The sequence below is a fragment of the Vicia villosa genome, linkage group LG3, assembly GCF_029867415.1.
Source record: "Vicia villosa cultivar HV-30 ecotype Madison, WI linkage group LG3, Vvil1.0, whole genome shotgun sequence".
Taxonomy (NCBI): domain Eukaryota; kingdom Viridiplantae; phylum Streptophyta; class Magnoliopsida; order Fabales; family Fabaceae; genus Vicia; species Vicia villosa.
The window spans coordinates 111,701,891-111,762,838 of NC_081182.1; the positions used below are offsets into that span (position 1 = coordinate 111,701,891).

The following is a 60,948-nucleotide window of genomic DNA, read 5'->3' on the forward strand; positions in this document are numbered from 1 at the left end:
GAATCTACCAAAACACTAAACCCTAGGTCTTTAAATATTAATGATCATAGTCATGTCTCCGAGCTCGATTCAAAATTCTACTCTACGCCATGGCATCGAGAAGCAAGCGATAAGGGATGAAGAATGGATGGAGAATGAAACTTACCTGAAGCGCGAAATGGCGAAGACGTTGAAGAAAACCAGAGGGGAGACAAGAAGGTACGATTCCGATCTTGCTCATAAAATTTTCTTTCTTCTTCTTCTTTTTTGATTTCTGAATATTTGCGCGTTGCTGAATAGGCTTGGTTCTTTGTTGCTGCGCTGAGATCGAGATGATGTTGTTGTTTGTTGATAGCGTTACCGACTAGAAGAGAAGTAGAACAATAGAAGAGTGATGCTGAGAGATTGAGTGATTGCAGAGGCTAAGCTCTACCTCTGTGAGATATTGTATTGAACTCTAGTATGGCCGAAGGGTAGCTTCTTGGTTCGACAGGGTTAAGCATGAAGTCGAAGGTTGTTCACATGCTTGTGTCGAAGATGCTAGGGTTGTTAGCATGTTAAATTAGGTTTTAGTGTTAAAACCCTAATTTGTTAAGTTAGCTTGTTTATTAAGTTGGCTTGTGTAATGGGCCTTGTGGAAAAAGCCCAATAGTTAGTATGTTAGGTTTTATTATAAATAGCATACTAGTCTCTCATCATTAAAAAGCTGCAAATCCTGATTTAGGGTGAGAGAGGTTATTTGTTATTCTTGTAAACTTGTAATCTTGTTTTAAGAGAAAGTGAAAGAATAGCAGTTATAACCAATTCTTGTGTTCCTCTTCTTTCTTGTCCTTTATTCATCCCTTATTTTATACTTTGTTCTTGGCATTGAATTCACAACAAATTGGTGCGGTGAGCGTGGAGAAGATGCCTTCAACAAAGTATGAGATTGAAAAGTTCACCGGAGTGAATGATTTCGGTCTGTGGCGCTTGAAGATGAAAGCCCTACTGGTTCAGCAGGGTTGTTTGGAAGTGTTGAAGGGAGAGGCAGCCATGAATGCAGAATTGATGGCGGCGGAGAAGACGAACATGATCGAGAAAGCACACAGCGCAATTTTGTTAAGCCTTGGTGATAAGGTTCTCCGGCAGGTATCAAAGGAGACGACAGCATCAGGGTTATGGGTGAAACTTGAAAGTTTGTATATGACCAAATCACTGGTAAATCGACTCTACCTGAAGCAAGCTTTGTACTCATTCAAGATGATTGAAGACAAAGTGTTGGCTGAGCAGTTGGATATGTTCAACAAGCTGATTCTTGATCTTGAAAATATCGATGTAAAGATTGATGATGAAGATCAAGCGTTGTTACTATTGTGCGCTTTGCCTCGATCACATGCTCACTTCAAAGAAACTCTCTTGTATGGAAGGGAGTCCCTGACGTTTGAAGAAGTTCAATCAGCCTTGTATTCTAAGGACTTGAATGAACGAAAGGAGCATAAACCTTCGACTGTTGGTGAAGGTTTGGCCGTTAAAGGAAAATTCTTGCGAAAGAATGGTAAGTTCGACAAGAAGGGCAAAAGCCAGTCGAAGTCTTACAGTGGCGAAGCATCTGGCATTCGATGCTATCATTGTAAGAAGGAGGTTCACACAAGAAAGGTGTGCCCTGAACGCCTGAAAGATCATGGAGGTAAGGATAATGGCAATGCAGCCATTGTTCAAGATGCTTTTGAATCATCTGATGTTCTGGTGGTTTCAAGCAGTGACTCAAGAAGAGAGTGGATTATGGATTCAGGTTGCACTTGGCACATGACTCCAAACAAAGACTTGTTCGAGGAATTATGTCATCAAGATGGTGGATCAGTATTGCTGGGAAACAACAAGGCTTGAAAAATTGCAGGTATTGGATCTGTTAGATTCAAGCTCCATGATGAGTCAATAAGGTTGTTGACTGAAGTCAGGTATGTTCCTGATTTGAAGAGAAATCTGTTTTCTCTTGGTGAATTTGACAAGAAAGGATATGTTTTCCAAGGAGAGAAAAGTATCCTAAGAGTCATGAAGGGTTCGAAGGAAGTCTTGAGAGGCGTGAAGAAACAAGGCTTGTATACCCTTGAGGCTGAAGTTGTAAGTGGTTCGACAAATGTTGCATCCACGAAACCTTTGTCGAAGACAGAAATCTGGCACATGAGATTGGGCCATGTCAGTTGTCGTCCTCGGTTTTTTCTCGTGAGATACGAACTGACTCTTCTTTTATTTTTTGAGTTGTGAAAATCAGAGAGTCGCCACCGACTTTTATTTTATCTAATTAAGGAAAGGTTTATAAAAGAAACAGAAAAAGACCTTTAAGAGATTTTGGGTTCGGGGGTAGGTTATACAAAGGGAAGGTATTAGCACCCCTTTGTATCCATGGTTATCCATGGGCTCTTAATTGCTTAGCTCACTTGTTTGAATCATTTGTCTTGCTTTGAAATGCTTGTATGTGGTTTTAAAATACCTTTGTAAATTAACTTTGTAATGATCCTTGTGCGGATGTATACAAAGTGTTTTATCTTTCGAAAGATGTTTTGAAAAAAGATCTTTAACTTCGTAATGATCCTTGTTTGGATATATACAAAATGTTGTCTTTTTTGAAAGTTTTGTTTGAAAAATAGTGATATGTGAAACATTTGTTGTTTTGTTTGATTTGAGCAAGCAATTTGGAGATCTACCCTAAGTTCATAAGGTCCTTTCCTATTTTCTTTTAGAAAATTTTCTTTGACTGGATACTGAAAGAAATTATTTGAATTGCATTTGAAACAATAGAATTGATTTTGGAAAGAGTAACGGAGGGATTACCCTAAGAGGTGCAAGTGTGATTGTGTTTTGTTTCAGATATATTTGTCTTTGAGATTAGTGATCTAGCGCTTCAGTTTTTGTTCTTGACATACACGCAGTTTTATATGTACAGAAATTAAAGTGTGGGAATGTAAAATGCGGAAAGTAAATCTACGCTATTACATCGATTGTGCGGGAAATGTAAACTACGCTATTTACATGAATTTGACAACCTATACACTTATCTATGAATTTAAATTGCAATAAGATAAAGGGAAAATGTTTTTGGATTTTTGATGATTGATTTTAATTATAATTAATGCATGATTAATTTAATTAAATGAGAAAAAGGTAGAAATAAAATTTAAACCTAAAAATTAAGTCTAAAATATGTTCATATTGCTTGTTAATTAATTTTAAAATAAAATTAATTTTTTTGGGATTTTTGAAATTGTTTTTTGAAATTATTAAGTTAATTAACATATAATTATACAAATAATTATACACATAAATTAAACTTAAAGAGAAAAATATTCTAAATATGTACAAAATTAGTTTATAATATATAAACTCAATTTAATAAAATAAAATATTTTTTTTCTGATTTTTTGATAGGTTAGAAATAATTTAAATGAAATATATGAATATATATTGATTAATTAAACAAAATATATTAATTATTAAGAAAAATAAAATATTTTTGTGTCAAAAATTAATACAATATTTTATTAACCTAAAAATATTTTTTGTGTATTTTTCTGATTTTTAAAAATATTTTTTAAATAATTTCACAAAGAGAATTAAATAAAATGGAAAATATATTAAATTATGATTCTGTGTGGCAAAGCTTTGAGAATCCATGGTGCGCTGTAGCTTCTGGCACGTTGGATGAAACTTTAATGAGATCTGAGGACTGATGGTGCGAGGGTACATGCTAACGCGTGTTTCATGTCACACGTGATCCATCTGCAAACGAAAATCAAAACGCGCGCGAACCAATTTGAATCAGCCAATCAGGAGATGACACCTCGTCGTCTTCTTCCTCTCGCCTCTACTTTTAACAGCGTTTTTTACCAAAAGCGCTGTAATACACCTCCTTCATCCCTGCAAAATAACGAATAGGGGCAAACCTATACAAAAATATTTCGCGACATGTCCATTTGACTCGTCCAGATCCACTGAACTTGAATATGCCTCTGGTTTATTCTAATTTTGCCTAAATCGAAGGATCCCATTTTGAGCTCCAAGAACCCCAAAATGGTATATGCTTCAAACCTTCATAAAAATTAAATTAAAGCTCCAGAAACGATCAGGGCACAAAACTAAACACAAATATGGGATTACATCTTATTAAATATGCATGAATAATAGTATTTTTGTAAATTTCAGTTTGGACAAACCGTGAGCTTTTGAGCTCGATTCAGTGAGCTTCAAGGCTTGAAATTGATTTGGAAAGGTTCAATGATGTTCAGGGATCGTGTTTAAGTATTTAATTTGGATTGAATTGAGCTGAAACTTAAAATTCGAATTTCAAATTTCTTGCAAAATTTCAAGTATGATACAAGTGTGTTACAAGCATGGATTTGATTCTGAATTCGTGTGTCCCTCTTACTGAAGTGTTCTACTTCATTTATAAGCAATGAATATGCTGCAAAGCTAAGCTATCTTGCATTGATGATCTTTGAACCTTTGAATTTTTTAATATAAAAATCTTTGAATTCTTTGGCCATGGCTTTGAATTTTCTTCACCCTCTTGCTCTAGGCCTGCTGTACCATCTCTATGTTGCAGAAGTTAAGCTACCTTGGTGACTCAAGCAAGAGACAAAAGCTTTGGATAATGATCTTGCACCATTTCTTTTTAATTTAATTTTAAAGGTAATAAAATTAAATTAAAAAAGAAATAAAAATGTTATGGGCCCAATGTTGGTCGTGGAAGCCCTTTAACATTATTGGGAACATGTTTGGATCATGAAAACTTGGCCTCTTTTGGAAAAAAAATCATTTTGATCAATGCTAGTTTCATGCATTTTCCCGAAAAATAGCTAACTTCAACAAGGCATATCTCCCTCAATTTTGATCATATGAAGGAGTTCTTGTACTTTTTAGAAACCTCAAGATGTCCTCTACAAGATACTTTGGAAACTTTTTTGCATTTGGAGAAGTTATCTTGATGTTATGGCCTTTGACAAAAAACCACTTTTTGTTGACTTTGAAAATGACCTGTAATGTCCTGGCTCATATTTTCCCAATGGTAAATCCAATGACCATGGGATCAATTTCATTTGAAAGATAATTGAATTTCCTTCAAAACAAGCTTTGGTTGGAATTTTTTGGATGAACAAGGAGAGAGTTATGGCCAGTCAAAGTTCAGTTGACTTTTTAGGAGAAAACCCTAATTTTGAAACTTAGGGTTTTGTTGATTTCTGATCTTTTCTTGATAAATTATGATCAACCATTGATCAAATGATGAATCTTTTGACAAAATATGGATGTTGACAAAAAATTTCATTTTTGAATGTCTATTGACTTTTTGGTCAAATTGGTCGTTTGTTGACTGTTTGAGCTGCTGACTGGGCGTCTGAGCGAATTGAAGTTTGAAAATTTGTCTGGTGGTACTTTGAGACATATCGAGGTCCATGAAATCCATTTTGAGGTCTCAAAAAACTTGTTCTCCTGAAAAAACGAAAACCCTAGTTAGGGACTGTTTGTGTAGGAGACAGTTAAGCGTACCTGATTTTTGTGCAGTGTTGAGTCTCTGCTGATCATGTGATTATCAGAAGACTTCTAGAACAAAAATCTTGGAATTTTTGAAATGCAAAAGATTGACTTGATTAATGGTACAAAACACGGAGAATCGTGCTGTCAGTGGGTTTGACTGTCAACTGGCTGTCCGGGCATTAACGTAACAGTTAAAGTGAAAACTCAACAATTAAAGTTAATTTTTCTTTTTGTTTTTGTTGTGTTAATGGTGAAAATTTATTTACCTGAGTTGTTAGAAAAACACAAAACATAATAAATAAATAAAATATACCGTACACGAACGAAATTACCGATAATAATCTTAAAAAATATTTAATGCACAGAAAAATAAATATTTAACTAGCAATAAACACACATAATATTATCTTGATAATTAAACGGCAGTACGATAGATAGTACAACATTTAATACTGACAGTACAAATATTACATAATATAATGAACGGTACGACAAATAAAATAAACGGTACATTATTTGAAAGCGAAAAATACGACAAACTTTAAAAATGACGATTAAAAACCCATGCTATAAATAACAACATATGGATGAACGGTAGTGTAAGCAACCCAGGTCCGCATTTTTTAGGACTATGCAGACAGAAAAAGGACATGATCACCACCAAAACAGTGATGACCATAAGAAAAAATGTATCCATCCACTTTGCCATTTTTGCCGGGGAAGAAGAGAAAATAATTATGAGGTAGAAATTTGAGAAATGAGTGAAATTTGATGTGATAATTTATGAAAAAAAAAATGAGGGGTATTTATAGAGTGAAAAGAAGGATAGAGACGTTGGGGAATGAAGTGATACTGTACAAAAAAGGAAAATTTGAGTGGTAGTAGGATTTGAAAGAAAGTGTATGGTAGGGTTAGGATTTGATTTGAAAGAAAGAGATTTGAAAAGAAAGGAAGAGATTTTGAAAATAATAATATAGTACAAAAATTAGTGGGAAACAAAAACTAATAATAATTTACTTGTTACCAGTACAGTCTGAATCCCCGGACTCTGCGCCTGCAAAATTTAATTCTGTACCAATTGAGTCAGTACTATTTATCTGCAAATAAATCTCAAATAAATAGCGTGTGTGAAGTGATAAACAATACTTGGCGTTTGTGTAAGAATAAATTCAACAGCGAACCAAAATACCGTATAAGAAATATTCTAAAAACCGAGTATTCATAAAATCGGGATATTTATGAAATAAAATCCAAGATTATATGAAACTCCCAATTTTTAGACAGAAGTCTGTTGCCTTCTTTTTTGAAAAAGATGCGGGCAAATTTTGGGGTATAACAGTTGCCCCTATTCAATCTTCTTAAACCTGAAGAGACCGATTGGAATCTGAAGGTAGAAGATGATTGAACATTTAGATGCCCTGAAAATTTGCACTTACCTCCACCGGAAGTGATGTTGGAAATTGCTTTGAATGCTGTCTGAGAAATGTTGTTGGCAGATCAAAACATTACCTGAGAGGGGCTTTCAGATGCCATCTGGCGAATGTATTGATGGTTTGTTCATCAGAATGAATCCTTTGATTATATCTTGATGAAGGATTTGGAAACCTCTGCGTTGACCGTCACGGAACCGTCCGAGGTTACCGCTTTAAATCTTGGAGGCTGATCGTTACGGAACTGTCCAAAGTTTTTCTGCTTTAGATTTTGAATGTTTGATCGTTGTGGAACCGTCTGAGGTATCCGCTTTAGATCTTTGAAGGTTGATCATTGTGGAACCGTCCGAGGTATCGACTTAGATCTTGAAGATTGACTGCTTTAAGGAACCGTCTGAGGTATCGACTTAGATCTTGAAGATTGACTGCTTTAAGGAACCGTCTGAGGTATCGACTTAGATCTGAAGGTAGATCATTAAGGAACCGTCCAAGGTATCGAATTAGGTCTGCGTTGCTTGTTTTGAGTTGATAGGTGGTTCGGAAAGAGAGATTTCTTCAGAATGAATCTTTGGTTTGATTATATCTGAGAGGAATGTTTGTCTGAATAGAATCCAGGAGAGTACTGCATGTGATTGAGAATAGCTTGCTGAGTATGTTCGTCTACCTGAAAAACCAAGTTAGTGGCATGTAATGTCATGATGCATGTAATGTATATGTTGAGATTCTTAATCTAAATGAGAACCGTGCATGTTATGTATGCGTTTGTCATGAAACATTATATGCTATGTATGAATATGTGTATGATGTATGATGTATGGACACGACTTATGCAGTTTAGAGCGTATCAAACTTCTGGTTGGGAAAATAAATCCCTGCTTGCTATTTTGGAAACGAAGGCACTGTGATTGTTGATGATCTTTGCTATCTTGTTCGAGTTCACTCAGCTAGGGAACTTCCTTACGGACCAGGGTGTTCTGTTGAGGGATATTTGACTACCGCTCGAGGATGAAGGTAATTTGAAAGTTCTGATTTTGATGTACCCTGAATGGGAATAAGAAAGATGTGTAATCCTCCGATGCACTATTTGATCAAACCGTGGTGTGGAGGATCACACCTTCTGGGGATAGTGATCTTGAACAGCCCTGCTGGGGAATAAGGTTTCTCGAATCACTTTGTTGGAGAGAAAAATCTCATTGATGATTCTGCTGAGAAACGTATCTCTGTTGGGGAACTTTTCTTCTGATGCTGGTTTCGGGATGATGTCCAGATAATTGGGACATTATCTGAATGCTATTCCTGTTTTTCTTATAAACATCAGTCATATTCAAATGCATATGTTCATTCAAAATTATCATTGGGACGTTTACGTATTCAAAACAGAAAAAGTGGAAACATTGATTTTGAGCATGGACTGTATTGATTTTGAAAGAGAGCCATAATAGGCGGATTAGTACAAGGAGACAAAAATCCTAGTAGTAGGAAGTTGTCATAAAACTGTGAAAAGTACTTATAAAGGGAAATAGCTATGTGAAAACAATCCAGTCAAGTTTCAACTCTGCTATTGCCAATCTGTCTTCGAGTATCTCATCCCTCACTTGTTGGAAGAAAATGATTGGACTGATTGGTGCCTTTGATGTGTTGAACCTTGAAGGTGAGTGGGTAGCCAAACGGGACATAGTCGTACGCTTTATTCCCTAACTTTTGCCTAGGCTGCCTTTTCAGGTTTTCAGCCTACCAGGATAATTATTTATTTAGTCTCTAATTTTTGCCTGGATCGCCCTTTCAGGTTTTCAATCCACCGAGACGCTCATTTTTGCCTAAGTCGCCCTTTCAGGTTTTCAACTTAGCGAGCTTTTCTTTAAGCGAAGTACTTTTTGACTATGTCCGCATTTACAGGGTGTGGGAAATCCTCGCCATCCATAGTGGTAAGCAACATGGCTCCACCGGAGAATAATTTCTTGATTACAAATGGTCCCTCATAAGTGGGAGTCCACTTGCCCCTGGGGTCGCCCTGTGGTAAGATGATACGCTTGACAACCAAATCATCGGTTTGATATGCCTGACTTTTGACTTTCTTGTTGAAGGCTTTGATCATACGTTTCTGGTACAACTGACCATGACAAATAGCCGCAAGCCTCTTCTCATCAATCAAGTTTATCTGGTCCAACCGAGTCTGAATCCAATCGTCTTCATCTAGATCGGCTTCTTTCATAATCCTTAGGGAAGGAATCTGAATTTCAATTGGAAGAACTGCCTCCATACCATAGACTAAGGAGAACGGAGTTGCCCCTGTTGAAGTACACGCTGATGTGCGATAACCATGAAGAGCAAAAGGTAACATCTCATGCCAGACTTTGTAGGTAACTGTCATTTTCTGTATGATCTTTTTGATGTTCTTGTTGGCAGCTTCTACCGCGCCATTCATCTTTGGCCGATATGGAGAGGAATTATGATGTTTAATCTTGAACTGCGTGCAGAGTTCAGTAATCATCCTGTTGTTTAAATTTGTGCCATTGTTTGTGATGATCCTTTCAGGGATGCCATACCGACAAATGAGATTGTGCTTGATAAACCGGGCCACCACATTCTTGGTGACAGAAGCGAACGAGGCTGCCTCTACCCATTTGGTGAAGTAGTCAATAGCGACCAAGATAAAGCGATGTCCGTTGGAAGCAGTAGGCTTGATTTCTCCAATCATATCGATTCCCCACATTGCAAAAGGCCAAGGAGCCGTCAGAATGTTTAATGGAACTGGAGGTACATGTACTTTGTCGGCATATATCTGGCATTTGTGACAAGTTCTGGAGTGATGATGGCAGTCTGTCTCCATGGTAGACCAGTAGTAACCTGCTCTCAGAATATTTTTAGCCATTGTATGTCCACTTGAATGAGTACCAAAGGCACCATCGTGTATATCTTCCATAATCTGTTCTGCTTCCTTCTTGTTCACACAACGAAGCAAAGTCGAGTCATGGTTGCGTTTGTACAAGATTCCATTACTTAGAAAGAATTTGGCAGCAAATCTTCTTAGAAACTTTCTATCGTTAATGGATGCCCCTTCAGGATATTCTTGGGCTTCGAGATATCTTTTTACTTCATGGAACCATGGTTTTTCTTCCACTCCTTCGGTATCAATCTCATTGCAATAGGCTGGTTTATCATGTCGGTAAATGGTGATCATAGGCGCCTCATTGTCCCACCTGACTTTGAACATAGATGACATGGTAGCTAAAGCATCAGCCAATTGATTTTCTTCTCGCGGGATATGTTCAAAAGTGATTTCTTCAAAATAAGGAATCAAATTCAGCACATATTCTTTGTAAGGAATTAGATTCGGGTGCTTCGTGTCCCATTCCTCTTTAACTTGATAAATTACAAGGGCCGAGTCTCCGTAGACCTCCAGGAACTTGATTCTCAGATCGATTGCAGCTCTGAGACCCAGAATACATGCTTCATACTTGGCTATATTGTTAGTGCAGTTGAAACATAATCTGGCAGTGAATGGTGTATGTCCTCTTGTAGGAGAAATGATTACAGCTCCGATGCCATTGCCAAGCGCATTAGAGGCTCCATCAAAAACCATAGTCCATCGGGATCCTGGCTCGGGTCCTTCCTCCGGTCCTGGTTGTTCGTAGTCAGTAACTAGCATAATATCTTCATCTGGGAAGTCAAAGTTCAACGCTTGATAATCATCCACTGCTTGATGAGCCAGATGATCAGCTACCACACTTCCTTTGATTGCCTTTTGCGAAGTGTACTGGATGTCATACTCTGTTAAGATCATTTGCCATCTTGCTATTCTTCCAGAGAGAGCAGGTTTTTCGAACACATATTTGATAGGATCCATTTTGGAGATCAGCAAAGTGGTATGGTTTAGCATATACTGTCTTAGCCGGCGAGCCGCCCATGCCAAGGCACAGCAAGTTTTCTCGAGCAGTGAGTATCTTGTTTCACAATCGGTAAACTTTTTACTAAGATAGTAGATTGCATGCTCTTTTCGGCCAGACTCGTCATGTTTCCCCAATACACACCCCATTGAATCTTCTAACACTGTTAGGTACATTATCAAAGGTCTTCCTTCCACTGGCGGTAACAAGATTGGTGGTTTTTGAAGATATTCTTTGATCTTATCAAAGGCTAATTGGCATTTGTCGTTCCATCTTTCCACTTGATCTTTCTTCAACAATTTGAAGATTGGCACACAAGTAGTAGTCATATGGGCAATAAATCTGGCGATGTAGTTCAGACGTCCCAAGAATCCTCTGACTTGTTTCTCGGTACGGGGTATGGGCATTTCTTGAATGGCTTTGACCTTGGCAGGATCAACTTCAATACCCTTGCTGCTGACGATGAAACCTAAGAGTTTACCGGATCTCACTCCAAAGGTACACTTGTTCGGATTCAGTCGCAACCTGTACTTACTGAGTCTGTCAAACAGCTTGTGCAGATGACCCAGATGTTCTTCTTCGGTGTTGGACTTTGCAATCATATCATCCACATAAACCTCTATTTCCTGATGAATCATATCATGGAACAGAGCTACCACTGCATGCTGATACGTTGCTCCTGCATTCTTTAAACCAAAGGGCATCACTTTGTAACAAAAGGTTCCCCAGGGTGTTGTAAAGGTTGTTTTTTCCATGTCTTCGGGCGCCATCTTGATTTGATTGTAACTTGAGAATCCGTCCATAAAGGAAAATACCTTGCATTGTGCAGTATTGTCAACCAGTACATCGATGTGAGGTAAAGGGAAATCATCTTTGGGGCTTGCCCGATTCAGATCTCTGTAGTCTACACACATTCTGACTTTCCCGTCTTTTTTAGGCACAAGCACGATGTTAGCTATCCATGGAGGATAACCACAACTTTTAGAAAACCGGCGTTGAATTGCTTTTCAACCTCGTCTTTAATCTTCTTGGACATATCGGGCCTACTTCTCCATAGTATCTGCTTAACTGGAGTGCTTCCTTCTTTGATCGGCAGGCGATGGACCACAATATCTGTGTCAAGGCCAGGCATGTCTTCATAGGACCAAGCGAATATCTCAACATAGTCTTGTAACATTTGAATCAGTCTTTGCTTGACAGTGTCTTCTAAATCAGCCCCTATCTTGACTCCTTTCTTTTCTTCGTCACTGCCCAGGTTGATAACCTCAATTGGCTCTTCATGCGGCTGTATAGTCTTTTCTTCTTATTCTAATAGCCTTGCAAGTTCCCTAGGTACTTCACAATCTTCCTCACTTTTGTCCTCAGTTTGGTAGATCGGATTTTCAAAGTCATGATTGGCAAAAGCAGAATCGTTATCAACAGGATCCAGAGTGAATGTGAATCTGCATTTATTATGTGGGTGTGTGTAAGAACACATAGCTATTTGAAAATGAATGAAGTAAAGAAAGAAACAAAAAGGATCACAAGATTTGAATATGCAAACGTCCCATGATTTTATTGAATGAACATATGGTCATGGTATGACAAACCCTTATAAAAAGGACCAGTGTGCTTCGGGCAAGGCACGTGGCTTTTAAGTTCATGGTTCGATAGTACAGGAACCATTTTTATCTTTGAACATATAAACAACGAAAACAGGAAATTGCATTTACTCCTGATCAAAGGAGATAACATCTTCGACTTCCCAGTTGTTCAATCCATTGTTGTGAGTAGGGAATATCCAGCTGCTCCAGTTGCAGTTGTCTTCTTCGTCTTCCACAACATTGACTTCTTTGGTGGTGAAATGAGCTGTTGATCCTTCAGGATGAGCAAGATACTCTGCTGGATACGAGAGCCCAGGCTGAGATACTTTTGTTGGCTGAGAGAGATACCCGATAAGATCGTCCCATCCAGTTGGGATGATGTCTTTGAGGGAGACTTGTGCACTTTGGGTAGCAGTGTACTGCATCAGAAAATCATTCTCGTTATTTGGTGTTTCCCAGACTTCTTCAGGAGCGACAGGGCTTGTGAGTGTCATATTGTCTTCGAAATGATTGTCCCATCCAGTTGGGGTGATGTCTTCAATAGCGATCTGCGAACTCAGGGGAGCGGAATACTTCACCATAAAGTCATACTTACCACTTGGTTCTCCCAGCGTATCCCAGACTTCTTTTGGACTAGGTGGACTTTAGTATTGCTCAGTAATGGAACTTGTGAAACTTTTGCAATCTTCAAACTGATCACCCCATCCAGTTGGGACGATGTCTTCAATGGCAATAAAAGAACTCTGAGGAGCAGTGTACTTCACTAGAAAATCATACCTGCCGCTTGGTTCTCCCAAAGTATCCCAAACTTCCTTGGAAACAGGTGGAACTTCATCTTCAATAGCATTTACTCCTTGGCTGATGAAATGTGACATTAATCCTCTAGAACGAGGACTTTGATCGTTCTTTTGAGTTCCATTAGCATAGCCCAGACCTAGCTTATCGAACTTGTAAGGCACATCAAGGAGTTGTCCCCATACTGTCCAACCACCTTCTTCGATCACAGCTTTAGCATCTTTGAGAGAAGCCATAGTTGGAGTTATTTTTGTAGCAGGAGTAGCAGAAATATGTTTGGCAGTAGAGACATCTGGAGGGACCACCTCAAAAGATTGGCAGGGGGTTTCGATGAATTCACCATCCATCTCAACATACTTGGAGTTACTCAGGTGGCTAACCACATATTCTTCTTCGCCATAAACTGTGACGACCTTGCCTTTTACCGGATACTTTAACTTCTGATGCAGGGTAGAAGTTACAGCACTTGCCCCATGTATCCAAGGGCGTCCTAGTAAACAGGAGTATGTTGGATGAATGTCCATCACGTAAAAGGTAGAATCAAAGATCTGAGAGCCCACTCTGATTGGGAGCTTAACTTCTCCGTACACTGTTCTTGTTGACTCGTCGAAGGCTCTTACCACAACATCGCTTGGTTGTAACACAACTCCTTCGAAGTCAAGTTTTTCCAGTACTACCTTTGGTAACACATTTAAGGAGGAACCATTGTCTACCAGCACATGAGACAGAGTGGTGCCGTTACATTCAATAGAGATGTGCAGAGCTTTATTTTGATTTTTCCCAGTAGGGGTTAAATCAGCATCAGAGAAACCGAGACCGTTATCTACTGTTAGATTGGCAACACAATTTTCAAATTGATCGACTGGAATCTCCCGTGGTACATGTGCAGCCTTCAGAAACTTCATCAGGGCCTTGGCATGAGCTTCTGAATACTTTAGCAGAGACAGCATTGAAATCTTTGAAGCAGTGTGCCCCAGTTGTTCGACAATATTGTAATCACTTTTGCAGATGATTTTCAATATTTCCTCCATTTCTTGCCTCGACGGATCTTCAACAGTGACTTCCACAGGTTCTTGAACTGGTTCAACTAGTGGCTCTTTGCCTCGAGCGTTGATATTTTGATTAGGAACAGGGACCTGGACTGGATTAGTAGCAACATTTGGAGTAATTTCTGGTGAAAAGATCCTTCCACTTCTCGTAATCTTACTAGTACCCACAATATTATCAACAGTTGGAGTAGTAAAATTCATGGCCTCTTCAGTCAAGGTGTCTTGTTTAACTCCATGGATATAAACATTAGTGCCATAACTCCATGAGACAGCTTTGTCTGAGGAGTATGGAAATGGACCCGGACTGGTGATGATTACAAATGCCACTCTGGGTGCAGCAGAAATTTTGAAGGGAGCTTTGGTAGAGATTTTCAATGGTATGTTAGAAACCACTGAAACGTCCTCTATCTTCATCCCATTTGAAAAAACTTCGCACAAATTGTCTATAGAAGGGAGCTTCTCAAACATAATGAGACGACGATCCATCCATTTTTGAATTCCTATTTTCAAATTCTCACACCCATTGGGTAGGTGTGCACAATAAAAACAATCAGGGTCACAACCTGGGAATAAACCAGCTCATATTAGCTTTCTTTTGACTTCAAGGAGTGGAGTTGACAATTCTCTCACATCATAGATATAAACAGTGTCTATGATAGCATTAACGGTCTTGTCGTGCTTTGGCATAGGTGCAGTGATGACATTTGGAGTCTCTGGAGGATCGAATTCAATTTCCCCAGCATCTATCATGTCTTGGATTTTATTTTTCAGGGCCCAACAGTGATCTGCGTCATGTCTAGGGCAGTTGGAATGGTATGCACATGTTGCGTCGGGGCGATAACTAGGAGAGGAAGTGTTGACATTCTTTGGAGGGTCTTTCAATGTGATCAGATTTGCTTTTAACAAGTGTTGCAATGCTTGAGAGATTGGCATATTGATTCTGGTGAAGTTTCTTCTTGGTGCATCTGGTCGACGCGTATACTTTGGCGGTTGATCTTTTTGAGGTGCAGATGCAGAGATTAGAACAGCCCCTACAGATTGGTGATGCTCACTTTTGCGACCTTTCTGACTATGCATTGTATTGACTTCATTTCTCTCACTGATGGGCCTTTTTGCAGTACCAAAGGAGGAGCCTACTTGAATTTTTCCACTTTGAATGCCGCTTTCAACACGCTCTCCAGTTAATATCAGGTTAGTGAAACCTGACGACGAGCTTCCCAGCAAATGACTGTAGAAAGGGCCAGTTAAAGTGCCCATGAACATGTCGACCAGCCCGCGATCAGATAAGGGTGGTTGAACCCTTCCAGCTAGATCTCTCCACTTTTGTGCATACTCTTTGAAACTTTCTTTTGGTGCCATAGTCATGCCCCGTAGTTGAGTACGGGTTGGTGCAAGGTCAGCGGTTTATTTATACTGTTTGTAGAAAGCAGCAGCCAGATCTTCCCAGGTGTGAACTTTTGCACTTTCCAGTTGGTAGTACCACTCGAGTTGTGTACCCGACAGACTTTCCTGGAAGAAATGAATCCACAATTTGTTATCTGCCGTATGAGGTAATATCTTCCTTACATAGGACCTTAGATGCAGCTTTGGGCAAGAGACTCCATCATACTTTGCAAAGACATGAACTTTGAACTTTGGAGGGATAACAATATTTGAGACGAGTCCAAGATCGTTAAAGTCTAAACCGGGTATTTTTTGTATCTCCATAGCTTTCATGCGTTCTTCCAACTGCTGGTATTTGTTATCACCCTGTTCGTCTTCGGAGTGATAATCTTCTTCATCAGGAGAGAGAGAGAGAGAGAGACAGTTTGGCAGAACCCTGGTTGTTGTGGTTGTCTTCTTGATTACCTTCACCAACTACTTCAGGGATTGGCGCTTTTCTGGGCATCCTGGCTGGGACTCTGACTTTCCTCACGAGGTGGCTTAAACCTACAGATCCCTTGGGCTTCTTTTTCTTCTTAGTCATCAGGGCTTTCAGTTCTTGTTGCCCCTTTGCTAGCTCCAGAATTGCCATCTGAACTTGGGTGTTCTGTGCTTCGAGATTCTTGATGCTTGTTTCGGAATCCATCCCTTCTTACTGAAATAAACAGCGAGGAGATGAGAAACCTGTCATGTGAACCTGTTATGCAATGTTTATGAATGAAATGTATATGCAATGTTTTCAAGGATCTTAGAATTTAAATTTGTTTAAACAAAAGAGAAATAAACATTTATTAGTCAAACATTTTATTTCTTTTTTTTTGTCTCTTTTTTTTCTTTTCTTTGCCTCGTTCGGGCTTACAAGATAAAATAAAGAAAATAAAGGATTCTTCAAGCCTCCCATAGACGCTTTCTCTTTGCACCCAGGAACGTGTTGATCTGCTGTTTTTCATGGAGTTGTCTGGTGAGCTCCAACACTTTCCTCTCATAGTCTTGACAGTGTGCTTTGAAGTCTCTTTCTCCTTTTAGTTGAACCCAAGATTTCTGCAGCTCTTCCAGGTCAGTTGGCATGTCTGGATGTAGAATAACTCGAGGTTCCTCCCCTTCGACTTCTGGCTCAATAGTCACAGGTAGAATAGCGGGATATGGCATGATGAACTTCTGAGCGCGAGCACGCACCCATCTGAGGTAAGGCTCCATGGGAATAGAGTTCCATTGTCCTAAAGTCTTGCTTTCTACTTTGTAGACACTGCCCCAAGCATGTATAAACCTTCGTCGATATCTTTGGGAATCATCTTCGTAGTCGAACACAATGCCATGGATAATCATGTCATGAGGACCATTTCTTCGTGCATATCCAAATTGGCGCAAAGCTAAAGAGGGGTTGTAGGTGATGCCTCCCCTAATGCCAAGGAGTGGCACATTAGGGTACTCCCCACAATGGTCAATGAGAGTGATGTCTCTTTGAAAGAAGTTGTTCCACCGGATATCTGAATGAGACAAAGACATAATCCTGCGAGACCATTGCATCCTTTGTTCGTTTCTCAACACTGATCGAGGAAGGTGGAATGTAAACCATCTAGCCAGCAGTGGTACATAACACATAAGAGTTCCTCGCTTTTTCATGGTACGAGTGTGTAAAGAATGTAGAATGTCTCCCAGCAAAGTAGGTACCAGATTGCGGGTTAAGAAAATGTTGATAATGTGCACACTTATGAATTGGTCGGGATTAGGGAATAAAACCAACCCATAAATCAAAAGAGCCACAACTTCTTCAAAAGCTTGGTAACTTCTGTCTTTTAATAGTGATCGAGCCTTTCCCATTAAGAACTTAGAAAGCAAACCCTTGACTTCACTCTTTGTTTCCCAATTGGACTCGATTTCTGACTTTCGTAAATGTAAGGCAACAACAATGATTTCAGGTTTTGGAATCTTTTCTAAACCAGTGAAAGGTAATTGATCTCGAACAGGTAACCCAATCAGTTCAGAGAACTCTTCCAAAGTGGGTACTAGCTGGTAATCAGGAAATGTAAAACAATGATGTTCGGGATCAAAGAACTGGAACAGGACCCGTATCATGTCTTCTTCAAATTTTGAGGTAACCAAATGGAGTAAGTGACCGTGCTTTTCAGTGAATTGAGCATTTCTGGGAAATTCTGATATTAAGTCCTTACGTTCAGATGGTACTGTTGAGATGTTGATCCTGATATAATCTCTGGTAGCGGGAGCCATTACCTGCAACAACAGAACAAAGTAAACTCTTCGATCCTTGAAATGATTAGTGAGAAAATGATATGTTTATGATGCTTATGATGTCATGATGTCAAACATGTGGCACACACAAACAAATCACACAATAGCCTTAGGTTAAAAGGCTTGCACGAGGTTTATATGTGATACCCTCCCCACTGAAGTTGAGTTGGTTTAAACTTGTCTTAAAATAGTATTCGGGTTCTATGATCCTTGGAGACAACATCTCAATACGGCACTCGGACGGCCGATCAAAATATTCCTCGAGGATAACTAACTTCGATCAATTTCAAAGCCAGTCACTTAATAGGCCACAAGTCAAGTTCAACTAAAGGTTCTAAGACAAATTAGTATTTAATGACATTTCGGAAGCCTAACATACTCCTTGATCGTTTTCAAGGGATATCAGTACAGACCAAAGTGTCGCACTAACGGTGACTACCAGATTAACCGTATCGGTACATGCCGTACAGTTTCCTTGGTCTATTGTCACATACTTAAGGTATCTCGAGATTCGGGTTAGAATCTTTCACACAAGTAAATACCCAAACAAACCTTTTGAAAAATAAAACAATCAAGACAAGCAACTGAAAACATCGAAGTGATCTAAACTCTAAGGTAACCCCTTTTGAAAACATTTTGTTTTTTTTTTGAAATCCCCAGCAAAGTCGCTAGTTCTATCGTCCTCGGTTTTTTCTCGTGAGATACGAACTGACTCATCTTTTATTTTTTGAGTTGTGAAAATCAGAGAGTCGCCACCGACTTTTATTTTATCCAATTAAGGAAAGGTTTATAAAAGAAACAGAAAAAGACCTTTAAGAGATTTTGGGTTCGGGGGTAGGTTATACAAAGGGAAGGTATTAGCACCCCTTTGTATCCATGGTTATCCATGGGCTCTTAATTGCTTAGCTCACTTGTTTGAATCATTTGTCTTGCTTTGAAATGCTTGTATGTGGTTTTAAAATACCTTTGTAAATTAACTTTGTAATGATCCTTGTGCGGATGTATACAAAGTGTTTTATCTTTCGAAAGATGTTTTGAAAAAAGATCTTTAACTTCGTAATGATCCTTGTTTGGATATATACAAAATGTTGTCTTTTTTGAAAGTTTTGTTTGAAAAACAGTGATATGTGAAACATTTGTTGTTTTGTTTGATTTGAGCAAGCAATTTGGAGATCTACCCTAAGTTCATAAGGTCCTTTCCTATTTTCTTTTAGAAAATTTTCTTTGACTGGATACAGAAAGAAATTATTTGAATTGCATTTGAAACAATAGAATTGATTTTGGAAAGAGTCACGGAGGGATTACCCTAAGAGGTGCAAGTGTGATTGTGTTTTGTTTCAGATATATTTGTCTTTGAGATTAGTGATCTAGCGCTTCAGTTTTTGTTCTTGACATACACGCAGTTTTATATGTACAGAAATTAAAGTGCGGGAATGTAAAATGCGAAAAGTAAATCTACGCTATTACATCGATTGTGCGGGAAATGTAAACTACGCTATTTACATGAATTTGACAACCTATACACTTATCTGTGAATTTAAATTGCAATAAGATAAAGGGAAAATGTTTTTGGATTTTTGATGATTGATTTTAATTAGAATTAATGCATGATTAATTTAATTAAATGAGAAAAAGGTAGAAATAAAATTTAAACCTAAAAATTAAGTCTAAAATATGTTCATATTGCTTGTTAATTAATTTTAAAATAAAATTAATTTTTTTGGGATTTTTGAAATTGTTTTTTGAAATTATTAAGTTAATTATAATATAATTATACAAATAATTATACACATAAATTAAACTTAAAGAGAAAAATATTCTAAATATGTAAAAAATTAGTTTATAATATATAAACTCAATTTAATAAAATAAAATATTTTTTTTCTGATTTTTTGATAGGTTAGAAATAATTTAAATGAAATATATGAATATATATTGATTAATTAAACAAAATATATTAATTATTAAGAAAAATAAAATATTTTTGTGCCGAAAATTAATACAATATTTTATTAACCTAAAAATATTTTTTGTGTATTTTTCTGATTTTTAAAAATATTTTTTAAATAATTTCACAAAGAGAATTAAATAAAATAGAAAATATATTAAATTATGATTCTGTGTGGCAAAGCTTTGAGAGTCCATGGTGCGCTGTAGCTTCTGGCACGTTGGATGAAACTTTAATGAGATCTGAGGACTGATGGTGCGAGGGTACATGCTAACGCGTGTTTCATGTCACACGTGATCCATCTGCAAACGAAAATCAAAACGCGCGCGAACCAATTTGAATCAGCCAATCAGGAGATGACACCTCGTCGTCTTCTTCCTCTCGCCTCTACTTTTAACAGCGTTTTTTTACCAAAAGCGCTGTAATACACCTCCTTCATCCCTGCAAAATAACGAATAGGGGCAAACCTATACAAAAATATTTCGCGACATGTCCATTTGACTCGTCCAGATCCACTGAACTTGAATATGCCTCTGGTTTATTCTAATTTTGCCTAAATCGAAGGATCCCATTTCGAGCTCCAAGAACCCTAAAATGGTATATGCTTCAAACCTTCATAAAAATTAAATTAAAGCTCCAGAAACGATCAGGGCACAAAACTAAACACAAATATGGGATTACATCTTATTAAATATGCATGAATAATAGTATTTTTGTAAATTTCAGTTTGGACAAACCGTGAGCTTTTGAGCTCGATTCAGTGAGCTTCAAGGCTTGAAATTGATTTGGAAAGGTTCAATGATGTTCAGGGATCGTGTTTAAGTATTTAATTTGGATTGAATTGAGCTGAAACTTAAAATTCGAATTTCAAATTTCTTGCAAAATTTCAAGTATGATACAAGTGTGTTACAAGCATGGATTTGATTCTGAATTCGTGTGTCCCTCTTACTGAAGTGTTCTACTTCATTTATAACCAATGAATGTGCTGCAAAGCTAAGCTATCTTGCATTGATGATCTTTGAACCTTTGAATTTTTTAATATAAAAATCTTTGAATTCTTTGGCCATGGCTTTGAATTTTCTTCACCCTCTTGCTCTAGGCCTGCTGTACCATCTCTATGTTGCAGAAGTTAAGCTACCTTGGTGACTCAAGCAAGAGACAAAAGCTTTGGATAATGATCTTGCACCATTTCTTTTTAATTTAATTTTAAAGGTAATAAAATTAAATTAAAAAAGAAATAAAAATGTTATGGGCCCAATGTTGGTCGTGGAAGCCCTTTAACATTATTAGGAACATGTTTGGATCATGAAAACTTGGCCTCTTTTGGAAAAAAAATCATTTTGATCAATGCTAGTTTCATGCATTTTCCCAAAAAATAGCTAACTTCAACAAGGCATATCTCCCTCAATTTTGATCATATGAAGGAGTTCTTTTACTTTTTAGAAACCTCAAGATGTCCTCTACAAGCTACTTTGAAAACTTTTTTGCATTTGGAGAAGTTATCTTGATGTTATGGCCTTTGACAAAAAACCACTTTTTGTTGACTTTGAAAATGACCTGTAATGTCCTGGCTCATATTTTCCAAATGGTAAATCCAATGACCATGGGATCAATTTCATTTGAAAGATAATTGAATTTCCTTCAAAACAAGCTTTGGTTGGAATTTTTTGGATTAACAAGGAGAGAGTTATGGCCAGTCAAAGTTCAGTTGACTTTTTAGGAGAAAACCCTAATTTTGAAACTTAGGGTTTTGTTGATTTCTGATCTTTTCTTGATGAATTATGATCAACCATTGATCAAATGATGAATCTTTTGACAAAATATGGATGTTGACAAAAAATTTCATTTTTGACTGTCTGTTGACTTTTTGGTCAAATTGGTCATCTGTTGACTGTTTGAGCTGCTGACTGGGCGTCTGAGCGAATTGAAGTTTGAAAATTTGTCTGGTGGTACTTTGAGACATATGGAGGTCCATGAAATCCATTTTGAGGTCTCAAAAAACTTGTTCTCCTGAAAAAACGAAAACCCTAGTTAGGGACTGTTTGTGTAGGAGACAGTTAAGCGTACCTGATTTTTGTGCAGTGTTGAGTCTCTGCTGATCATGTGATTATCAAAATACTTCTAGAACAAAAATCTTGGAATTTTTGAAATGCAAAAGACTGACTTGATTAATGGTACAAAACACGGAGAATCGTGCTGTCAGCGGGTTTGACTGTCAACTGGCTGTCCGGGCATTAACGTAACAGTTAAAGTGAAAACTCAACAATTAAAGTTAATTTTTCTTTTTGTTTTTGTTGTGTTAATGGTGAAAATTTATTTACCTGAGTTGTTAGAAAAACACAAAACATAATAAATAAATAAAATATACTGTACACGAACGAAATTACCGATAATAATCTTGAAAAATATTTAATGCACAGAAAAATAAATATTTAACTAGCAATAAACACACATAATATTATCTTGATAATTAAACGACAGTACGACAGATAGTACAACATTTAATACTGACAGTACAAATATTACATAATATAATGAACGGTACGACAAATAAAATAAACGGTACATTATTTGAAAGCGAAAGATACCACAAACTTTAAAAATGACGATTAAAAACCCATGCTATAAATAACAACATATAGATGAACGGTAGTGTAAGCAACCCAGGTCCGTATTTTTCAGGACTATGCAGACAGAAAAAGGACATGATCACCACCAAAACAGTGATGACCATAAGAAAAAATGTATCCATCCACTTTGCCATTTTTGCCGGGGAAGAAGAGAAAATAATTATGAGGTAGAAGTTTGAGAAATGAGTGAAATTTGATGTGATAATTTATGAAAAAAAATGAGGGGTATTTATAGAGTGAAAAAAAGGATAGAGACGTTATGGAATGAAGTGATACTGTACAAAAAAGGAAAATTTAAGTGGTAGTAGGATTTGAAAGAAAGTGTATGGTAGGGTTAGGATTTGATTTGAAAGAAAGAGATTTGAAAAGAAAGGAAGAGATTTTGAAAATAATAATATAGTACAAAAATTAGTGGGAAACAAAAACTAATAATAATATACTTGTTACCAGTACAGTCTGAATCCCCGGACTCTGCGCCTGCAAAATTTAATTCTGTACCAATTGAGTCAGTACTATTTATCTGCAAATAAATCTCAAATAAATAGCGTGTGTGAAGTGATAAACAGTACTTGGCGTTTGTGTAAGAATAAATTCAACAGCGAACCAAAATACCGTATAAGAAATATTCTAAAAACCGAGTATTCATAAAATCAGGATATTTATGAAATAAAATCCAAGATTATATGAAACTCCCAATTTTTAGACAGAAGTCTGTTGCCTTCTTTTTTGAAAAAGATGCGGGCAAATTTTGGGGTATAACAGTTTCCCCTATTCAATCTTCTTAAACCTGAAGTTTTGTGAACCCTGTGTACTTGGAAAATCTTGCAGAGTGAAGTTCAACAAAGGCAAACAAAGAACACATGGATCCCTTGATTACATCCATGCTGATCTTTGGGGGCCTGCAAGGTGTCCATCACATTCAGGAGCAAGATATTTTCTATCCATAGTAGATGATTATTCCAGAAAATTATGGGTATTCATCCAGAAGACTAAGGATGAAACTTTTGAGAATTTCAAAAGTTGGAAGACTCTGGTTGAAAATCAGACTGGCAGGAAGGTCAAGAGGTTGAGAACCGACAATGGCCTTGAATTTTGCAACGAGGCATTCGACAGCTTTTGTGCTGCCTCTGGTATTGCAAGGCACAGAACTACTGCAGGTACTCCACAGCAAAATGGTTTGGCTGGAAGTTTTAATCGAACTATTTTGGAAAGAGTCAGATGCATGTTGACTAGTGCTGGACTAAAGAAGGTGTTCTGGGCTGAGGCTGTTTCGACAGCAACATATCTGATAAACAGATGTCCTTCGACAATGTTAGATATGAAGACACCTGAAGAAGTTTGGTCGGGACATCCACCAGATCTCGACAAATTGGGAGTATTTGGCTGCGTAGCCTATGCTCACATTAGGTAAGACAAGGTCGAACCTAGAGCTCTAAAATGCATGTTCATCGGATACCCTGAAGGAGTCAAAGCTTATAGGCTATGGTGCCTAGAGCCAGGTCACAAGAGGTGTATCACCAGTCGAGATGTAGTTTTCAATGAAGCTGAAATGGCTTTTAAGAAAACTGATGATGTTGGTCGAAGTACAGAAACATCTGACGAAGAGCTGGAACAGGTAGAGATTCCTGTTGAGGTGGAGCATGTTGATGCTGAATTGCATATCCCAGATGAAGTCGAAGAAGAAGCAGAAGATGCTGAAGTTGAGGAAACTGACGATGACTACCTATTATCGAGAGATAGGTCGAGAAGAGTCATCAAGCCACCTCAGAGACTTGGATATGCAAATCTTATAGCTTATGCCTTAATCTCTGCAAGTGAGGTTCTAGACGAAGAACCTAGAGACTATAAGGAAGTTATGAGGAGTCGAAATAAGACTGAATGGCTGAAGGCCATGGATGATGAGATGAAATCTCTTCATGATAATCATACTTGGGAACTGATCAAGAAACCTGCTGGGGCAAGGTTAGTCAGCTGTAAATGGATTTTCAAAGTTAAGGAAGGAATTGAAGGAGTGACGTCGAAAAGATACAAGGCAAGGTTAGTTGCAAGGGGTTTCACTCAGAAAGAAGGTGTCGACTTCAATGATGTGTTTTCTCCTGTTGTGAAGCATAGGTCCATTCGAATGTTGCTTGCCATGGTGGCACAGTTCGATCTTGAACTGGAAAAGATGGATGTGAAGACTGCGTTCTTGTATGGTGATCTAGATGAAACAATCCTGATGAGGCAACCTGAAGGGTATGTCGAAAAGGGGAAGGAAGATTATGTGTGCAAGTTAAAGAGATCTTTGTATGGGCTGAAACAATCTCCTCGACAGTGGAATAAGAGATTCGACAAGTTCATGGCACGCATAAGTTTCATTAGAAGTCAGTTCGACCACTGCGTTTACTTCAGATTTCGACCTGGTATTTCATTTGTTATTTTGTTGCTTTATGTGGATGATATTCTCATAGCAAGCAACAATGTTGAAGATGTGACGAGGGTGAAGGCTGAACTCAATAAGGAGTTCGATATGAAGGATCTAGGAGCTGCTTCCAGGATTCTTGGAATTGACATTCAAAGAGATAGAAAGAAGTCGAAGTTATGCTTATCTCAAGAGGCATATCTACGGAAGATTCCCGAAAAGTTTGGTATGTCGAATTCGAAGCCAGTTGTGACTCCAACAAACCCTCAATTCAAGCTGAGTATTGATCAGTGTCCCAGTACTGATGTCGAAAGAGCCTATATGAATAGCATCCCATATGCTAATATAGTTGGTTCTTTGATGTATGTTATGGTCTGTACTAGACCCGACATAGCATATGCAGTAAGTCTTGTAAGCAGGTACATGGCGAACCCTGGAAAGGCTCACTGGCAAGCATTGAAGTGGATTTTAAGGTACATAAATGGGTCTCTGAATAGAGTCCTAATTTATGGTGGAGCCTAGGGTGAAGATAGTAAAGCAGTAATAGAAGGATATGTCGACTCTGATTATGCAGGTTGTATGGATTCCAGAAAATCTATTTCTGGATATGTTTTCACTATGTTTGGCACAACAATTAGTTGGAAAGCAACACTTCAGAAGGTTGTTGCTCTATCAACCACTGAAGCGGAGTATATTGCATTAACTAAAGCTGTGAAAGAAGCATTGTGGCTTGAAGGTTTTGCGAAGGAGCTGAAACTTCAAGGTCGAGGTATCACTGTTAAATGTGATAGTCAAAGTGCAATACACCTGTCGAAGAATTCAGCCTATCATGAGCAGACTAAGCACATTGATATGAGGCTGCATTTCGTCAGAGGAGTAATCGAGCGTGGAGAAGTCCAAGTGCTGAAGGTTTCGACTGAAGACAATGCTGCTGATATGATCACCAAGACATTGCCGAGTTGCAAGTTTTTCCACTGTATGCAGTTGATAAAGCTGCACGAAGAAAGCTAGTTTGTTTCCTTGATGTTGTAGAGTTAGATCCAAGGTGGAGATTTGTGAGATATTGGATTGAACTCTAGTATGGCCGAAGGGTAGCTTCTTGGTTCGACAGGGTTAAGCATGAAGTCGAAGGTTGTTCACATGCTTGTGTCGAAGATGCTAGGGTTGTTAGCATGTTAAATTAGGTTTTAGTGTTAAAACCCTAATTTGTTAAGTTAGCTTGTTTATTAAGTTGACTTGTGTAATGGGCCTTGTGGAAAAAGCCCATTAGTTAGTATGTTAGGTTTTATTATAAATAGCATACTAGTCTCTCATCATTAAAAAGCTGCAAATCCTGATTTAGGGTGAGAGAGGTTATTTGTTATTCTTGTAAACTTGTAATCTTGTTTTAAGAGAAAGTGAAAGAATAGCAGTTATAACCAATTCTTGTGCTCCTCTTCTTTCTTGTCCTTTATTCATCCCTTATTTTATACTTTGTTCTTGGCATTGAATTCACAACAACCTCGTTGAAGCTTCGACGTGAAACTTCGAGAAGGTATTTCAACGGAGCTTTGGTTTGTGTAGGTGATGATTTGCAGAGAATGAGAGAAGGTTGAAGATGAAGAGTTCAGAGAGAGTGAATTGGAGAAGATTGAATGATGGAGAAGGGTGAAGAAATGGTGGAGAGAGCTTGAGGAAGAAATCGATGATGATTCAATGGAGTTTCTCTTTGAAAATGAGAGAGAAAGCCCTGAGATTTTGGGTGATTTTGGTGAAGTGTGGATGAAACTGTGAAATGAGAGGGAAAGTGATTTATATAGTTGCTGAAGGAGAGAAAGCAGTTAGAGGGGAATGGAATCTGGGCCTTTGGATCAGTGAGAATTAGTTGTGGAATTGATGGTGGGGATGTGAGCAGTTAGATTTTGTTATGAGTTAGTTTAGAAACTGTTAGGACAGTTAGGTTGTTAGTTTGAATTAGTTTAAAATCAAAGTTAGTAGTACTAATACAAACTGTCAGTTAGAGTGTGAAATTATGTTAGTCCAATTGAGAACCTGTTAGTAACGTTAGCTTAGTAAATTAGTTAGAAGGTTAGGACCATTAGGAAGCTATAGAAGTATTGTTAGTTCAAATGAAAATGTTAGTTATGTTAGTTAGAGAGATTTCTGAATATATTTTCTGTGAGTTATGTTAGTGATATTAATTGAGATACTAGTGAGATACCCGTGCGTTCGCACGGGTACCGTGTGGTACGCAAGTTTTTATTTTTAAAATATAATAAAAAATTAAATAAGAAAAACAAAATTATTTAACCAAAAGAGTTTATTATTTTTAAAATCAAAACAAAATTGTTTTACATCAATAACAAATATTTCAATTTTTCATATATTATTTTGAAAAACATTAAATCTTAAATTAAAAATAATTTCAAAATAAAAATAATATTACCATAAATAATTTAAAAACATTTTTTTTCGGGTTTGAAATCATACATTATTTTAAATATATTTAATTTTATTTTCTTTAATTGTACCAAAAAGTCATAACTCGTGGATTCCCACGAATTCTGATTGGACACACGTGTGTTCATACGGGTATGAGTGTATTACCCGTATTTGTTCTTAAAATATAGTAAGAATGTAAAAAACAAAACAAAATTATTTTACCATAAGTTCGCACTGATACTGGTGTGGTACACGCTTTTGTTTTTAAAATATAATAAAAATATAAATAATAAAAACAAAGTAGTTTTTTCTTTTTTAAAGAAAGATATATTTTTAAAATAAAAACAAAATTATTTAATCAGATATGTTTTACATCAATAATATATAGTTCAATTTTTCATATATCATCTTAATAAATATTGTATCGCGTTTGTACGTGTACTCGGTATTTGTGTGTTAAGCGTATTTGTGTTGATGATCATAAAATAATTATGAATTGTTTATATTAGCATATAATTCTAATGTCATTTAATTCATATATTAATTAATAATTATTTAAGCGTATTACTCATATTATATAGATAAATATATATGGATCAATGATGAACTTGACACGTTAAAACTTTAGTTTTTCATTTTTTTTATCGTTATAAAATTTTCTTCCATAAATATGAAAATATGATATAAAAATAATATTAATTGCAAACATAAAAATAGGAAAACTATGAAAAAAATTTACTATCCAATACTATCCATAATAATTATAATAATGATAAATGACATTAAATTAAAATTAATAATAAAATATTTTTCTAAAAAACACATCTACACATCTCATTGCGTTCTTCTTGACTAAATATGTTTGCTCTCAAACTCAAATTTTTAAAATAGTTACACTGCTTCATTCATATATATATATATATATATATATATATATATATATATATATATATATATATATATATATATATATATATATATATATATATATATATCATATGATGAAATAGAAGAGAGAAGAATTAGTAAAAAAGCAAAAGAAATAAATATATAAAATATTATATTCACATATTAAAATAAATATATTTTTATTTCATTTATAATCGAAGATATTTATTATTTCACTAATTCATACTATCAAATTATAACATGTTCTCCAAATAAAAGTAAACATAGCAAATAAATCGCCATTCATTTACTACTATAATCAATAAGATGACTATTATGATATTTTATGATAAAAAATTGAATGGAAGTAAAATATATCAAATTGATTAAATTAATCTTTTTAAACGCTCCACTAATTTTTTTTAGAATATTTTCAAATATAGTCGATAATTTTTAATTTTATAATTTTTATATAAATTGTTTCATTTTTTTTTCGTTTCGTATAATTTTCATATTAAAAGAAAGCATGTTTAGTTAAAAAAAAATATACAATTTATTACAAATATTTAAATCATTAATTTACTCTTCCAATTTTGTTTGCATAAATTATGAAAAAAACAATTCTTTCCATTCCGCTTGCATTAATTATGAAAAAAAAACAAATGTTTAATTTTACGCATGAGATTTACGTATTTATAGAAAATATTTATTTGGAATTTCAATTATATCAGTTATTGTTTATAAAAGAGCACTAAAATTATATCATAATAATTATTTCTTGTGTGTTATCCTTATTTTACAAAGAGTTTAAAAAAGATTACACATACATCTAATTAGAATATTTTAAAGTTTCAAATTATAAAAGTATTTTAAAATTTACAGTGACTTGGCGCTTTATAGGGTTGTTATTGGTTGACAGTGTAAAAATAATTTACACTGTCAGAGCACCATCTCTTTTCTCTTTTACAAAAGAGCATTAAAGCAACGCATTAAAACAACATTAGTGTAATTTATTTTAACATTTAAAGTATAAATAATCAATTTAATAGTTTTAAAGATCAAGATGAATTTTTTAATTTGTGTTAAATTATAAATTAAATTATTAGTTTCACCCAATAACAAATTATAATTAATACAAAATGGAAAAATCAACAACAAAGAGGAATGAAAATTACATAGGAGACGTGTAAGTGGGTTGTGCCCACCCCTAAACCCTAAACCCTAAACCATAAACCTCAAGCTTATCAGCCTCATGTTGGCATAGCATTAAAAGAAGTTGCCCCCTTGCAGGTTTCTCAAAAATGAAAAACAAAAATGGAAAACACAAAAAAAAAAAATCCATAAGATACTATTGCTGAAGATCAACAACAACTACATTAAAACCCTCGAGAAAATAGAGATGATAATGGGAACCTTCTTGGTTCCATGGCAGAAAATAAAGCATTCCTTCTTGAAGTAAATATCCATTCTTCCTTCTCCTTCCTTCAACACATATATGAAACAAAGCATAAAAATTAAATCTTTAATTTTAAATTCAAGAACACAAAACAGAAAAATAATATACAAAGAATCTTTTTGACCATCTATGAAAAAAAATTGAGCAACTAAAACAAAACCTAAAGATTGATTAAACACAATGGAATTACATATAAACACAAATTTAGAATTTCTCCTCAAATTTAGAGTATGAAATAAGAAGAAAACATTTTAGTAAGTTACAACAAAAAAGAATCAGAAACGAAAGTGAAGCTGTGAAGTAGGAATAGTGTTGATTTGGAGTAATTTATAGGATGAGACAATAAATTGTAGAACCATGGGTAATTGTTAAGAATATGAAAGGTTGGACTTGGAAAGCTACAACACATTGATTAGAGCAAATTTTCATTTATGGATTGGAGGTCCAATATTTTTAAACGTGATTTTTAAATTAGAAGATCAGGTTGGACAATATACAAAAAGGATATTTTTAAACGTGATTTTTAAGTTTTTGATATGAATAACTTTTTTGAAATCATAAGAAAAGACCAAATGAAAGTTGCATTGGGGTCTGTTTGTTCAAAGAAAATGAAAGAAATATCTTGAAAACCAAATATGCATTGATTAGCCGTGCTAAAAATTTAATTGTTTGTGTAAACATATTAATGAAATAATTAATTAAATATAAAAATAAATATAAAGATAAATATAGTAATATTTCTATTAATAGTATTTTTAAAATAGTAAGGACTCTAATATTGTGACAAATGGCAAACTTGCCAAAATACTCATTTTGCTTTATTATATTGTATGATTAAAAGGTTAAAAAGATGTAAAATGGTTAGTAGATGTAGGTTTTAATTATTGTTAGTAAATGTTAATTGGTTTTGGTTAATCATAGTGTGTGCTTGGCTGTTTGCAAGCAAAGGTATGGCAGCTGGTTTGTTGGATTGAGTTTAGTGTGGAACAGCTTATAAGCTTTGAATGTCGATGAACTGAAGTGTGACAAATGTATTTGATTGAAAGTATGTGGTTTTTCTCTGGTTTATGTTTTCTTTTGAGATTGTGCAGAGCTGTCTTCTTTGATGCAGGGCAGCTGAACTGTTATGGCTTAATTTGAATGCAAGTGGTGAACTTTGGTTGGAATCATAAGCATGAAGGCGAGGAACAAACATGGTGAAGCAAGGCTGAAGCAATTTCAAGGAAGGATAGACACAAGTTTCAGTGGTCCTATAGGAATCTTTTCTTGTATAATTTTGATGGGATATATGCAATATTGTTATTGAAATTTTTTTATGTTTGAGATGGTATTGAATATGAATATGTAAAGTGCATATGGTAATGGTAGTTGGACGTAAATGCTTCTTGAACTCGTAATGAACAAAGCTTGAATTAAATGGTGAATCAAATTGTAATGGAACTTGAATATTATGGTATTTGAATGTATTTGAAAGATGTCTTGTAATGAACATGACTCTTATAGTGACTTTCTCCATTGAAATTTGAATTTCTTGCCTTCCTTTGAATCTATAGCGTGAACACCATTTGAAGGATGAATAAAATGAATCTCCAATATGATTATGGCCACAAGTCAAACTTTCAAAGTTATCTTTGGCCAAAAGTTAACGCTATGACCAATACCTCTTGAACTCATCATGAAATGGCTAAAATACTCTTTAATTATTCAAGCCTTAAAAGCTCCATGTAAAACATGATACATGCCTCAAATGATGGTAAGCCCCCCAAATGAATCAAAAGTCCATGATGATCATAAAACCATATCCTAAGACTCGTCTGATAAACTCAAGCATGGAGTAAGCTCCAAAATCTTCAGATGAACAAGTCTGCATAGTGTATAAACCTTGTAGAATCTCAGATCCTTCCACGACCATTGATCTCTTATTTTTAGACGTTTTAGTTAATGAATGAATGCATGATACGTGGATGACCTAATGGAGAGATGCATATGAATGCGAAACTTAAGTCATTTAGAAGTGAAATTAGGAGGACATATTTTGGGGTGCAAGCAACACACTCCAAATATTTTCCAAACACAAATATTTTCAAAAATAACACTCTGTATACATTCATACGAGAATCATTACAGAGTTAAACTTTTTCCAAATATTTTTCAAAAGCGCACACACACACACACACAAATCAAACAAAGTGAGATAAGAAATTAAGAGCCCATGGATAACCATGGATACAAAGGGTGCTAACACCTTCCATTTGTATAACCTACCCCCCGAACTCAAAATCTTTTAAAGATCTTTACTGTTCTTTTATGCCTTTCCTAATAAATTGGATGAAATAAAAGTCGGTGGCGACTCTTGCTAACCGCAACATGTTTTGCAAAAAACTAAACAAAAAAGCCACTTCTCCCACTGTATTACACCATCCTTATGTAGATTGAATCCATATGCTCAAAACTATGATCCCTCCCCGTTGAATAGTGTATGAAGTTCAAGACGTTAAGTCTATTATAAGTGTAGAACTAATAAAGAGAAAGAGAGAGGGAGAGAGAAAGTTTGTTGAAACTGAATTTGTTATTCCTTTCTCAATGTTACAATTCTGTTTTAACATAGGATATATAGTATAGCTGTGCAGACTAAACTTATCAGTTTAGCTGCTTACAACAACTCTACTTAGGCTTAGCTAAATATGCTAATCTACTATTACTTTATTATCTTCCCCTCAAGTACAAGGTCCTACTTGTAGCAATAAGGCTTTGTCATGCACTTGAAGTTTAGCCCTGAGTTTCAGAAATCTTTGAGGAGAGAGGGGTTTTGTGAGAAAATCAGCACACTGATCAAAGACATGAATATGCTTAACTAGTAGAGTTTTGCTTAACACTTTTTCCCTTAGAAAAAATATATCTAACTCCATGTGCTTTGTCTTGGCATGGAGTAGGGGTTATGTGACAGGGCAACAGTACTCAAGTTGTCACAATACAGGACAAGAGTGCTGAAAGGAACCTTAAGATCAGCAAGTAAGGATTGAATCCACAAGATTTCAGAAGCTGAGTTAGAAAGAGCTCCGTACTCAACTTCAATACTAAATTTGGCCACCAAGGTTTGCTTCTTGGACCAAGGAAAATACCTGAACTAGAGGTAGATCTCCTGTCATAAGGATCTGAGCCCTAATCTCCATCTGAAAATCCTCTAATAGACACAAGAGTCTGAGTGGAAGTAAGTTGCAGCAAGATACAATGATGTAGGGTGATTTTCAAGTACCTGGGAATTCTTTTCACAACTATCCAATGGCTATCCAGAGGGTGAGAGAGAAATTGATAGGCTTTGTTGACAGCAAAACAGATCTCAGGTCTTGTGATATTAGCATATAAGGGCACCAACTATAGATCTGTAAAAGGATGGCTCTTTAAACACATCTATCACATGTTTAGACATTTTTATACCAATAATCATAGGTGTAGGTAACCCTTTAGGTTCAGCCATATTTGCCTTAGAGAGCAGATCCTTGACGATGAGTAAATCAAAGAAAAGTATTTTTGTTATCGTATCCACAGATACCGGAATGATATTACTAACAATTAGATTATTGATATCTTCTTAAGTTAAGATTTCTAGTTTGATATAAGTAACAAAACGTAAATTAAACACAATAATGTAAATGCAGGTTTAAGATAAAGAGTGATCTTGCAGGGATTGGTTTTCCTCTATTGTCGTATGCAATATACCTATTAACTATCCATAACCATGTTTTTATTCATATCTCCATATACTTTTCAAAATCAACGAGTATGTCTACACGAAGTTTTACGAATTCCCTCGATTTATTTAATTGACGACGTCTCGATCAATTAAACAAACCGATGGTATTAAAAGTTAAAACTCAAGTATTCAATATGGACCTCAAACCTAATTCTATGTCTAGCAATTAGTATTCAAGTGATTCATTATCTTTAATTCAAGAATTCAAATGCAATCGCATTAACATTCAAATTCATAAAGTTTGTATAATAAGAACAAGATAAAATCGATAATCATAATAACATGCTTATATTAGAAAGATAATCGATAAACGTACATACAATTTCAGTAGAGTATTCCAATCCCTAGAAAGAGAGAGTTTAGCTAGCCATTTTCATGGTTACTTGTACAAAAAGGAAGAGTTGGAGATGAATGAACATCAATGATGATTCCTCAATCTTTGATGTGAATCCAGCTCGATTCTTCGATTCCCTCTCATAAGTATCTAATAATACGCTTAGGATTCACTATTATAATTATTACAACTGAGATCTATTAAAATATATTGAATGCCTTTGTGTATTGAACTTGATTCCTTTTATAGCAGATTTTGCCGCCTGTGTTCGCTACGCGAACTTGCTGTTTTCTTCTTGGTTAAGTTTTTGAGTTTGAACCGCCTTCAGCAGACCGCCAAAGTTCGCTACGCGAAGTCTTGTTTTTCTTAAGCGAACTCCGTTCGCCTTTCCTTGCTGCAAGCGAACTGGGAAGTTTTGATTCTGTTTGTATTCGCTACGCGAATCGGGGCTTCGCGTAGCGAATTCTGCCTTTGCTGCTTGCCTCGCTGGAGCTCGTTGCAAGCGAATGGTGCCCTTTTGCTTTTTTCTTGTTTTTGGATTAGTTCGCTATGGGAATTATCATTCGCGTAGCGAATGTTCTTTTGCTGTAAGTTCGTTGGAGCAAACCAGGGTATCCTTCTTTAATAAAAAGTGTTTGTATATTTCTTAACTCAACAATAACTTCAATATCTTTTTCTTAATATTTTAAAAAACTTAAAATTGTATGATTTTTGTAATTAATCATTCAATAGTAGCCATAACTTGATAGTTGATACTGTATTCATAACTTGATACTTTATGAAAAAAATTATGAATATGAAACTAAATTATCATTTTTGTCTACAAAATAGTGACACTCATCTCTACTAACATAGTTATGCACTCCTAGAATTCCTATGCTAAATTAATATGAATACTCTTCTGGATCCTCTATGGCCTTTTCTTTTGTTTGTAATCCTTTCATTCTAATGAGTCTAATTAATTTCTAGCGGATGGTGATCATTTGTTATCATGTAATTTAATGGGTGTGAGGGCTTCGGCTTCAACTGCAATAGCAAATTCAGAGCAACACTTTTGGACATATATTTTACATTAATTATTTAATTAATCAGATATGAATTAACATAATTAGTTATTAATAAATTATATTATGATCAACTATTATTAAACACTAATTATTGTGAATAGGAATTAGTTTAAATGTAATTATTTAGTGTAATTACCGATATAGCCCTGTAACCTTTATATATACGAGAAATAATAATGAGAAAAGCATCAAGCCAAGAATTATTGACATGGTATCAGTAGGTTTTAGATCAAACCTGTGAGTTTTAGGTTAATCTTGGCTTTATTCAGCGACACCCCACTGGGTCGCTCTTGAAATCGTCTCGGTAGATCTCGTTTCTCGGTAATTGAAATCATCTCGGTTCTCAGTAATCTCTTCCAAGATTGCGATTCTAATCTCGGGTGCTTACAATCGTGTTTCTGGCAGTGCTCATAAGTTACAATTTTGTTATTCCTCCTTGTTTGCAAATCGTGTTTGCTTTGATCGTGTTATCGTATCGGTGTCGGCGAGTATTCTGAATTAGGGCTTTGACTCGGTGTCGGCAAGTATTCTGAATTAGGGTTTTGACTTTGTGTCGGCGAGTATCCTGAATTGGGGTGTTGATTTGGTGTCGGCAAGTATTTTCTTCAGTGTTCCGTTGGTGTTTCTTGTTTCACGTTAACAAAATTGTTCTTAAGTCATCTCTGATATTATGGCTTCCGAAGAAGAGATAGATCATATTTGTGTTCGTTTTACCGGAAAGAATTATCTTGTTTGGGAATTTTAGTTTCGGATGTATGTCAAAGGGAAAGGATTATGGAGTCACTTGGACGATGTCTCTTTGGCACCGTTAGAGACAACTGACTTAGATGCATGGGAAATAGAAGATGCTCAAATTATCACTTGGATTCTCGGTACTATTGATCCTCACATGATTAATAATTTGCGATCTTTTTCCACTGCCCAAGAAATGTGGAACTATTTGAAGCGTATCTATAACCTAGACAATGAGGCCAAACGTTTTCAGTTGGAGCTAGACATTGCCAATTACAAACAAGGCAATCTGTCTGTTCAAGAATATTATTCTGGTTTTTTGAATTTGTGGACAGAACACTCTGCGATTATACATGTTGATGTTCCCAAGAGTTCTCTCGCGGATGTCCAAGAGGTCTACAATACTAGTAGGCGAGATCAATTTCTCATGAAGCTTCGTGCAGAATTTGAGGTTGTCAGAGGTGCTTTGCTGAATAGGAATCCTGTTCCTTCTTTAGATACATGTGTTGGTGAACTTTTCAGAGAGGAACAACGTCTTGCTACTCAAGGATCCATGTCTCACGATGTTGTCATTTCTGAGTCTACTATGTTTGCATATGCTCCTCAGAGTAGAGGTAAAGGTCGTGATATTCGACATGTCCAATGTTTCTCTTGCAAACAATTTGGACATTTTGCTCAGAGTTGCAGTAAGAAGTTTTGTAATTATTGCAAGCAGCGGGGCCATATTATCTCTGATTGTCCCACCCGTCCTCCACGATCAGCACAACGTTCGGTGCAAGCATTTCCTGCTAGTACAAGCTCTGCAGTTGGTCCTTCCATCACCAATCCATCTAATGGTGGTTCTCTCCAACCTGAAATAATCCAACAGATGGTACTTCCGCTCTTTCAACATTGGGAATTCAAGGTAAGTCTTCGAATGTTTCCTGCCCGTGGTTTCTTAATTCTGGTGCATCCAATCACATGACAGCCTCTTCTGAATACTTGCACAATTTACATTCTTACCATGGTAATCAGAAAATTCAAATTGCGGATGGTAATGCTCTCTCTATCACGAATGTTGGTGACCTCAACTCTTATTTTCGGGATGTGTTTGTAGCACCTGGACTTGCTTCCAATTTATTATCTATTGGTCAATTGGTTGATAATAATTGTAATGTAAATTTTTCTCGTGATGGTTGCCTTGTGCAGGAACAGGTGTCGGGGAAGGTGGTTGCGAAGGGGCCTAAAGTGGGAAGACTGTTTCCACTTCAGTTTATTTCTAGTCATTTATCTCTTGTTTGTAATAATGTCTTGAATTCTTATGAGGATTGGCATAGAAAATTGGGTCATCCTAACTCTGCTGTTTTATCTCATTTATTTAAAAATGGTTTATTGGGAAATAAAAATGTTATTTCTAATGCCTCTCTTTCATGTTCTGTTTGCAAATTAGCTAAAAGTAAAACACTTCCTTTTCCGTCTGGTGCTTATCGGGCTTCCTCTTGTTTTGAAATGATTCATAGTGATGTATGGGGTATGTCTCCTGTAGTTTCTCATGCTCGCTATAAATATTTTGTCACATTTATTGTTGATTATAGTCGTTTTACTTGGATATATTTTCTTCGGTCTAAATCTGAAGTGTTTTCTATGTTTAAGAAATTTCTGACATATGTTGAAACTCAATTTCATGAAAGTGTTAAAAAATTTCGCTCTGATTCTGGTGGTGAGTACATGTCTCATGAGTTTCAAGAATTTCTTCAACAAAAAGGCATTTTGTCTCAACGATCTTGTCCCAATACCACCCCAACAAAATGGGATGGCAGAATGCAAGAATCGTCATTTGCTTGATGTGACCCGCACTTTACTTCTTCAAGCTTCTGTACCATCCCGATTTTGGGTGGAGGCTCTTTCCACAGCTGTCTTCTTGATCAATCGTCTTCCTTCTACGGTTATTGATCTCGATTCTCCTTTTTTTCTTCTTTTTAAAATTCAGCCTAATTATAATGATTTACATACTTTTGGATGTGTTTGTTTTGTTCACTTACCTCCATTTGAAAGGCATAAGCTTGGAGCGCAGTCTGTTCAATGTGCGTTTATGAGGTATAGTCACTCTCATAAGGGATTTGTGTGTTATGATGTCACTAACCATCGTTTTCGCATTTTTAGGAATGTGACATTTTTTGATAATCAGTTTATCTTTCCATGTGTTTCTCCTGTCATGAATGATATTGTTACTCTTCCTAAGTTTTCTATTATGCCTCAATCTATAGAACGTTATAAACCAGGTCATGTATATGTCAGAAAACACAAACAGCAGGTTCCCACACCCCTTCCCGGCGCTGAACCGCCACCTGATCCTGTAACGGTTGAACCACGACGTTCTGGTCGAATATCTCGAGCACCAGATAGATATTCACCAGACATGTATGATTCCTCACATACTTCTCTGACTGCCACGCTCTCTAGCATATCTATTCCTACTTTCTATTCAGAGGCTGTTAAAGATGTACGTTGGATAAAAGCAATGAATGAGGAACTTCAAGCTCTTCAAGAGAATTTCACATGGGATATTGTCTCTTGTCCTCCTGATGTTAAACCCATTGGCTGCAAATGGGTGTATTCTGTGAAATTGAATTCTGATGGGTCCCTCAACCGTTTCAAGGCTCGCTTGGTTGCCTTAGGAAACAAGCAGGAATATGGAATTGATTATGATTAGACATTTGCACCGGTTGCCAAAATGACATCTGTTCGTACGGTACTCTCTATAGCTGCTTCTAACGGATGGGCTCTTCATCAATTAGATGTGAAAAATGCTTTTCTTCATGGTGACCTGGCGGAAGATATTTATATGACTCTCAAGGTTTATTTCCGTCATCTAAGGGTGTGTGCAAGCTCAAACGCTCCTTATACGGTTTGAAACAAGCGCCTAGAGCATGGTATGAAAAATTTCGCTCCACTCTACTTGGGTTTTCCTTTACTCAGAGTCAGTACGATTCTTCTCTATTTATTCATAGAACATCTACTGGAATTGTCCTACTTCTTCTGTATGTTGATGATATGATTATTACTGGTTCTGATAATGCTTCCATTCAAAGCCTTAAACAGCAGTTACAAGCAGCGTTTCATATGAAAGATCTTGGTAATTTGCATTATTTTCTTGGTCTTGTGGTTCATTCTACATCCAAGGGCATATTCCTCCATCAACACAAGTATGCCACAGATTTAATTTCTATGGCTGGTCTGCAATCGGCTAATCCAGTGGATACTCCTCTTGAGGTTAATGTTAAATATCATCGTGATGATGGTGATCTGTTGCATGATCCCTTATTGTATCGTCAACTCGTGGGTAGCCTTAATTACTTGACTATTACTCGCCCTGACATATCATTTGCTGTTCAACAAGTAAGTCAATTCATGCACTCTCCTCGCCACCTTCACTTGGCAGCAGTTCGTCGTATAATTCGTTACTTGAAGGGAAGCTCTCATCGTGGTTTATTCTTTCCTACTGGAGTTCCTCCTAAATTGAGTGCTTATAGTGATGCCGATTGGGCAGGGTGCCCTGATACTCGACGATCTGTCACTGGTTGGTGCATGTTTCTTGGCTCTTCATTGATCTCATGGAAAAGTAAGAAACAAGCGAGAGTCTCTAAATCTTCTACTGAATCTGAGTATCGTGCCATGTCTGCTGCTTGTTCTGAAATAATTTGGCTTCGTGGTCTTTTGACTGAACTTGGATTTCCTCAAATAGAGCCAACTTCACTTTATGCTGACAATACAAGTGCCATCCAAATTGTTGCGAATCCTGTTTTTCATGAATGCACCAAACATATTGAAGTTGATTGTCACTCAATCCGTGACGCTTATGATGACAGAATAATATCACTTCCTCATGTCAATACTCAGTTGCAGATTGCAGATATTCTTACCAAGGCTGTTCCGCGTCCACGTCATCAGTTTCTTGTTAGCAAATTGATGCTCATTGACAAGCAGCATCAATTTGAGGGGGGATGTGAATAGGAATTAGTTTAAATGTAATTATTTAGTGTAATTACCAATATAGCCCTGTAACCTTTATATATACGAGAAATAATAATGAGAAAAGCATCAAGCCAAGAATTATTGACAATTATAACGACTGTGAGTTGTATCGTGATGAGTTGGAGCCTTTTCCCTCAGCTGCTCAGTTATTTAACCGAAGAAATCCTGAACAACTGTTCTTATTATTATTAATTATTCTATAATATAATAATATGCTAAAATTTGCGTTATTCTACTCATTTAAATTTATCAATATGTTCCCCAATAAATATTTATGGAAATCTCTCATTCCACCTCGTGGATCTCTCACACACAATGTGCGTTTTCAAAAATACTATGTTTTCGGAGGTGTATCTCCAAAAGCACTTTATTGAAGTTAAAAGGCCTTGCCAAATGCTTTCAGTTTCTGCTGTTCTGATAATCAAAATGTGCAACCTAATTTATGAACAACTATATTAACATGCATAGTTTTCAACATTACATCCAATATAATGTGAATGGTTACTTTGTTAATTAGTGATGTAAGTTTCCTTATTCCTTTCTTCATGATAGATGTTGTCTTATTACCTTGCTACTTCATGATAGAATTTGCCTTATTCCTATGTTCATGATAGAAGTTAACCTTATTCCCTTGTTACTTCATAATAGAAGTTGCATTATTCCCTTGTTATATCATAATATAAATTGCGCAAACAAAGTCTTAAGCATAACAAACCAGATAGTCTTCTCAAAACAAAAATCAATAATTAGAGCTTTACTCAAATGGCAGAATTGGCTGTGTCTTTAGTTGTTGACCACCTACTTCCACTGTTAACAGAAGAAGCCAATCTGTTGAGAGGTATTCACAAGGAGTTTGCAGATATAAAAGATGAACTTGAAAGTATTCAAGCATTCCTTAAGGATGCTGATAAAAGAGCTGCAACAGCTGAAGGAGACAACTCTAGTGAAGGAGTCAAAACTTGGGTGAAGCAAGTTAGGGAAGCAGCTTTTCGCATTGAAGATATCATTGATGATTATATGATCCAGGTGGGACAGCAGCCTCCTCGTTCTGGATGTGTAGCTTTGTTCCATAAGCTCAAAAGTATGATTTCTCGCCATCGAATAGCATCTGAGATTCGAGACGTTAAGTCATATATTCATGGGATGAACGAAAGAAGTGAAAGATATGGCTTCCAACGTTCTTTGGAACAAAGATCAAGCAGTTCTAGAGAAGCCCAGATTTCCAAATGGCATGACCCTCGATTGTCTGCTCTTTACATGGAAGAATCTGAAGTTGTGGGCTTTGAAGAGCCAAGGAAAAAATTGATTGATTGGATGGTAAATGGAAGGGGAGAGCGCACTGTAGTTTCCGTGGTAGGAATGGGAGGGCAAGGAAAAACCACTCTTGCCAAGAAAGTGTTTGACAGCAAGGATGTCGTTGGCCACTTCAATTGTCGTGTATGGATCACAGTCTCTCAATCATATAATGCTGAAGACTTGTTGAGGAAGATCCTGATAAAGTTATGCAAAGAAAAAGGAGACAATGATCCTAGGGATATTTCTCAAATGGATCGAGCATCATTGACCGATGAAGTGCGAAACTACTTGCAGCAAAAGAGGTATGTTATTGTGTTTGATGATGTTTGGAGTGTACATTTTTGGGATGATATTGAATTAGCTGTATATGATAATAAAAATGGAAGTAGGATAGTTATCACAACTAGGAACCAAAAAGTTGTGATTTCTTGTAAAAAATCTTCTTTCATTGAGATTCTTAAGTTGGAACCTTTATCTTTAGAGCTGTTCAATAAGAAGGCATTCAAATTTGAATGTGACGGGTGCTGTCCAAAAGAGCTCACTGGTATAGCCAATGAAATTGTTCAAAAGTGTAATGGCTTACCTCTAGCAATTGTGGCCATTGGTGGGCTTTTATCTACAAGAGAGAAAACTTGGTTTGAGTGGCATAAATTTAGAGAAAACCTAAGTTTAGAGCTAAAGAAAGATACAAATTTGATAGGGATAAAAGAAATTCTTGGTTTAAGCTATGATGATTTACCTTATTATCTCAAGTCATGTTTGTTGTATTTTGGAATATATCCAGAAGATTATGTAGTTAAATCAAAGAGATTGATTCGGAAATGGATAGCTGAAGGGTTTGTGAAGGAAGAAAAGGGGAAGACTTTGGATGAAGTAGCAGAAGGATATTTAATAGAGTTGATTCATAGAAGCTTGGTGCAAGTATCCTCACTTAGAATTGATGGTAAGGTTAAATTCTGTCGTGTTCATGATCTAATACGCGAGATGATCCTTGAAAAAAATGAGGATTTAAATTTTTGCAAGCATATTGATGATGGACAATCACCCTTAAGTGGAATAATTCGACGCTTATCAATAACAGCCTACGAACGAACCAATTTTGATGATTTAATTCCGCAAAACGAAAGGTCGCACGTTCGGTCCTTATTAAGTTTTACAAATGAATTATCAAATTTCTCATTTTATAGGACAATCCCTAAAAAATATAGGTTGTTGAAGGTTCTTGATTATGAATATGTTCGGTTTTCTGATGTTCCTAATGAGTTGGGAAATTTGGTCCATTTGAAGTATTTAAGGCTGAACTATATTACGGTTGGTAATATTCCAAAATCCATTGGCATGCTCCATAACCTAGAGACCTTAGAAATATGGCATAGAGACACCCTTCTGTTGCCAAAAGAGATTGGCAAGCTTAGAAAGCTAAGACATCTTATCGGCACAATTATTTCTTTGATTGAACTAAAGAGTGGTATTGGGGAGATGACATCCCTACAAACGCTACGTTGTGTTGATTTAGATATGGATGGAGCTGCAGAGGTAATTAAAGAGTTAGGAAAGCTGAAACAGGTCAGGGAATTGGGGTTGATTAATGTTCATCGAGAAGATGTCAGCCTACTATCTTCTTCAGTCAATGAAATGCAACACTTGGAGAAACTATTTGTTGCATCATATAAGAATACAGATGAACTCAATGATTTGGATTTGATTTCTTTGTCTACTACGCTTCGAAAACTTACACTACGTGGGAGGCTAGAGAAGTTGCCAGAGTGGATGTTAGAGCTTCAAAATATTGTTGAGTTGAAGTTGATGTACTCGCGTTTCACTGAAGATCCAATTAAATCCCTAAAAAGTTTGCAAAACTTGTTGAAGCTCTCTATAGGCATTGGTTCTTGTGTAGGGCTAAAGTTGCATTTTGAAGATGGATGGTTTCAGAAACTAAAGGAATTGCATGTTGGATATGCGGATGAAGTAAGAGCTGTTATCATCAACAAAGGTGCGCTTCCTTCTCTTAAAAAGCTCGAGTTACTAGTACTGAGCAGACTGAAGAATATACCTACTGACATTGAGCACTTGGAGAATCTAGAAGTTCTCCACATTCAAAGTATGGAACTTGAACCTGTGGAAACACTTTCTATTGAGGATATGAATTGGGTCATGGAGCATGTACCCCATGTGGAATTCAGCCTTCACCGTGATCAGTATGCTTCCTTCAGGTGTGCTGCTTCTTCCTAAAACCTATATTTTGGTACTAATATTTACTGTTTTCCATAAGCATGAGATGTTTAGTCATGAAAATACAAGTTTATTTTCTTCTGTCATATGCTTTATTATTTAAATTCATAATCACCAATTATGAGGTATAGTCCTTTAATTTGAAAGACGGTAACTTTTGTAGTGTATAGTGATAATTTGCGGTGATGTGATTTGTCAGGCATTGAGCTTCAAGTGCAATGGCAATTCAGATTCTCCACAACTTTTACTACAACAACACTTTGGGACTTAGGCCTAGTTGACCTTTAATCCTAGAGTATGAAATCTCTAAATTGTTTCTTTTGATTTGATATTTGAGTTGTTTGTAATTGTAGTATATTATGTATGCATGTATTGGGCATGTAACTTTATGGCTTTATACTACTATTTAAAGCCAATATCAACTGCTTTCAAATTATGTACTCAGCATTTTAATTCAACTTTAAACCGTAAATTTCCACGACAGGCCTGTATCACTGTATGTATCTTTCTGTTCCTCCTTTGGCACTTCTATTTACTAAAATAAAGAAGAATGATGTATCTTTCTTTAATAATGCTATATGAAACTTTTATCTTAATGATTGCAGTAAGATATTGTACTTTTGATTTCAGATTTGTGTTGTATGTAACATGTTATGAGAGCTTCCTTTTCAAGAATTGCTAGATCTTATATATTCAAAATAAGAAAAATGCAGTTTTTGTAATTTAGAATTTGCTTTTCTAGATTATTCAAACATTGACAGTTAGATTTCTTGGTATATTATCCTTATAGGAAAACTCGTTCGCAGCAATTCTCTAAGGCTATGTTTGGGAGTTTGGAGGGGAAGGGAGGGGAGGGTTCTGGAAAATAGGAAGAATTGGATGAAAAGAATCAAAAGATTTTGGGTATGAGGGTTTTGGAGGATTTGGTTTTATTCATAACACGAAAAACCCCATAAAATGGGGGAACTCAAAAATCGTATTGAAAGAGGGTTTTGGAGGGCTTACATAAATTTTGCAAATATCGTTTAGGTTGTTATACTATTTTGAAAATTAAAAATTTTGTAATGATAATGAGTCTTTTATCATTCTAAACAAAATCATTTTTTCAAAAAATGTCAAATATTTTTCTATATTATTTTAAAAAATCGATTTCGGAAGCCTTCCCCTCCCCTCCCCTCCAAACTCCCAAACATAGCCTAAATGTATTCTCTATGAAACAGTGTCATAGCTAGACACCCTACTGATACTAATGTATAAACACTAAAATGATTTGAAATAAATAGAATTGGCTGAACGAAACTAAATGTGTCGGTGTCGTGTCAGACATCAGACATGCCTTCAATTTAAAGTGCGAATCAACATAAATTATTCTCTTAACTTATATTTCTTTTTAGTTTAAAATTTATGAAATATGCAGTTTCATTTGCAGTTCCTAGCATAAAGCTAGTTACAGATACACAGCTGAAACTTGTATCTTCTGTTAGATTGGTGGAATTTGTTTCAACACAAGCTTCAACCATGAATGATAATCAACACAAGCTTCTTTTTTTTCCTGATTTGATTTGGACTCACGTTCCAAACGAAGAGTACGTGGCTCAAATTTCCATCAAGAATAGGGGGGAAAATGTTTTCGGTCTTTTATGCAAGATGCCAATAATTTGCAATCTTTTAGTGTTGGCATTAGATGAATGACAGAACACCGCATCAGATATAGCAGCAAGGTTTGCTTTTCAAGTAGAATCAATTTTAGGTTCAGTGCATTTCAAATGCAAAGAGAGTTGCATTGTTTTAAGGTTTGTTTAATGTAATTAAGAAGGTAAATTTAAAAGATACACTAATTTTTAATACTTTTGTTGTTCTCATCCAAGTATTTAGTAACTTTAATTCAATAAATATGGACAAACTACTTGAATTCATTTGAAAAGAACACCAAAAACACAACACTGATATTGACATCGACACAGACATTGACATTGACAAGTCGATACCGATAAAAATTAAAAAAAAAAAATTAAACGGAATTATAAGTCTACTAGGCTTTAAATAGTTATGACTCCTAGGTTTCCTATGGTAATTTCCTGCTTTGAAGTCTACTGATTATGAACTTTGTTTTCACTTTCATGTTGTATTTTATTTCATGATGCAATTTATGATGTACCACCCTTAGAATTATTGGACTCAAACAATGCGGCTCTGGGAGCACGCTAGTACGATCTCTCGATGCATGAATCAACATCTCTAAGAAACAAAAAGGAAATCATAGCTTAAAACTTTGGTTATAACTTAACAATATGCTTCTCTAGAAAAACACTTTGCGCGAAAATCTTAGTTCCAGTCATTCTTCACATCATGTTTGAGCACAAGAATTGGGTAAAGTTTATTCATTATTTTGATTGTGATTACCTGCAAGCTGACTTTTTTTTTTTTTGTATCAGGGGCCAATTAAAATAAACCATACTTTCATTTACTATTAAAATTAAAAGGCCTTGGCATATGCTTTCAATTGTTGCTGTTCTGACAATCAAAATGTGCAACTTAACTTAAGAAGAAGGTGGCACATATTATTTTAGCATGTATAATTTTCAACATTAGTTGTTCCGAATATAATGGGAATGGGAGGGAATTTAGTTCAAAAATCAAATTCCTTTGTTACTTCATGCTGTAAGTTTCCTTATTCCTTTCTTCATGATAGAAGTTGCCTTATTACCTTGCTACTTGTCATAGAATTTGTCTTATTCCTTTCTTCATGATAGAAATCGCCTTATTACCTTGTTACTTCGTGATAGAATTTGTCTTATTCCTTTCTTCATGATAGAAATCGCCTTATTACCTTGCTACTTCGTGATAGAATTTGTCTTATTCCTTTCTTCATGATAGAAATCTCCTTATTACCTTGCTACTTCGTGATAGAATTTCTCTTATTCCTTTTTTAATGATAGAAATTGCCTTATTCCTCTGTTATTTCATGATAGAATTTGCCTTATTCTTTTCTTCATGGTAGAATTTACCTTATTCCCTTGTTACTTCATAATACAAGTTACCTTATTCCCTTGTTATATCATAATATAAATTGCGCAAACAAGGTCTCAAGCAAAACAAACCGCATAGTATTCACATAACAAAAATAATCAGAGCTTAACTCAAATGGCGGAAGTGGCGGTGTCTTTAGCTGTTGACCAACTACTTCCATTGTTAAGGGAAGAAGCCAATTTATTGAGGGGTATTCACAAGGAGTTTGCAGACATTAAAGATGAACTGGAAAGTATTCAAGCTTTCCTGAGGGATGCTGATAAAAGAGCCGCAACAGCTGAAGGAGACAACACTAGTGAAGGAGTCAAAACTTGGGTGAAGCAGGTTAGGGAAGCAACTTTTCGCATTGAAGATATCATTGATGATTATATGATCCAGGTGGGACAGCAGCTTCCTCGTCATGGATTTGTAGCTTTGTTCCATAAGCTCAAAACCATGATCCGTCGCCATCGAATTGCGTCTGAGATTCAAGACGTTAAGTCATATATTCGTGGGATGAAGGAAAGAAGTGAAAAATATGGCTTCCAACATTCTATAGAACAAAGGTCAAGCAGTTCTAGAGAAGGCCGAAACTCCAAATGGCACGACCCTCGACTGGCTGCTCTTTACATTGACGAATCTGAAGTTGTGGGCTTTGATGTGCCAAGGAAAAGATTGACTGATTGGATGGTAAAGGGAAGGAAAGAGCGCACTGTTGTTTCCGTGGTAGGAATGGGAGGGCAAGGAAAAACCACTCTTGCCAAGAAAGTTTTTGACAGCCAAGATGTCGTCAGACTCTTTGATTGTCGTGTATGGATCACAGTCTCTCAATCATATAATGTTGAAGAGTTGCTGAGGGACATGCTGATAAAGTTTTTCAAAGAAAAAGGAGACAAAGCTCCTAGGGACATTTCTCTAATGGATCGAGGATCATTGACAGATGAGGTAAGGAACTACTTGAAGCAAAAGAGGTATGTTGTTGTGTTTGATGATGTATGGAATGTACATTTTTGGGATGATATTGAATTTGCTGTAATTGATAATAAAAATGGAAGTAAGGTATTAATCACGACTAGGAACCTAGATGTTGTGGTGTCTTGTGAAAAATCTTCTTTCATTGAGGTACTTAAGTTGGAACCTTTAACTCAAGAACAATCTTTGGAGTTGTTCAATAAGAAGGCATTTAAATTTGACCGCACTGGGTGCTGTCCAAAAGAGCTCATTGGTATAGCCAATGAAATTGTTCAAAAGTGCAATGGCTTACCACTAGCAATTGTTGCCATAAGTGGTCTTTTGTCTACAAGAGAGAAAACTAGGTTTGAGTGGCGTAGATTTAGAGAAAACTTAAGTTTTGAGCTAAATAAAGATACACATTTAATAGGGATACAAAAAATTCTTGGTTTAAGCTATGATGATTTGCCCTATTATCTCAAGCCATGCTTGTTGTATTTTGGAATATATCCAGAAGATTATATTGTTAGATCAAAAATAGTGATTCGACAATGGATAGCTGAAGGGTTTGTGAAGGAGGAAAGTGGAAAGACTTTTGAAGAAGTTGCACAAGGGTATTTAACAGAGTTGATCCATAGAAGCTTGGTGCAAGTAACCTTGCTTAGAAATGATGGTAAGGTTAAACATTGTCGTGTTCATGATCTAATACGCGATATGATCCTTAAAAAAAATGAGGATTTAAATTTTTGCAAGCATATTAGTGATGATGGACAATCAAACTTTAGTGGAATTGTTTGTTTTTAAAGATGTATCACGTTTCATGTCCGGTCAATTCAAATTAGTGATGATGGACAATTCAAATTTACCTATTGAAAGGTCGCATGTCCGGTCATTGTTTGTTTTTAAAGATGTATCACGTTTCATGTCTTTTTGGAGAATCCCTACAAAATTCAGGTTATTGAAGGTTCTTGATTATGAACGTTCGCTAACATCCTTTCCTTTTCATAAGGTTGAAATTTTGATCCATTTGAAGTATTTAAGGCTCATTTTTTGGGTGCATATTGAACTTCCAAAATCCTTTGGCATGCTCCAGAACCTAGAGACCTTAGAAATAAGGAGTGTATTTACCATTCATTTGCCAAAAGAGATTAGCAAGCTTAGAAAGCTAAGACATCTTATCTGCGGTAATATTTCTTTGATTGAATTAAAGAATGGTATTGGAGAGATGACATCCCTACAAACGCTTCGTAATGTTGATTTAAATATGGATGGAGCTGCAGAGGTGATTAAAGAGTTAGGAAAGCTGAAACAGATCAGGGATTTGGGGTTGGTTAATGTTGATGAGGAAGATGGAAGAATTCTGTCTTCTTCAGTCAATGAAATGCAACACTTGGAGAAACTACATGTTCAATTATATTCTCAAGGTAGTAAATCCATTGATTTGGATTCGATTACCACGCCGCCAACTCTGCTTTGGAAACTTACACTATTTGGGAGCTTAGGAAAGTTGCCAGAGTGGATTCTTGAGCTTCAAAATCTTGTTGTGTTGAGGTTGAAGCATTCATTCTTAACTAAAGATCCAATGCCATTACTAAAAAGTTTGCAAAACTTGTTGATCCTTTCTCTAAAGGGCAATGCTTATGAAGGTTTGTGTTTGCATTTTGAAGATGGAGGATTTCAGAAACTAAAGGAACTGTGTGTTGAAGTTTCAAGTAAATTGAGAGATATTATTATCGACAAAGGAGCACTTCCATCTCTGGAAAAGCTTCAGTTAATCGGACTCATCAATCTAACGAAAATAGCAAAAGGAATCCTACACCTAGAGAAGCTTGAAGTTCTCAATATTCCGGATTCTGGGCGGAATACTTATACTGAGGATTTGAGTTGGATCACAGAGCATATGCCCACTGTTAAAATTAATTATTATGTTACTTAAGTCCAAGGAGGTAGAAATAAAACTTTATCATACTCAAGAGGGAAACAAAGGTGTGCTTTTTCTTCCTAAAACTTATTGTTTTCCATAAGCATGAAATAGTTATTACTCATCTTAATCTTCTTTTGTTACATGATATATTATCTTAACTCAGCATCACCAAATATGAATACTATTTTCTCGCCGTTGACAGTGATAAATTTGTTGTGATTTGGTAGGTTTTGGACTTCAACTTCAAATGCAATGGCAATTCAGATTCTCTACAGAGACTTTTACTGCATCAGTCTGGGACTTTTGTTCCTCAATAAAAAAATTATAGGTTTAATTTGTTGTTCTTTAATAATGATAATTGTGTATGAAATCTCTAAATTATGGATTGGTTTACTATTTGAGTTATTTGTGAATAATAATTGTTGCTTTCAAGCATTTTGAGACTTTATTTTTCTTTAATAATGGTATTTATGAAAACTTAGTCTTAAGGATTATAGCAAGATATTTTGTTGTTCATGTAAGATTTGAGTTTTATGGGATGAATTGTGTATGCAATATGCATGAGATCTTTCCTTTCAATGATTTGTCAGACCTTACGTTTTTTGTTAAAGAATAAGAAAATGACGCTTTTATGTAATTTAGAATTTGGAAAACAATTTTTTCAAAGAGTGGAGTTCATAAATCAAAGGAGGCAAATATGTAGAAATCATTTCACCATAGGATAACTAAAGGTCCGATTGAATTGGATGCACAAATCCAAAGATCCGTGGACGACATAATGAAGTGTCTGAAACGTCCAGAGTCATTCGTTAGTGCCTATATTTTTTCATGTTTCAGAGTACTGTTTATGCTTGTTGTTTGTCATCTGATGTTTGTTAACTATGTTTGTTTGTTATTGATGTTATTTTTTATCTACTCAAAACATGTACTAGCAAAAAAGATTATGCAATAAAAAATATGTCAGTATAAAATATACATATAATACAATCTTAAAAAAATAAATCTACATAGGCCCTCCATGGGCAACATTGATCAACCTAGCTAAAATACTATGAACCTCACCATCAGGGTTCACCAAACCCATGAGGCTATCTAAGTGAACGGAGATGAACTGTAGGCGGCTGTCATGGTCACCTGCAGGAGGTGGAGGTGATGGTGGTGGTGGATTGGAAGAATCCCTAGTACGTGAAGGCCCTGGAACATCATATCTGCGGCATGTGATATGACCCTAGGGTGTGACACATTGTGGAACCGCTCCAGGTATCCATCCTCACGCTGGCCAGGTTGCTAAACCTTAATGGCTGTATCAATAATCTCATGGGGGGAGCTAATGATGTGACTCTGAAACCATCGATCAATGCCACCCGCTGGAGCCTCTGGGACAGGATGTGGGATGCCTTGTATATAATCATCCTGGCGTAGACACCTCTTAGGTAAGTGTCTAGCCACATGGCTCTCACATCTGACATACCCTGAATATAAGAAAGGAACAATGAGAAGGACGATGAGGACGGTGACCTGTATACGGTGTTTAGATGACATCATCCAGCGTTAGAGCATCCAGCCTCCGTCTGTACTCAATAAATCCTCCTGGAATGGCTTGTTTGGCCTTCTACCTCATCGCACATGCGTCAGCAGCCGCAGCATGCTGGATCTTTCGCTCACAGATGTGAAGGAAGTGCTCGTAGATCCAACACTACACAAATAAAAATCATTAAGCTCGGATAAATTATAATAAAACACAAAAAACCATGTAAAAAATTATAATATACCTGTAACAAGCTCAGGTAACCAGCAAGTTGTCCGGTATCAAGACGAGATGCAACATCAAGCGTCATGTACAACATCATCAATGCCGCAACTTCCCAAGCCCAACATGGTGTGTTAAGGGTGCTGAATAGAGAAAGATAGCAGACATCTATATAAACTCCAGACTTATTCGCAAAGAGAGTACACGCCCCTAGATGTAGCATGTACGCCCTAGCGGCATCCTGGTACCTCCCTGCATCCACAAGCTCTTCATAAATCCTCCTCAACCAAGACATTCTAAGGTGAAAGCCTTGAGTCTCTCCAAACTCACTCAGCACCTCCACCTCATCAACCTCCGATGCATCCAGAACCATGTGCACCGTCATCGCATGGTCCCTATGAATTAGTGTGAAAAATGTACTAGCAATCAGAAGGTGAAATAGGGCATCCACATCATCCAAATTCACCGTCATCTCCCCAAATGGAAGATGGAAGGATGATGTCTCCGGGTCCCACCTCTTAATAAAAGCTGATAATAGGGAGGCGTCCAGCATTGTCAGGGAGCATCCAACAAAGTCCATTAGTTGGAAGTCCTCAAATATTCTCCTCTCCTACTCAGGCATCAGTCTCTCAGGGAAGTTCTTCAACTTTGACTCGTGAGAAGCGGCATTTAACATTGGTCGCTCCTGACAAAAAATTACAATTAAAACAAGTTATTATAAATTAAATCGTGTAATAAAAATTAAGCACTTAAGCATTGTTACATAGCTCGCCCTGCCATATCCTATAAGCAACATGGTCAGCGTATCCCGTCAACACGGACCTGTCAGAAGGTCCTCTAGGGAAAGCTCTATCAGTGTGTGTTGATGGCTCCGTAGATACTCCGGTGGTGGTGTATGTATCCTGCACCACCCACTCTTGACCTATCTGATCAACAACCACCTCAACCTCTACCTTAGTCACCGGCTCCCCAACCACAACTACCGACTCCTCTACCTTAGTCAGCGGCTCCCCAACCATGGCTATCGGCTCCTCAGCCTCATGCACCGACTCCTGAACCACTGCCACCTGCTCCCCAACCTCAGGCACCACATCCTCAACCTCAACCTTAACACCTGCTCCTCCAGATCAGTGGATGCTCTGCCAGTCCGACAGTGAGGTGCATAGAAACCCCCCACGCTTGCTGCTCCGCCATCTATTTTTGGTTAGAATTGGTCGGAGGAAGGCGTCCAACACGTAACTCGGAGGCATGCGCCTCATCAGCAGCTCTAGCAAGACCAACGACTCTATTTGTGGTCCGTTTCGCAATGGAATCATCCTTGCCTCTAGTCCTCACTGCAAAATTTTAAAAATATCAGGAAATTAGCAATTTTTTAAAGAAAAATAGAAATAACGGAAATTTCGAAATTTCAGATATGACTATATCGGTACCAGAAATTTAAAAATCGGGTATGAAAATTAGTAAATGAATATACCAGAAATTTCACAAAAAATACCGTAAAACTTACTTGATTTCGTCAAATCTTTGGTATGCAAACAAAATTTCCGGTATTGTCTAAAAATTTGAAAAATCCAGTTGTCTACGTAAATTTGCAAAAATATGGTAATGAAAATTGGTTGGACATTTTGGTGTTTTTATAGGTTTGAGGAGGTGTCATGTTTAATTTGGGAGGTGGTATGTAGATTCTCCCTTCTTCTTCTGGCAACGCAAACAACATCTCAACACATATTATTGGATTTTTATTTGGGCTTAATTGAAAGCTTTTTAAGTGTTTTTTTAGCAATTTTGATAATCATCTCCCTTTTCTTCTTCAAATTTCCGTTGAAAAAAATTATTTAGAGTTAAATACACTTTTGATCTTCTATTTGATGTTGTTTTTGTCATATTAAGTCAATTCAGTTGATAGTTGTGAAGGACTACATGAACTTGTCCCTCAATTTTACTTTGTTTGAGATTTTGTTGTTTCTCCTCTAATTTTGCATTTGTAACATTTCAATTTAATATGTGGTACTGCGCCACTAAAACATTTTAATGAATTAAATTATATTATAATGGTTGGATTAGTTTTTTCCTGTTTCCTAACTTTTCTTTCTTTGAAATCCATAAGAACCCTAAAAAAATTCATAGAGGAAAAGGTGTTAAATCTCCCCTTCTATTTCTTGTGTTTTATTTGTAATTATTGTTGGAACTTGGAACCACAAGTGATGAATAGTTGAGTGTTGAGAGGGAGAAAGTGAGAGTAGTTATTATTGAAGATAAAAATGATGGATTATTATTAAGGAGATATCCAAAGGATATATATACAATTATAAGATGATGCATAATTATCAAACTAAAACACTCTCAGGTGTAATCGATTGACATAAAACTGCAACCAGTTACATTTAACTATTATCCCAAATTTAGAGAAAAGTAACAAATGTAATATGTTAACATAATATGTCAACCGGTTACATTAAGGTTCTATTTAAAAACTAAACACTGCATAACAAGATGTAACTCGTTGAAAAGAAAGTCCCCATTGATCTTTCTTTATCTGCTTAATGGGTTACATTATGAAGGGAATGTGAGAAGATCAACCATTTTTTATCTGCTGCAACCAGTTACATTCTGGTGACAACTAGTTGCACTCTACTGGGTTTCCTTTATTTCATCAAAAGCAAAGTCCCTATTGATCACGATTTTCCAGCATATGCATCATACAACTTGGAACCATCAGTAGAGCGATACCCGACAAGGACCATTTTTCTCTCTTATCATCTAACTTATTCCTAAGCTGATCATGAACATGTTTATGCGTAACCGAACCAAATACCTTCAAGTAACTCAAATTTGGCATGAATACGTACCAAGATTCCTCCGGTGTGATCTTCTCGAGCTTATTTGTTGGACACCTTTTCAACAAATATGCAGTTGTGGACACCTCTTCTCCCCATAATTCTTTCGGCAAGTTCTTCCCTTTCAACATATTTTTCACCATGTTCATGATCAATTGATTCTTCCTTTAAGCAATACCATTTTGTTGCGGTGTATAAGGTGGTACTACCTCATGTATTATCCACTATTGATCACAAAACCTCCCAAAGTCATTTGAGACATATTCACCTCCACCGTCTGTTTTGAGAACTTTGAGTTTGTGACCACTTTGTCTTTCAATCATTGACTTAAACTTCTTAATCACTTCATGTACCTCATCCTTTCTATTGAATAAACACGTCCATAGTTTTCTACAATGATCATCAATTAATGTGACAAAATATCATTTGCCACCAGTAGAATCAACTTACGTCGGTCCACACACATTTGAATACACCACCTCAAGGTGACACTTGGTTCTACATATATTGAATTTTCCCATATGTTGCTTCGTCTGCACTCATTCTTCACAAATTTAAACTGATATGTTGATCAATGGAAACCCCATCAATATTATGTTCTTTTGCAAGGCATTGAGATCTCGAAAATTTATATGCTCAAGCCTATAGTGTCATATCAACTCTTCTTGACTAGCCACTGTAGCAAGACATCTATGCTCCTTAACCTTCAAATTAACTTTTAAAGTTCTATTGGGAGCCATCGAGGCCTTTAGGACCAAAACTCAGTTTGCACCTCGTTCTACATATGAATCTTGTAATCCTTCTAGAGTAATTGGCCAATACTTAGAAGATTATACTTGATTTCTGGAATATAAATGACATCCTTTATCAAAGAATGTCTACCATATGTTAGATATTGTGTTGGGAGTCTGCTACAAAACATGAATAAGAAGAAAACGAAATGATGAAAGTTGCACAAAATAAATTCTTAAGCGTGTATTTAGACTAAGCTTTAGGTTCGATTCCCCCGCCAATTTAGGAAAATTGGATGCAAATGGGTAATCCGGCAAGGAAATTTCTTCACCCACCTCCTAACCTTCTTGCTCACCCCTGGTGAATTTACAACACTACCCCTTGTTTCGGAAGTTCATTTCCGAAAAGGTACTTTTTTTTGAAAAAAAGGTGTTTTCGGAAATGAACTTCCGAAAACGTGTTTTTTTAATATAAAATATTGATTTCGGAGATGCATCTCCGAAATAAAGTTACATTTTCAGAAAATGTGGTGTTTCGGAAGTTCATCTCCGAACTCACCCCCCTTGGAGGAATTCGGAAATGCACTTCCGAAAAAAGGTCTGGACAGAAGAAAAATAACAAACAAGAACGATTCGCTTTATTTAATCGGATGAAGACGATGGAGGAGACGCTGCAACAGGTTAGAAAGTCCTGATCGTCTAGAAATCCATACCACATTGTAACTTACCAACATAATAAACAACAACAAAAAACTTATGAGCAAACTATACTTACATCATAGTGGTGTAGATCCTTATCAGCCACTCGCAACTGAAAATGATTAGCACGAACTTGAATTTTCCTTCCCAATTTTCCTTCTGAGACGACGGAGCCGACTCTAGAGTAGCCTTCTGTTTAACTTCGGCAGTCAGGCTCTCGATGGAGATCAGAGCCGAACTCAAGGAAGCAACCGGCGCTGCGACAGATGGAACAAACGAAGCTGAAACAGATGGACGAACAACCGAAGCTGCAACAACAGACGGAGGAGAGGTAACCGGGGCCGGAGCATATGACGGAGGAGGTGGATGTCCGGAGGAAGAAGGATTGGAGGTACGTCCACCGCGAGAGCCACGGCCACCACCACCACGGCCTGATCCTGCAACATTGATGGATGATTATTGAGAATGTGCAGGAGATGGTTGACTCCGGCGATTTTCGGGATGATTTCCTCCACCGCGGCGAGACATTGTGATGAAAGCAGTAACAAGAGATAGAAAACGTTAAAGCAAAGAAGAAGACTTAGGATCGAAAATGATTTGGGATATTTTGAAAGAAAAATGGGTGAGAAGCTTTTAAATAGGAAAGTGTTTTAGAAGTTAACCGTCTGAGAGTGGTGGGGAGAAGGAAAAGGGAACTTCGAAATTTCAAAAGGTTTTTTATTCTTTTAAATAGGGCGTGGCTGTGGAGCTTCCCAATTTTTGTTACGTAGGCTTTTAAGTAGGAAAGTGTTACCACATTTCTTAGAAGGTAACCGTCTTAGAAGGCTTACGTAGGCACATGTGTCCACATTTCTTACCTGATCAGGGGACGTCATTACAAAAAAATCAAACAAAGGGGTGCGCTGGGAAAGTCAAAGTTCTATGTTTATAATCCAGAAGATGGATAGTGTTCGCGGCGATGAAATCCAAGAATCTACATATTGAAATCAGAACAATCCAAAAACTAAGATGATAAATCCAATACAAAAACACTGTGCGATACAATCCGAAATCAGAACAAAACAAAACAAAACACGTCGAACAAAACAAAAACACGTTATTCTGCCCGACGAGCGTTACAAAATACACATCAAACAAAATAAAAACACGTTATTCTTCCCGACGAGCGAACTCCTCCGAATGAAGATAATTATACCAATCCTCATCCCACTCAGTATCAGAACCATCAGCGTTGATCACGCCTGAAGACTAAGTCTGCACGTCCGAAGACTCAGTCTTCCCTTAGCGCCACCCATTCCTGCGTAAAAATGAAGAAAGAAAGGTCCATGAGACCTCCTTTTATAAAAGAAGAAAGGGACACAAACTTCAAAGAAACAGGCACAATAAACAAAGGCGTTAAAAATAAAGTACTTGCAAATTAAAACGGACACTCCCTACCCTCTCTAGAAGACGCAGTCCTGCGTGCTGGTTAATTGTCTGACATGTTCCTGTAAACAATTGAAATCGATTAATATGCGAGACAAAATAAAAAACAAAAAAATTTGAACTTCTGATACATTTCGGAAGTTCATTTCCGAAAACTGGGATGGAGGTGTTTTCGGAAATGAACTTCCGAAACACCCCTGCGATGGAGTTTTCTGCAACTTCCATGGCAGACCCCTAAACCAAACTTCAAACCAAATCAAAATGCTTCTAAACAACTTAAATACTACTAACAACCTAACCATATATCATTTATGCAATTAAAACCCTAAATAACATGCATTTGAATAATATATCTAAAAATTTCAAAACTTACAAAGTGTTAGGATTGAGGGCTTTTGAATGTTGTTTAGCAGTGTGATTGGAGCCTTGATGCAGCTTTGGAATTCTGTTTGCACAAATTTTCGCCTTTGCCACTTTTTGTTTTGATTTAGGGTAAATGATTGGGGGAGGGGGAGTGTTTTGATACATCTGCAGAAATCGCAGTATTTCGGAAGTGAACTCCCGAAATAATATTTTCGGAAATGAACTTCCGAAATAAGTCAATTTTTTCAAAAAAAGACGCTTTCGGAAATGAACTTCCGAAGCAGGGGTATTTTGGAATTTTCGCTGGGGGTGACCCCCATAGGGAGGTGGCTAAAGAAATTTTCATCCGGCAAACCCCTTCAGGATACTTTGAAAACCTTAACATGGATTGCAAATCACATTAAGCATATCGATCAACGATAATTTACAGAATAAAGTTCCTTCACTTATTCTCGTGCACTTGAAAAATAAAGGAATGCCTTAGATATGATTTTTTTGGCTATGAGATATGTTGTTTTCGTGTATATTATTAGTGATCGTACCTGATCAGGAGAATCGTCAAGGCGCAGTATCTGGCTTGAAGAGCAAGATGGGGGGGTACCTGCAAGGTTCTCCGATGCTTAAGTCAGTAGCTATCAGAGAATGAGGTTTAGAGTGAAGAATAGAATCCCTGACCCTCTAGTGAAAGAGGGTATTTATAGCCCCCAGCGCTGGGCCAAGGTTCCCTAATTGGGCCAAATCCAACTGGAGGCCCACGTACTAGGGAACTGCCAGAACGTCCCATGCTAGGGCTGAGTCAGCAGGAGACTCACGTTCCGGATGATCATAGCGTAGGGTTCGGAGGTGGTTGACCGAATCCCTCGCTCCGTGACGCGTGGTCTTCGTGCGTGGATAACTCCTTGACGGTTATCCAGTAAGTGGGCCCAAAGGTTTGGGCCTGCTCGGCCAGAGTCTTCGCGAAGGGCAGCCCCTATCTGTTGTCCAGTAATTGGGCCCAAGGGAATTGGGCCTGCTCGGCTGGTAACAAGGGTTGGGCCTGCTCGGCCCAGACCAGAACAGGAGCCCCCCAAGTCATTAGCCTTATAAGGGTGATGACTTTAACGAGGAGGTTTAGCCGAGCACGGGCAACGATTCCAAGTCCTGGGTTCCTCGAGGGCTTTGGTCAGCCGTTGTCCTCGGTTTTTAACCTTATTGGTTGTCACTCGTCAGAGTGATTGACAGGTGTCAGCTGTATAGGCTGTAATCATTACTGCGCCGTTTTTAGGGATGAGAGTAGACGGCGCCTTTTGGAGTTCTCAAGATCTTTGGGACGCGTGGCAGCTTTTCGTGGAGGGAGCCGTCTTTGGGGTGTAGGCAATGATGGCGTCTCCTAGGCTGCCTAGGCCATCATGACACCCTTTGGCCTTCCTTCCCTATATAAGGAGTGAGGAGGTCACTCATTTGGCACTTAGCATTTTCCAAGCCTTCAAGATTCGCTCACTGCTCTTCTCCTCGTCCCGTTCATATCTTCTTCGCTTTCTTCAAGTAAGTTCCTCGTCTCCTTCATGTCTTTATTTAAGTTTTATGCATTAGTTTTGAGTGAGGCGAGCATGATTGATGAGTGTGACGAGAAAGGTTTATTAATTAGCCGAGTAAACCTAGAATATAATCGTTTCTCCCATGTGTTTGCCGAGTGAGTTTTGAGTGAACGGAGCTAGAACGATTGAATGAGACGTCCAGCTTTTAGGATTACTAAGGAGTAGTATGAAGGCCACGAGCAGTGGGGGTTGCATGTCTTGGTGAGGGCATGAGTTTGTCGACCTTCGCTGCGTGCGATGTCTATGCTGAGGGTACTTTAGCTCGTTGGCCATTTGACGATTGGGGGAGTTTTCTTCGTCCTTTTTCCTCGCCCTTTCACTTGACTTGCGGTGGAAGGGTGGATTTGACCAGTCGAATTCACGGTTTCCTCTGCTTTTCAGGTAAATGGCCGACGAGAACAAGGATGATGTCGTCTTCGACATTTCAGATGGGGATGAGGCTGTTGACACGCAAGAGGATATTCCCGTCGTCGAGACCTCCCCTCGGGCGCTTGAAGAATGGGTGGCCGTTGCTCCGAGGCTGATCCCATCGCGCTTCACGACGCATCCTAGGGAAGCTTTTAACGTGATCGAGGATCTTGAGCAGGACGAGGAGCCTTCTTGGGGCGCCTTTGTGCCTAAATCTCACCAGAGGATCTGCTCGAAATTCTCTGGTCCTCGTTTCGCAATGTACGAGTTTGTCTTTAAGGAGGCTGGTCTCCGTCTTCCCTTCACTCTTCTGCAACGGAGTGTCTTCAGTTGGCTGCGCTTGTGCCCGTCTCAGCTTCATCCCAACGCTTTAGCGTTCTTAAGAGCCTTTGAAATCGTATGTGGGTACTTGGAGGTGGAACCGACCCTGCCTCTTTTCTTCAGAGTGTTTCACTTGCAGAGGTTGCGTGATCCGGACGGCAAGTGTGGTTGGGTGTCATTTAAGCAGCCGAAGAAGCTGTTCGCCATTTACCAGGACTCTATTAAGCATTTCAAGAGTCGATACTTTCTGGTTAAGCCGCTTACCCCCGATGCCGAGAACCATTTGTTCGAGGAGCGCGAGTATATCGAGGATGGGGTGAGGAAGGTGGGTCCGTCTGCTCGGTTCCCGTTGGAGTGGCAGCCTGACCACTTCGAGCGCGGGACCGATTATTTCATCTTCCGTGACGAGGACCTCAATGAGCGTGATACTGGGGGGTATCATCGGCTCACTTCCTACGTGGACGGGTTTAGACCGGCGATATGTACCTATCCCAACGGGGATCCCCTATTCGAGGAAGATGGAAGTCCTATGCTGGAGCCTCGACATATCAACACCAAAGCTGTCCTCGAGTGCGGCAGTTACGGGGACGCTATGATTTTGTTAGGTGAGCTAGCTATTATTTGTTTAAACCATACCTTTTTGGTTCTAACTCTTTATTTTGCAGGAAAAATGGCCGACTTGCATGACAAAGTCACGAAGATGCGGGCCAAGAACAAGGGGGCCATCAAAGTGTCCGTGAAACGATCGCGGGTTGAGGAGGTCAAGGTGGCTGCCGCGGGTGTCCCCGACAGTGGCTCTCCTTCGTCGGTTGGGACGACCTCGCGTGGTTCTCCAGCCGGAAAAAAGCAGAAGAATGAAGGGACCATGGAGCTTCGTCCTCTTATCATTGACAACCCCTCCGAGGAAGACATAGTGCTGCCCTCTTGTACTCTGCACAGGGGGATCTTCTCAAAGAAGAACGTGCTCCTCGAGCGCGAGGAGGTGAGGCACATTGTTAGGCGGGACCGGGTGGCTCGAGACAAGGATTTGTCCGAGGACCTCGAAGGGATGATGAGGGTGGCCGCCTTGGCCTTGGCTCTTAATGCTCAAAATGTTTGTCCTCAGAAGGACTATGATGCTCTTCAGACCAAATACGATAAGCTTGAGCACGAGTTCGAGCAGTACAAGGATAAGTATGAGGTCCAGAGCGGCATAGTGGAGGACCTCGTCAAAGAGCAGAACAAGGTCGTGGAGCTGGAGGCCGAGGGAAAAAGGCTCCGTGAGCGAATTGCTGAGTTGGAGAGGTCTCATCTCCCTGCTGCCGAGGAGGATGAGGACGAGAAAGCCTTGGTGACGCGTTCTCAGCTTCTGGGCAAGGTTCGGGAGCTGGAGATTGACTGTGTCGCTACCTTGGGGGTCGGTTTTAAAGCTGCAGTGGATCAGCTGAAAGTTCTCAACCCGCGCCTGGTGACGAAGGGCATTGGTCCATATCACAAGGTCGTGGACGGACGAATTGAATCAAACCCGCAGTTCGAGGATTGGGAAGATGAGCAGGAGGCCCCGGGTGAGGACAACGGTGCCGAGGATGAAGATGGCGATGTTTGACCAGTCTCCCTTTTATTATTGTGGCCTGCGTGCCGATGTTTTGTGGCCTGTGTGCCAATATTTTGTGGCCTGCGCGCCAAGGTAGCTAGTTGGGCGATGCCCGGATAATTTTTGTAATATTTGGATATCTTCGGCCAATTTGGTCGGTTTTTAATATTCCGTTTTATGCTCCAATATTTGTGCTTATCTGATTTTATCGTTAATATGTATGCTTTATGTTTATGCTCGAATTATGTTTGTGCTCGACCGAGGTTTATAGCCCGGGCGTGTGGGGAACGGTCCGGGTGCGCAG

The 60,948-nt window shown here is 37.3% G+C and overlaps 3 protein-coding genes across 3 annotated transcripts; 2 read left to right on the forward strand and 1 right to left on the reverse strand.

The window, feature by feature from the left end:
- Positions 1-40,271: 40,271 nt before the first annotated feature.
- Positions 40,272-43,562, forward strand: LOC131656538 (disease resistance protein RPM1-like). The gene is made up of 2 exons (XM_058926238.1): positions 40,272-43,057; positions 43,276-43,562. The coding sequence occupies exons 1-2, from the start codon at positions 40,311-40,313 to the stop codon at positions 43,280-43,282; spliced, it is 2,754 nt and encodes a 917-aa protein (XP_058782221.1). The 5' UTR covers positions 40,272-40,310; the 3' UTR covers positions 43,283-43,562.
- A 2,611-nt stretch (positions 43,563-46,173) lies between these two features.
- LOC131662329 (disease resistance protein RPM1-like) lies at positions 46,174-49,283 on the forward strand. Its single transcript, XM_058932096.1, has 3 exons — positions 46,174-47,832; positions 47,879-49,022; positions 49,188-49,283. Exons 1-2 carry the CDS (start codon positions 46,221-46,223, stop codon positions 48,970-48,972), a joined length of 2,706 nt encoding a protein of 901 aa, XP_058788079.1. The 5' UTR covers positions 46,174-46,220; the 3' UTR covers positions 48,973-49,022; positions 49,188-49,283.
- Positions 49,284-49,963: 680 nt separating this feature from the next.
- Positions 49,964-51,263, reverse strand: LOC131658804 (protein MAIN-LIKE 1-like). Its single transcript, XM_058928058.1, has 4 exons — positions 50,733-51,263; positions 50,587-50,656; positions 50,254-50,432; positions 49,964-50,188 (listed from the first exon to the last, which is right to left on the reverse strand). Exons 1-4 carry the CDS (start codon positions 51,261-51,263, stop codon positions 49,964-49,966), a joined length of 1,005 nt encoding a protein of 334 aa, XP_058784041.1.
- Between the last annotated feature and the right edge of the window lie 9,685 nt (positions 51,264-60,948).

Excerpts from the sequence above, each read along its gene's own strand:
- LOC131658804 (XM_058928058.1), bottom strand. The coding sequence starts at position 51,263 with ATGCTGGACGCCTCCCTATTATCAGCTTTTATTAAGAGGTGGGACCCG. Across the intron at positions 50,657-50,732 it reads GTTACCTGAGCTTGTTACAG|TGTTGGATCTACGAGCACTT; the intron begins GTATATTATAAT and ends TTATTTGTGTAG. Across the intron at positions 50,189-50,253 it reads TTATTGATACAGCCATTAAG|GGTCATATCACATGCCGCAG; the intron begins GTTTAGCAACCT and ends GTCACACCCTAG.
- LOC131656538 (XM_058926238.1), top strand. The coding sequence starts at position 40,311 with ATGGCAGAATTGGCTGTGTCTTTAGTTGTTGACCACCTACTTCCACTG.
- LOC131662329 (XM_058932096.1), top strand. The coding sequence starts at position 46,221 with ATGGCGGAAGTGGCGGTGTCTTTAGCTGTTGACCAACTACTTCCATTG. Across the intron at positions 47,833-47,878 it reads AAACTTTAGTGGAATTGTTT|TGATGATGGACAATTCAAAT; the intron begins GTTTTTAAAGAT and ends AATTCAAATTAG.